The 72,089-nt window shown below is 43.2% G+C and overlaps 1 protein-coding gene across 2 annotated transcripts; it reads right to left on the reverse strand.

The window, feature by feature from the left end:
• Nucleotides 1–18,925: 18,925 nt before the first annotated feature.
• On the reverse strand, nt 18,926–40,142 carry LOC311595976 (uncharacterized protein). 2 transcript variants are annotated; one of them, XM_084779125.1, is made up of 6 exons: nt 39,510–40,142; nt 25,046–25,264; nt 23,290–23,640; nt 22,750–22,865; nt 20,243–20,272; nt 18,926–19,326 (listed from the first exon to the last, which is right to left on the reverse strand). In XM_084779125.1, exons 1-3 carry the CDS (start codon nt 39,545–39,547, stop codon nt 23,538–23,540), a joined length of 360 nt encoding a protein of 119 aa, XP_084635251.1. In that variant the 5' UTR covers nt 39,548–40,142; the 3' UTR covers nt 18,926–19,326; nt 20,243–20,272; nt 22,750–22,865; nt 23,290–23,537. The 2 variants fall into 2 exon arrangements, with proteins under 2 accessions (XP_084635251.1, XP_084635250.1); XM_084779124.1 differs by lacking the exon at nt 20,243–20,272.
• Nucleotides 40,143–72,089: the final 31,947 nt, after the last annotated feature.

The following is a 72,089-nucleotide window of genomic DNA, read 5'->3' on the forward strand; positions in this document are numbered from 1 at the left end:
AAACAACCCTTCTGGTGGCCACGCATTCAACATCTGTCTGAGGGCGGGGGGGGGGGGGGGGGGGGGTGGAGTGGATGATTATAGGGCCTCAGATTGTGGGAATCTATTATCATTAGCAAGGTATTTCAAGCTGAGTGGACCAAAAGGACAGGTCAGGTCACAGATAGTTTTACCAAAAGCAGAGAATGGCCCAGCCTCACCAGACCACTCCAGAACCTCGCAGCCGCCAAGGGGCCGCCGTGCCTTCTGCCCAGCATCTACCTACACCCTGCCAGACTCACACTCCATATTTAAGAGTTCACAAATTGTTCCTGCCAGTTTAAGCAAAAAATGTTCTGTGAGGGAAAAGGGGCCGTGGTAATTAATTTTGCTCCCTTGACTGGAAGGTGAAAAGCTTTTTATTATGTAAATTATAAATGTCCTGGAGGGGAACTTTATCTCTCTCTCACCAATGAGCCTGCCAGGCTGCCTACATCAGGGCTTTTTTTTTTTTAATGTTTATTAGTCTAGGGGGGCTGTTTAGGAGGTTTCCTAGCTTCTAAGTGCTGACACTTATCTATTGTTTCAAATAAAGCTAGTGGCGGGGAGCCATGCTTGGACCACTAACTATGGAGGCTGGGAGGCGGTTTGGCTGTCCACAGATAGGCAGAGAGCACCAAGGAACAGTGTGGGAGTCACCGTTCTCCAGGCTGAGCCCAAGGCTTGTCCTCTTCCCCCTCAATTTTCTCCTTTCTCCTCTATTTTTTCCCCACCTGTCTCCTTTCAGCCTTTTCCCACAATGCACTGGAGATGGGTATCACCACAAGGCTAACCCACCCCTCGGGATGAAAGGTCCTCCTCCTCCTCCTCCTCCTCCTTTCCTCCCTCTGCCTCCTCCAGCCTCCCCAACTACAACTCTTTGTTTAGGACCACTCTTTTTTTTTATAACAGAACACACTCTGGAAACTGGAACGCTTTCTTCCCACAGAGAAATGAGTGTTTACACACAGCGACGCTTGGCTGGGCCACGATGCCCAGATACGTGGCCAGCACTCTTCTCCATGTTTCTGTGAGGATGGATTTTTTTGGATGAGCTTTATTTACACTGAAGTCAATAGACACCGAGAGAGGCAAAGGATCCTCTCTAACATGGGAGGCCTCCTTCAAAGCTAGGTCCGAACAGGGCAAGAGATTGACAAGCAGTGACACCCACAGACACATATGCTCTGTTCTCTCACTGGAGAACTCTTACACATGTACCAATGGCAGTATTGACCACGGCCATCGTTCCACTGCAGGAAGGTGAGGGTTGAGCATCATGGCCCCTGTCTCACAAACCTGGAGAAAGGGATGGATGCTTAAGCCCCCTCCAATCATAAAGCATCACCTCTTAGCTTGTACCATGGCATCTGAGTGACACGTCCTAGGCTGCTGAAGGAGGAGAAGGAAGCAGAGGAGAGGAGATAGGGTGAGGAGGGAGAGGTGCGGTCACTATCCCGGATGGATCCGAACTGAGGATGTTTGAATGAGAACGGCCTCCGTAGGCTCAATATATTTGAACCTGGTCCTCAGTTGGTGGAACTGTTGGAGAACAAGATGGTGGAGTGTGTGTGTGTGTGTGTGTGTGTGTGTGTGTGTGTGTGTGTGTGTGTGTGTGCTTGTTGTAGGAGGTGTGTCACTGGGGCAGGGCTATGAGGTTTCAATGGCCCATGCCATTCCCAGGTAGCTTTCTCTCTGCCTCCTACTTACAGATAAGGATGCTCCAGCACCGTGCCCGCCTTCTTGATGCCATGCTCCCGTCCTTGACAATCATGCACTTACCCTCTAAAACCACAAGTCCCAATAAAATCTTCCTTCTATAAGTTGCTTTGGTCATGGTGTTTTATCTCCATAGAAAGGTAACAAATACACCAACTTCACTGCAAGTTCTGTGCTCGGTGCTTTTAACAGAAAATCTATCTCGATGACAGATCAATGGAACATGTTATTAAGGAGCTGATAAGGACGCTTTGTCCTCCAACCGTGCTGAAGATGTAAGTATACGGTGGGGAGAAACGGGGCTGCCTTTGTGTTTCTGGAGCAGGCGCACTAATGAAAGACTCCAGAATTAAAGAGTAGCATGCATGAAAGTGGGCTGGGCTGAGGGAGCTTCCTGGGTGGAAGCCTTTGGACCAGAGGAAGGGATGAAGTCCTGTGCTGAGGAGAGAGGCTGAGTACAGGAGCCTCGAACAGAGCCAGGCAGTCTGACAGACAATGCCACACTCTATCCAAGCCCAGGGAGAAGTCAATGAAGTGTTTAACCAGAGGAAAGGCATTATTTTGACTTGTTTTTCACACATTGCTTCACCCACATCTGTGTGGAGGACAGATTGGAGAGTAGAGATGGTAAGACCAGAGCTGGGACCTGGCAGCTTCCCTTTTTCAAGCTGGAGAAAGAATGCCTGTTCTTACCTCTGGCTCGCGGTCTTTCACGAGGAAAGGTGATCATCTACCATAAGGACACACACTCGGCTGAGATGAGCAACACAAAGATGGAAGAGAATAGAGACAGAGGAAAGCCATTTGAAGCCAAAATGAAGCCACAGAGTGGATCTAGATGTGGTGGGAATCAGAGAAGAGGTCAAATGCTTCCTAGGGACTGAGCAGGGATTTGCTCCACCTACCAAGAAAACTAGCGTAAAGATGTCTATAATCTATTGCTTATTCTTGGTGATAAAATCATGTTCCCTCCCATGTAAAGCATCCCCAAGACTGGATGGCCTTGTGTAAAAGGGTATTTTTTTTTTTAAAAAGGCTTTAACTTGATGAAAGGGATAGGAATAAGATCTAACCGGTGTGAGTGGTCATGGTGGGGCTAGGCTCGAGGGGTGGAGAGACAAAGCAGAAGAGGAAAGAGAGGTGTGATAGAACCCAAAAACTGCCCCTCGGTTGTTTTTCTGCTGTCATTTGTATCTGGAATGGGCCTCCTACCAAGATCTCTGTGTGGAGGACTTTGTCTGAAGGGAAAATGATGGAGCTATGAAGAGGACATAGGGAAGGAGGCTAGGTCATTGGAAGCTAGGTCATCCTTGAAGGGATATTGGGGACCTGGGCCCTCCTCGCTAGGTCATTGGAAGCATCCTTGAAGGGATACTGGGGACCTGGGCCCTCCCCACTAGGTCATTGAAAGCATCCTTGAAGGGATATTGGGGACCTGGGCCCTCCCCGCTAGGTCATTGGAAGCATCCTTGAAGGGATATTGGGGACCCGGGCCCTCCCCGCTAGGTCATTGGAAGCATCCTTGACGATCTATCAGGGACCTAGGCCCTCCCCACTCTTTTTCTCTTTGCTTCCTGGACTCCAGGCATTGAGCCTTTCCTTATCATGATACCATGTGACAGCACCAGTCCAAAGCACAAAGGCTGAGTCACCCTGGCCTAAAGCCTCTGAAACTGTGAGTCGCAAGGAATCTTTTCCTTTACTGAGCTGATCGGCTATTTTGTCACAGGGATGCAGAGATGACTAATCCGGGGTACAACTTCTGCTCTCACCTCGCTGCAGTCCGGGTGTAGCCATGCTGCCAAGTTCTGGCAGACAAGTGGAGGAGAGGGGAGCACACAGAGTTCTCAGACCACACTCCAAGAGAACCGCATGCCCTCCCAGCCTCCATGTCTGCAGACCGGCCTGCGGAGGGGTCACAGGGCCCGTGAAAAGATGACAAGAGAGGTTGGATAAAGGAACAAAAGTGGAGTTTGGGAGCTAGGGGCTAAAGACACAATGAAGCCATACACCAGACTGGAAGGCTGATACTCAGACTATAGTAGGAGCAAGAGGGGACTTCCTGTAAGCCTTAGTCTAATACAGGCTGGGCACTTGGAAACCTCCAGAGAGATTTGATTTCTGCATTGTTGCTCTTATCTCTGAGACATGGAACAGGGAGATTCTCCACAGGTTGAGCCTCTGCAGTCAGACTTGGTGACCTACAAGGTCGTTCTTTTCCGCTACTACAACCTCAGTGCCGTCCTTTCCCATTTAAAGCACGCACGCGCGCGCGCGCACACACACACACACACACACACACACACACACACACACACACACACACCTCAAAACCCCATTTATCTAACATTTCTTTTTAATAACAATTTCAACGCATTTGGGAGTAGAAAATCCCACTCAGGCTTTGGAAATCTCTGCAAAAGACATTGCCGGGGAGTGGGTGGCTGTGAAATCCATCATAGAGGGTGCAATTGGGAGAAAGGGGCCCAGGTTTTACTGTGAGCCCCACAACTAACGCCACAGTGCAGCAGCCCGAGGCGCTCGCCCAGCACACCTCCACTTCACGTCTACAAAGGAGGATGAGGAAGGGCCCTGAGGTCGGCTACAGGATACACAGCTGACACTGCTTCCCCCTGGACACTGTCTTCCTGAGTAGTTTCCATCTGTTCTGTGGGGGTCTCTAGGTTGTTAGTGACAGAGACTTTGCTATATGCTATCAGGCCTATGATGCATAAAGAGATATGAACTTGTTCAGCTGAAAGCAACCCCCCTCCCCCGTCCCCTTTCTCGCCTTCCCCCTCCCTCTACCCCCATTTTCTCCTCCCCTACCCTCTTTTTCCTCTCCCTTCCCCCTACCCCCTTCCTCCCCCTCCCCTCCACTTAACACCTTTTTCCTTTCCCCTCCCCCTCCCCCCTTTTTCTTCTCCCCTTCCCCTTTCTCCCTGTCCCTCTTTCTCTCCCTCCCCCTTTCTCCCCCTTTCCCCTTCCCCCTTTATACCCCTCCCCTTCCCCTCCCCCTTCCTCCTTTCCCCCCTTCCCTCCCCATCCCCTTTCTTCCCCTCCTCCTCCCTGAGGCTTTCCTGGAGAGAAGACTTGAAGGGCAATGTGGACAAATGGACAGAGGACAGACTTCGAAATCAGAAGCGCTTGGCCTTGAAGTCCAGGTTCACTATGTATGTGACTTTGGACTGTCACTTTTGTGTTTTAACTGTCGAGATGAGAAGGTTTGATGGGTTGTGGTGGGTATGTGTGGCACTATTATTCAGTACTGTACTTGTGCAGTCGTGGCGTTTGTTTGTTTGTTTGTTTGTTTGTTTGTTTGAGACAGAGTCTCATTATGTAGCCCTGGCTGGCCTAGATCTTACTATGTAGACCAGGCCAGCCTATAATTCAGAGAGACCCACCAGCCTCTGCCTCTTGCATGCTGGGATTGAAGGCTTGTGTTACCATGCCTGGCCTCTGTTAGCGTTGCTTTTATGATTACTATAGTTTTTCTGATCACAGCACAGCTGGACTGCCCAGGTTCAGACCCTAGTTTGAGCACACCCAGATTCTCTAGCTTGGGGAAGATGCTTGCTTTCTGTGCTTCCATTTGCCCATCCATAAATGAGGGACAATAAGGGAACTAGATCACAACTTTGCTATGAGACGTGAGGGCACAAAGAGGTTAAAGCCATTTGAACAGAGCCTTGTTCAGAATAAAGTCTGAGTATTAGCTTGTGCTATTACCTGGGGGTAAAGCTTCCTATGAAGTTACTAACCGGAAGGGCTTGTTATCCAGGCAGCAAACTGAACATCTTCTGTGCTCTAGATCAAACTCAACAGCAGCAGATGGGGCAGCAGGCACACAGAGTCAACTCTCCTCTGTCCAGGCAAGGGAAGAGAGTGCCGAGTGTGGGCGTGTGAGGACAGCATGAGGACGAAACCTCCTTCTGCTCTTCGTTTTTCATTTGGGTCTTATTAGGTACCCTTGACATGGGGCCCCAGGACAAATAATCAGAGGCAATACAGAGCTTATGCATGGAGGCTTAAAAAGTTTAAGGCTTTAAGTAAAACCATAGCAAAGTGTTATGTAAGAATACTGCCTTTCCTCCAGTGTGTTCTAAGTTGAAGTCTCCAGGAGAAAGCTCAAAGAGCCTGGGTGGAGGCTCAGCATACCCTAGTCTAGGCCACGCCCCTCCTGGGTGGGGTCCTTCATCATTCTGATGTGTGTGGCTAACTCAAGTGCCGCTTTGTTGGGGGTGCCAGCTTCCTCATCTGGGAAGTAAAGGGGTTCACTAGAAGGCCTCTGGGATTTCCACAATGCCTCACAGCATAAGACCCAGAGTACTCTGGTTAGACGCATATTAGCAGGCAGGCAACTATGCAGTCTAAAAACCGACTTTCCCGAGGTTTTTGTTTTGTTTTGTTTTGTTTCAGTATATTGGAAGCATTTTCCAGCAACTTAAAAAGTAAGTTCACTGCTCCTATCTCCTTGTGTTCAGCTATGCTGCCATGACAGATACTCTCAAACGTCTTCTGTCAGTCGTCAGCCATGTCCTCCCCATTTTGGGATCTAGGCTGACAGAGCAGAGTCCATTTGGACATCACCGTTACTTCTGGCAGAAGAATAGAAAGATTCCAAATCCCAGCTGGCTTTCAAAGCTACTGTGTAGAAGTCAAGCACACCGCTTCTGCCCATGGATCATTGGCTAACGTGAGTCACGTGACTTCTGATGTCAGCAGGGAAGGGCTAAATAGCATAAATGCCCTATGACCGCCATACAACCCACCTCAGAGGTCAATAGAGAGTTCGATGCCTCGACTGGGAAAGTCTTTGTTTTTCAAAGGAAGAAGAGTCCCCTCTTACTCAGGGGAAACAGTTGGGACTCGAGGACACAAATGTAGGAACACTTCTAGAAAACCACCCACTACAGAGGCATTTTCTCCCTGATATGTTGTGAGAAAACAAAGCCAAACGAATTTGAAAAAAAAAATCGTGTGCCATTAGGGACGGGCAGAGAGAGTCGGGGCTGGGGAAAGCCAGTCTTGGAGAGATGGTACAGTTTTCTGCAGCTCCTGGCGTTTCTTGCTGATGACTGCGCGCAGGCAGTATGTGAGCACAGAGGGTACCAGAAAGAACATAAAAGGCAAGAGGAAGATGGCGCAACGTGTTGCGCTGCCATTTCCAGGAAAGGGATGGTGTCCCCAGCAGCCTCCCGCAGTGGATGACCGGGAAAAAAAAAAACCAAAAAACAAATACAAACAAAAGAGCAAATACAAATGACACCAGCGACAATCTGAGTCCTGCCTACTGTGTTTAGCAGCAAGCACATCCTCCCCCGGTCCTGGCTGCAGCCCAGCCCAGCCACTTGAAGCGGCGTTGGCAGCTTGCTCTCTCTTGGCACCGGGCGTGTGTGGCAGCTGGATGGCTTGTAGTCAGTGTAGTTTTGCAGCTGGCGGTGGTAGCAATTGGGAGAAAAAAAAAAAACAACAACCCCGAAGCGTCCAGATGGGCATTAAATTTTCTTTAATGTTTCTAATATGTCAAAAGAGAATAATCCTATGTCAAAGCGGTTGAGGAGAACTTTTTCCTCGGGAGCTTACAGGAATTCCATGTTGACAAGATAAAGGCTGCTTTATTTTAACTGCTTAGGCAAGTCTTATTCCCTTACATTGGTTTAGGTTGAAATGGAATATCCTTTGGTTAAAGGGATTGGAGGGACCTCCCATCTACACCCTTTCACAGGATCTCTATAATTTGTCAACTACCAGCCAACATTTAGCAGTGTGGGTATAGGATATGAGCTGAGGGTCCAAAAGGAAGATAATGTCTTATTCCGGAATTTTTATGATCTTCCAAGGGACCAGTGCCATTCAGTTAGCATTAGAAAATTAACAGTAAGTTAGTAATTGTGTTGCATAAACAAAAAGCAGAGAAAGCCATATATATATATATATATATATATATATATATATGGGAGTAATAACTTAAACATGTATTTATAAACAGCTAAAGATCAAACAACAACAACAAAAACAAAAGAATCACCCACTTTTTAAGGCATGCTTGAGATATGAACATGCAGTTCCTAGAAAGCCTGTACAATGAGAAAACGACTGCATATCTCATTAGCAGTCAGGGAGAGGCAGGAGGTCACGTGCAGCAACAGCACCAAGGACACAAGCACCATCACCTACTCTGTGCATGCGCTCTGAGGAAGGGTGCTGTCTCAGTATCTATAAATGTAAAGTGCACATGCTCCATAACCCAGCAAGTCCTTGGCACCTGATGCGGCAGCAACCAGCATTCCCACGCAAGACCGGTCACAGTGCTGCACGGGAGCCTGAGCACGGGGGCCTGTGCACGGATATCCCAGCAATGCTACCTGAAGTAGGATCCTGGGAGTACTTAGAGTTAGCACCCTCTGGAAGCTTGTTAGGATGTCCTGGCCCTGAACTGCTGCACTCAAACACGCACAGACAGGTCCCAGTGGTCTGTTCTAATGAGCCCCTGTGCTAACTCTGCTGCTCGTTAAACCTCTCGAAGCAGTGTATTATGGCATTGTGGGTAATAGACATGGAGAGGGAAGGGAGAGGGAGGGAAGGGGGAGGAAGCAGAGGAGGAGGGGGTAACCTAAACATTTAGCATGCCTTATTTATAGTCTGAAAAATAAAAAAAAATTAACCAACATATTTTTAAAAATGAGGTAGACTTATGAAGATGCAGGAAAAAAAAATATCCCAGAACCCAGTGGACAGTGTGACATTGTTTTGAGTCCCTAAAGAGACTAGAGAGCATGGGCTGGGGGTTACCTCAGTTGACAAGAGGATTTGCCTAGCAGCTCCCATGTAACTGCATGTGGTGGCACACATCTGTGATCCCAGCACCCAGGAGGCCGTGGCAGGAGGGACAAGAAATAAGAATCATCTTAGGCTACATGGTGAGCATGAGACCCACCTTAGCTACCTGAGACCCTGTCTCAAAAAACTAAAGAAAACCATTAGGACCATAACATCTATTTTTTTAAAAATGAGCACACATTTGTACAGCTTGCTCTTTATATATGAAGGTGCACAGAAGTCTGCAGGAAGTCTGCAGTGGTACCAGGTACCAGGGCTAATTCTGGGGAAACACTAAGGTTGGGGTGGCAGTGAGGAGGTCTGTAGCCTTTTCTTTGTCATTTTGTATGTTTGATAAGGAAACTTACAAGTAATATTTATGAGTGTGGTCTCCATTTTTTAATTTTTGAGAAGAGCAATGCCAGTTGGCTAGGAGGTCTGGGTTCTAGACCACCTTCACTGGGCACCCTGAGCAAATGCCAGTCTCCTAATCCCTGAACCACAAACTGGGCCTGGACCAGTTAACCCAATGTCCTCTCATTCAATTTTATCATGATGCTAGGCCGACTAAAGTCTTCTGAGTATGAAAGTAAAGATTCTTGAACCTGGCCAAAGAAATAAGTAGAAACATGCATGCTTGCACCTTGGAAGGACCAGGGAATAAATCACTTCCACATGCCCTGTTAGGACAAATGGTCTACAGGGGCGTTCCCTGTCTTTAAATATCAATGTGGCTACAAAAAGCCACTTTTTTTTTTTAAGTAAAAGTTTAGAAGCCTGATTTTTTTAAAAAAATAATTGTTCCACAAAAATTTCCAGAGCATAAATTTAAGTGAATTTTCAGGTCCCCGTGTTTGGTAACATTGCATACAAGTATAGATAATACAAATGCCCATGTCCAGGCAGAACACATGAAACAAACAGAAGGTGGCCATGTACACATGAAACAGAAGGCAGCCATGCACACATGAAACAGAAGACAGCCATGCACAGCACTAGTTTCTGACCTGGGCCACAAGCTACAATCATAGCGTCACATTTTGACTCTGACAGGAAAAATAGGGCTCATGTCAAGCCTCTATAGCTTGCATTATGTATATATCTAAATGGATTTTTATTTTTATTTTTTGTTTTTTTTTAATTTTTTCCTTTATTAATTTATTCTTGTTACATCTCAATGGTTATCCCATCCCTTATATCCTCCCATTCTTCCCTCCCTCCCATAAATGGATTTTTAAAAAACCAATATATAAAAACACTTAAAATAATTCTGAGGAAGTAGATACAATAGTATTGGTTAAGTAAGAATTGAAAAAAAAAAACTGGTAAATAGCGCAAGGTGAAGCGATGCTTATTGCAAATATAAGCAGCCCTCCCCCCCCCCCTCAGGAAATGAGCCCACTGTCCTGAGTAGGACAGTTCAAGCTCAGCACCAGGCCAGGGAGTTGGAGGGCATCAGCAGCCCTGTCATTTCATAACCAGGCATTCTAAGTTTGAGAGCAGAATGAAGCTTTTCTGCCTGTCTGGCCAGGTCTCCTTCCTGAGTGGAAACAGAACAGAAATGCCTTTAGCACCTTGGATGCAAATGGATGGATGAGTCAGCTGGATTTTTACAAGGAAACTACTTTTGAAAAGCCATCAGCTGCATTCCACTGTTTCCTTAAAGTGGATTCGAAAGAAGACTCATGAGGACATTCTAATGCAGAATGCCCTTTATCGGAATTTGAGGGTTCCCATTAATGTTTAAAAAATGAGAGAGAAAGACAGAGTCTGTAGTTGGTAGAGTGTTTATTTGCCTGGCCTGAGCGAAACCTTGGTTGAATTCCCAGCACCGCATGAACTGGGCATGATGGCATATATTCCTGTAATCCCAGCGCTCAGGATGTGGGGGCAGAGGATCAGAAGTTCACAGTCACTCTTGACTCCGTAGAGTTCAGGCTGGGACACGAGATGTGAGGACACACCCTTCTTAAGGCCAAGCGTGGCAAAGTGTGCCTGTGCTCCCAGAGCTTCCGGAGTGACAGCAAGAGGATGCTGAGTTTTATGCCAGCCTGGGCTACAAAGTGAATACTGAGATTTTCTCAAAGTGTGAGTTTCGGGCGCGCATGCGCGCGCTGGGTGTGGGGCAGGGGAGAGAGAGAGGGGAAGGCACAACAAGAGTGCTCATTATTTTCCGTGTGTGTCATCCCAAGTCCATTTTCCTTCCTTGTCTGCCCTGTTCTGAGCCCTGGCAGATGACCTCTGCAACAGCCCCAGCTTCGGGAAGAGTTGAAGTTTTCCGGTGGAAAAGACAAGTGACTATAGCAAAGATATGAAAAAGAGAGATGGGGGTTTAGCCCCTCCCCCAGCCCCAGCCCTACCCTCCCACTTTGCTGTCTTAACTGATGGAGGCTACTTGACAGTCCTCATTACACTCTGCATGATAATGGTCTTTGAGTGTCATGGTATTTGGTGACTTTTACCAAGTCCATACCCCTGTTCTAAGCTCATTGCTACCTATTTTCTCCAATTACATCAGCCGTGCCCTTGGCCTCTAGTTAGAGCCCTAGAGATGTGCTACACAGAGTAATAAGTAGCACATATACGTATCCATGAATATGGAAGTAAAGCCAGAGGTTGATGAAGTCCCAGGACATCCCTTAGCAAACGATGGCCAGACCGCATAAGGTCCTGGACAGCCTCACCTGCTTCCCAGCATGCTCTGCGAAGTCCACCCAACCCACCGAGAAGAAGTGATCTGCCCCGGGCCCGACCGTTCTGCTTACTCCAAGGCATGGGGGCAAGCGCAAGATGCTGTCTGCTCTTGGCCCACGTGGGTTGGATGAACCAGGGTCTCCCTCTTGGGAATGGCAGAAGATAAAGCAGTGAGTTTCAGAGCACAGTGCGTCCCAGCTGGACACAAACACACTGAACACGCAGCACCCAGTTGGACCACCTCAGGATACTTGAGAGACAAAGGTGGAGGATGGAAACATGACACCCACACAATCCCACGCAATCCAGGAGTTTTTGTGTCTTCTTCCAGCATCCATAAAACAGTAACAGGCTGGTTGCTGAGAGTGTGAGTGGGTAACCATCCAGTATCGATAGCATCACACAGTAAAGTCTGGCCACACTAGCTTCCTGAGTCTCAACTTCAGGACTTCAAATTTTCCATAGAATGCTAAATACAGCTGGCTTCCACGCTCTGGTGTTGCAGCTCACTGCCACCCCACAGGGAAGCCTCCCTTACCACTGAAACAAAACCAATCTGTTTCACTTTCTTCCTTCGCTGTTTCAAAAGCATTTATTTTGTGAAATATATTTAGTGCTGGCTTTAAGACATTTAAAAAAACACAGTTAATTTTCATACAGCTAATATAAGGTTCTTACTCTTTTGGCAACAGAATATAATGGAATTCTACAACTATATTTCAAAAAGTTACCTTAGGAACAGTATTTCCCTGTGTGTATAGAGGGCAGACAAAAATTCTGCCCTCTAGCACCATAATTAATAGCTGAGGTAAGGTACTCCATATTGTAGGATTTCCAAAAATAAATAGAAAGATAAAGAAACACACACTTGTCACTCAAAACACAGTATCATGGCCTATCTACAGGAAACTTGGATTATTGGCCAGTTTTTACTATAATCATGTCTTTCCCCGTCCCCCTTTCCTCCCTCCAAACATTCCCTTAAGTGCTGCTTTGCTCTCTTTCAAAGTGATGGCCGTTTTTTATTAATAACTTTTACATAAATGCATACATACACCCATACATACAAATACACACACACATTTTGCTCGGTCTGTGCAATGTTATTGTGTGTATGTTTTCAGGACTGACCATTTGGAATTGGATAGCCAGCCGGTGTGCTCTTCCCTGTGGGAGTCTATTTCTCCTGCTCCCAGCACTCCTTAGTTGGCATATGGCTCTCTGCGTAGTCTTAAGGCCTCTTGGGCTTTCCCCTACTCATGTTAGCATGTCTATTATGGTGTTCTTATTCAGTGTTTAGGCAGTCGTGTTGTAAGGTTATGATATTTCTAGGTGATACAACCTCACAGAAAACTCCATGTTCCTCTGCTTCTTCCAGTATTTCAGCCCACTCCTCTGCAGTGATCTCTGAGCCTTAAGTGCAAGACTTGTGCTGTAGATGCATCCGCTGAGACTGAGGTCCAAAAATAAATCCGTTTTATTTTTTATCTGTTGTCATGGTCTCCGTTTGTTGCAAAAAGAAATTTTCCTAATGAAGAGCATGAATTACAATTATCTGTGGGTATCAGGATAAATATTTAGAATGTAGATAGGAATTATACTGGTTTGGTAAATTGGTGGTTGTAGGTTTTCCTCCAAGACCCATATCCTTTACTAGCCTTGGGTAACTATCTAGGTTTCTAATACACAGGCATGATTTTCCTCCTGCTGAACAGGTCTTAAGAACAGTTACAGAGCTGTTGGTTACTGCCAAAGTATTAGTGCCACTACTGCCTCCTGACAGTTAACTATGCCATGCTAGTTATGTTCCGGCTCATCGACATCATAGCTGGGTAGGACTGTTGGTTGCCTCCCTCCTGTGGTAGCTTGCATGGTGCCTTCCGGTATCATGAAAGCTAGTCTTCAGGAAGGAGACATTCGAGTTAGTTCCAGCTCAGGAGTCTCAGGCTCTGTGTGTAAAATGCATAGCATCTTTAGCAGTCAGGATTTGCCTTCCACCTCTGGGAGGAACCAAGGGATACAGCAATAATCTATACTGTTTGGGGAGGCTCTTGGACACCCCTGACTAACAGCTCAAAAGAGGGCCTCTCATGACTAGTGTTGGGGGTTTTTTGGTTAGATGGTCTTTGGCTCTTCTGCGGAGCATTGTCACCCAAGATGTGAAATTTTCATTTAAACTATATATACATATTTAAATATCAACTTATGAGTATTATAGGTATTTCTAGATAGATAGTAGTATGATTACTTAAAACTTTTTTAAATATACTGTTATTTTATCCTTTACTCTTCCTTCCTTTCTCTTCTCCCTCCCTAGTTAAAGTCCCCCTCTCTCTCCTTTCCCCTTCAGAACACCAGTACTCTGTTTGTCCCTCTCTGTTGCTCCTCAACTCTAAATGTTTCTTTTTTACTTTCCCAATCTCTGTAGTTACCATAGGCTATGTACTCATCACACCTGTAGATCTGGAAGTAGGATCCTCCAATGAGAAACTATGTGATGTTTGTTTTTCTGGGTCTGGGTTACCTCACTCAATATGAATCTTTTCTAGCTCTCCCATTTACCTGAAAAGTATACAATTTCATTTTTAATTTACAGCTGAGTAGTATTACACAGTGCAAATATACCCCACTTTCATTCTCATCAGCTGAAGAACATTTAAGTTGTTTCCACTTTCTGCCTATTATAGTTAGAGCAGCACTGATTGTGGCCGAGCAAGTATCTGTGGAGTAGGATCTTGAATCTTTTAGGCACATGCCAATGGATGGTATAGCTGGATAATAAGGTAAATTTATTTTTAGCTACTTTGAGATTCTTCACACTCATCTCCAGAGTGTCAGAGCCAACTTGCAATCCCACCAACAGTGAATGAAGATTTTCTTTCCCAATATCTTCACCAACATTTGTTGCTGGATGTTTTGTAAATCTTTGGCATTCTGACTGGAGTAAGATGAAATCTCAAAGTTGTTTTGACTTGCATTTCTCTAATCGCTAATGATGAAGAATATTTTTGAGATATTTATTAGTCCTTGTTCTTGTTGTTGTCCTCCTCCCCCTCCTCTTCTTCCTCCTCCTCCTCCTCCTTCTTCTTCTTTGAACTCTGTTCAAGTTCCAGGCTCACTTTTTGAATGAGTTTTTTTTTAATATATGTTTTGTGGTTCTTTATATATTATGGATATTAATCATCTGTTTATGTCTTTGATCCATTTGGAATTATTTTTTATGAAAGATTATAGATACCAGTGTAATTTCATTCTTTAGTTATATGGACATTGAGTTTTCCCAGAACCATTTGTTGAAGATGGTTCCTCCTATCCAGCTTATGATTTTAACATCTTGTCAAATATTAAATGGCTGAATTTATGTACTCATTTTTGGGTCCTTAATTATCTTCCATTGGTCTATGTGTCTGTTTTTACACCAGTACCACATTATGCTTATTGCTATGGGTCTGTAATATAACTTCACATCTGGAATGGTAATCCTTCCAGCATACTGTTTGCTCAGGATTGTTTTTACTGTCTGGGGTCTTTTGTGGTTCCATATTAATTTTAGGATAGTTTTTCTATTTCTGTGATAAGGATTTTGATGAGGCTGGCATTAAATCTGTAAATAGATTTTCACAACATTAATTTTACCAACCCATGAGCATGGGATGTCTTTCTACTTTCCAGTGTCTTTATCTCTTTCTTAAAGTTTTCTTTGCAAAGGCCCTTTATCTCCTTAGTTAGATTTATTCCTAGATTTTTTTTGAGGTTATTGTGAACGGGAGTGTGTTCATTATGTCTGTCTGTCTGTTTTTGTTGCATAGAAAAGCTATTTATCTGTGCAAATTGATTCTGTATCCTGACACATTGCTGAATTTGTTTTTCATTTCCAGAAGTTTTCTGGTAGAAATGTGGAGATCTCTAAAGCATAGCATTACGTTATCAGCAAACAGGGTTAGTTTGACTTCTCTTCCTATTTGTACCCCTTTAATTTCTTTCTCTTGCCTTATTGCTTCAGTTAGTGCTTTAAGCACAACATTGAGAGAGCGCTGAGCTAGTGGACCACCCTGTCTCGTTCCTGACTTCAGTGGGGCTGCTTCAAGGTTTTCTCTATCTAGGATGATGTTAGCTGTGGACTTCTCAGACGTAACTTTTGTTATGTTGAGATATGCTCCCTCTGGCCTGACATCCTGTAGGACTTTTATCATGAAGGCAGGTTAGATTTTTGTCAAACACTTTTTCTCCATCTATTGAAATGATCAAGTTATTTTTGTCTTTAAGTTCTTTCATTGCGTTTGACTCGCATATGTTGAACCACCCCTGAATTTCCGGGGTAAAGTCAACTTGGTTATGGCAAACAATCTTTTTTATGTGTCTATATTTTGTTTGCAAGTATACTGAGCATTTCTGAGTCTATGCTCATCAGGGACACTGGCCTGTAGCTTTCTCTTTTGTTGTGTCTTTACCAGGTTTTGGGGTTACAGTGTTGCTTCTTAGAAGGAGGTGAGGGGTGCTCCTACTATTTCTACTCTTTTGAGTAGTTAAAAAGGATTGGCTGTAGATCTTCTTTGAAAATCTGATAGAATTCTGCTGTGAGTCCATCTGGTCCTGGAAGACTCGTTTCTATGTCAACTTGTTATGGGTCTGTTTAGGTTCTTGACTTCTTCTTGGCTTAATTTTAGTGGTTTGGCTGAATCTAGAAATTCATCCATTTCGTTTATGTTTTCCAATTGAAGTGGAGTACATTTTTAAAACTAATTCCCCCACAATCTGAATTTCTTTTGTGTCTGTTGTACTAGTTCCTTATTCATTTTTGATTCTGTCAATTTGGGTCTTCTCTTTCTTTTGCTTAGTTGAGCCAAGGGTCTGCCAATCCTGTTTATCTTCTTAAAGAAACAGTTTTCCCATTTGTTGATTCTTTGTATTATTTTCTTTGTTTCTATTTCATTATCTTCTGTTCTGATCTTTATTATTTCTTGGCACTGGCTATGGTTTGTTCTTGTTTTTATAAATCTTTGAATTGAAGCATTGTCATTTATTTGTGTTCTTTATCATTTTTTAATGTTCACACTTAGTGCTATTAATTTCTCTTGGAGGACTGTTTTCACTGTATCACAGAAGTTTTGTTATATTTTTGTTTTAATTTAGTTCCAGGAAATTTTTGTTTCTTTCTTGATTTCTTCTTTGACCCATTTGTCATTCAATAATGAGTTGTTTAGTCTCCATGAGTTTGTGCATTTTGGAGAGCTTTACTTGCTATTGACTTTATGTTTTTTGCACTGTGGTCAGATAACATTCAGGGAGCTATTTCAGTTCATTTGAATTTGTAAAGGCTTATTTTGTGTCCCAGGGTGTGTCTCTTTTAAAGACATTTCTATATACTATTGAATAGAATGTATATTCTGTGCTTTGAATAGAATATATTCTGTTACATCCATTTGATTTATAGCATCGTTTAATTCTGATGTTTCTGTATTTTATTTTACTTTTTTTGTTCTAATGAACAGTCTATTTAGAAAATGTGGTATTGAAATTGTACACTATTAATGGGTTGGTGTTAATATGTGTCTTTAAATCCAGTAGTACATCTTTTATAAAATGCACACAAACACTAGAGTTTTGTGGATATATGTTTAAGATAGTAATGTATTCTTGGTTAGCTGTTCCTTTGATTAGAATGAAATGTCTAATCTCTTCTGATTAGTTTTAGTTTGAAATCTGTTTTGTCAGATATTAGGATACTGTTGCCTGCTTGCTTCTCCATTTTATTGCAGCTTTATCTATCTCTTTACTCTAAGATAGTCTTTATCTTTGAAACTGAGATATAGTTCTTGTAGTCAACAGATGGATTTTTTTTCTTGATACATTTAGACAGCCTGTATCATTTGATTAAAGAATGGAGGCCATTAATACTTAAAGTTATCAGACTTCCACGTTCCCCACAGTATCTTCCACTCAGGAGCTAGTACATGTTGGCTTTCTTTCTTCAACTTCCAGATCATCAAGGGAGAGTTTGGTGCCAAAATATTCAACAGAAAAGTGAACACAAGGATTGAATAAGCAGAACACACAGGGTTTGATGGACACTGTTCAGTAGGTATATGTCATTGCAAGCCTGATGAAGCCTACTGACTGGATGACACCCCAAGTGAACCTTAATTAGCACTGATGAATCATAAAAATGTCAACAATGGTTTCTCATTCATAACAAGTTTGAGGTCACTCTGAGAGGAATGCTGATCATGGAGAAGCTGTGGGTATGTGAATCAGGATGGTGCCTGTGCAGGTCAACAAAGTACAGACAACCTGGGCAGGAACCACACAAACCTTTCTTCATTCTCACAGCGACTGTGCTGTTATTTCAAGAATGTAGCATAAGTGAAAACTTAAAAATTACATGGTACAAAATTGTGTGGTTTCACAACAGTGTAATGTTAACAATATTAAAAGAAGCTAGACAGTGATAGCACACAATTTTTGTTTTGCTTTGCTTTGCTTGCGACAAGGATTCTCTGTGTAGCCTTAGCTGTCCTGGACTTGGCTTTGTAGGCCAGGCTGTCTCGGAACTCAAAGATCCACTTGCCTTCGCCTCCCTGAGTGTTGGGATCACAGGCATGTGCCACTGTGCCCAGCTAGCAACATACACTTTTAAACCAAGCATTTGGGGGTGAGAGGCAGGTGGATTTCCAAATTCAAGGCCCAGCTTGGTCTACAGAGCAAGTTCCAGGACAGCCAGGGCTACAAAGAGAAACCCTATCTTGAAAGAGAACCTGTGTGTGTGTGTGTGTGTGTGTGTGTGTGTGTGTGTGTGTGTATTGGTGTATGTTGTGTGTAGTATGTGTGTGTTACGTATGCATGTGTTTATGTGTGTGTATGTGTATGTGTACACAGGTTTATGTGTAAATAGAACTTCATGTTAAGCACAAAATTTGAAATGTTTATCCTCCATGTATAAACATTTGTAAAAATCACCTTACTTACAAGTAGCAGGATAAATTGTTAATTGAATTCAACCAATGCCATGGCCCTCCTGAATCCATCTTACTCTCATGTGATTGACCTTGAACTATGGTACATTGACACGCACAGGGAATGCATCTTTCAGATATTATGCATCCTTCAATCAAATTAACATGATTGTGGTTAAACTTTCATCATTTTGTTGCTGCGATTTCATTTAAACACACAGAAAATCACACTGCAATGTGTTCATTGAACCTCTCATAAACAATTCACTATTTCCTTTTCTACTTAGAATGTCAAGTATCCTCCAAAAGGGGGGAGGGGAATAATCTATCTACAAATTAGTGTTTTTCAATGTGTATGGCCCTGACCTTAAATATTGGCTTGATGTATGTTGATGTGACTGCTAAGAGTGCAGACTGTGAAGAAAGTACTTTCAATGTTCAATAATATGTCCTATTTAATTGCTCTTATTATTGAATAAAAGTCCCTAAAGAATTTTGACTTCCAGCAATGTTTTCTGACCTCCTTTCAGTGTCTAGACAATAATGACTTCCTGAAATGTTTAAGGGGAAAACATAAGAAAAAAACCTTACTTACATAAAACTATAAATATTTGAGGTTATTGGGGTGCAGGGAGGGGAGAGAAAACAAAGCCTTATTGTGGTTTGCTGCTATGCTTTGAAATCAAAACGTTCCTCCGTGAATAGGATTTCATAATCAAACTTGCAACACAAGTTACATTTGACAAAGACGACACTGCTTCCATCGGAGGTGAAAGGTTTGTGAGATTAAAGTGATTTTCTGTAACGCTTACGTGGTAAAGTGTTGATGTTGTACTAAATAAAATGATTCTTGGCAAGTCAGATCTTTTGCAGAGCAGCTCCTGCATTTCCACTGAGTGTCCACTTACGAGTTTCTTAAACTTATGAGGTTAGGACCTTAGGAGTTTCAGTTCTCAGGTGGTCCTGGAACCAGGGCCCAGAAGTCCCTGGAGTCAACTTTTACCTTTGGCATCTGTATTCTCCAGGTAGTAGCAGGCAGCCAGGCCCTCTGGCATGAGTTCCTCTAAGTGTCAACTGCACAGTGATCTCCCAGTCCATCTTTACCCATTGAATCTCAGTCCTGAAAGACAGAAAAATGTTAATTCCCTTAAAGAATACGTAAAGCTATCTGAACCTTTGATCACTTCTGTCTCTAACACCATAAAAAGACACAGCATACAGGGCTCTGAAGTGCTAGGACAAGCCTAGGGACGGACACTGTAGACAACAAAGTGGCCTGTGGCTCTCAGCTCTTCCCTGTGCCAGTTCCCATGGAAAGCAAGAATTTAACTGTTGCTGTGAAGGAGAGAAACCTGTTCTTTAGGATCCCAAGTGTGGGATCGGAATGGTCTCTTGAGAGAACAGGTGATGTTAATTCACTAGAAGAGCAGCCACCTCGTACAGGAGCTTAATTGCTGCCATCTGAAAAGATCCCGTGAACAGACTCTGGGAGGAGATATATAAATGAGCCCAGAACTGGCAGCAGGACGGATAGGAGACTTGGGATAGATTTGGCTGTTCATCGCTGCCCTTCAAGACGCTCCTAGAGAAAACCACTCGAGGAAAGGCTTCAGAGCTCCTGCTCCTGCTGAGGCTCTGGGGTCTGGTTACCCCAGGTTTCAGTGGAAGAAATCCTGCAGCCCCCCAACCAGAGAATTGTTCCTCAGAACTGATATCCTTAAGGTTTTGTTGTTGTGTCAATTAATCCTCATTTCCTACTGTTTTGGTTAATTGGATTAAAATTGACATAGGCTCAGTCAATAAGTTGTTAATAAAAGATTTTGGTTAAGAAAATTGGGTCTACATTGCTGTTTGCTGAGATTTGTTTTCCCTATCTCCTTGGCACCCAAGACGGAGGGTAAGGATGGGAAGGGATAGGTGCAGTAAATTTGTCTTTGAGAAAAGGAAGCTTTGGTCAGGTTGGCTTGGTGGACACTCTCACAGTAGCCAGAAGTCGGGTAGTGTTTTATGGGCTCTCTCACAAATCTCAAACTCACCCAGTGTGGCCTTATGTTGAATAACTTCTCCTGGGGAAATATAAACAAACATCTATTAACCCCAAATATGGCACCAAAGATGGACAAAAAAAAAAAAAAAAAAAAAAAAAAAAAAAAAAAAAAAAAGAATCTACCCAAGTTGAGAAAACCAAGGAGCTTATTGGGATTACTTTCAGAACATGGCAGCTGTGTCATCAAAACACCCACCAAGAATGAGAGACTACTTGGGTTGTGCAGGGAGCTCCTGCAAAGAGAAACTCTACCCCAGGGAGTAGCCCCTTGAGTTGTATGTCCTGCTGAGTTCCCTTTGAGTTTTGAGAGTCTTATGAACCTTATGCTTCCATTTGGAGCGGTGTGCATGACGCCTTGCATCAGTTGAGACCGCTCAGTGGCTGAATGTGTGTGATTTCTTTCTCCAGCTTTCGAGGCTCTCTTCAAAGAGCCCATCCTCTCATTCCTTGTGGTTTCTGCGAGGGCTCTGGCTTTCCTGCTCTATATTACATAAAGAGAACTTGGCTGCCCACGCCCTGCCTAGTCCTAAAGATGAGTCTGCACTTCAGCCCAGCTCCCTCCAGCACACTAATGTGTCTTCATTGGTCTCTTCCATCTGCTGTCCCTTTGCCTCTAGTCATCTGTCCCCTGGTCCAGGATCTTTCCATCTCTCCACATTGCTGGCATGTTCAGCAGCACACCCTGCTTATATCTCTTTTCGCTTGATCCTGTGCTGGCTAAATGCTGAGCACTCAACACAAGCATTTTTTGAAGAGGAGAGAGTCACTCCTCCCCATGAAGAGAATCATGGGCGCGTGTTCACCCCCAACTTAGCATGCCGTAGAATCCCAGATCTACAGAGGAAACGTGGCTTGGTCCACCAGAGGTGACAGTAAGAAATCTGAGGTTTAGTGAGGAGAGAGGAAAATCTGAGCCCAAAGCCAGAAATTTTCCAAAGTGACACTCCTTGTTGCTTCTGATGCCACATTTTTAGTATTCAAGATCTTATCAAAAATTTTACCTCATGATATCTACATTGTTTCCCTTTCAAAGAAGGCATATGTGTTCTCCTCCTTGTGAAATACAATTCTCCTTGCCACAGAGATCTTAGTTATTCATGCATTATCCCTGCACATAGCATTTTAAAATGAACCATTCAGACAAAGACTGTATTTTATTCTTCCCTCCATAACTGGGAAAGGAAGAAGGGGGCCCTTTGACTCTTCACCCCAATATCCTTGAATAAATACAGGCTAACACAGAGCATTCTGCCCACTGTCTGTAGCTTCCTTCATAGCCAGATGCTGCATAGAAAAGTGATCAATGGCCCATATTTCAAATATTCATAATGAGACATTCTGTCCCACAAAGGGCACCTGATTACCAGGAAGATGCACAGGGAGGACTGCACAGGACCACAGCTCTTACTCTGCCCCGGAAAATCCAGCCATGTTAAAAGCTGAACAGTAGAGTTTTGGATATTCAGAACAAATAGACGACTGCCACACCTGAGCAGAGCAAAGGTGCCCATGTCCTCTATCTTCATCCAAAGGCACGAGTCAGGGAATATGAACTTGCCACGATGGTGAATCTGTCCCTTGACATGCTACAGAATGGCAGGCGCATCAGTGGACTAGTCACCTAGACTTCTGCTAATATAGATGTAAAATCAGCATTTGATTACACCATTCGGTCATGCCACGTCAACTATAGGATAATAGTGACCGTGAAGACGATGGAGCACTGTGACTCATGACGTGACCCAGAACATGGGCCTGTGGGTTTCAGACAATGACTGTCCCTCCCTCCTCTTTCTTTATGAGGCACGTCATTTAGGGGAAACATCCTTTATTACATCAAAGGAGGCTCTACATAAAAATGCCAGCAGCGTCCAGTTGACGCGCAGGGCTGAGATCTGTGCATCGGCTGCCGATTTAAATTAATTTTGCTCCTTGAACCATGAAAAATAGTTCTTTGAACAAGAATTCATGATAAATACACATGTGTAAAAGACCTTTAATCATAATTATTTTAAATACATAAAACGCAGTTTAAGGCTCTCAGCCTCATTAATTTTTTATGGTATGAAAGAGCAAAAACAAACAGTAAATGAGAAAAGTATAAGTCATAATTTAAATGTGTTATGCATGGCCACTTAACCCATTAAATGAAGAGGTTCTCTGTAACTCCAACAGAAGAAGATCCCTGAACCACCCAGAGACAGAGAGTAACATTGCAATCGGTGTTGCTCTAAACATTAGATCTGAAAAAGAAATAAAATACCTCATACAGTAAAAACAAAATTTAAAATAATTAAAGTTGCCTTCTAAAACACGCAGGCGCTCTTTATCCAAGGATTCAACTCTTACCTGTCTGCCAAGGCCTAGCATATAATAAACACTCAGTAAACATGAACAAGCCTGATCCCACCAGTCAGCGCGTTCTGTGTCCACAAGGGTGAACCTCAATCATCTCCACTGTGGGGTTCTCTCTCCTCTCTGATGCATGTGTCTTACCGGGGCCTCTAGTTATAGCAGCCCTGTCCCGGTGGTTTAGCTTGATGGATGCAACATCATTAATAAATAAGGTGGCCAATGGGATGATGTTTGGGACATTCACACAGATCCAGGTCCTGTCACATTAAGAAAGAGAAAGAAGAGAGTTGACATAATCCTGAAGCAAGACCTCAAATGTGGAATGTTGTCTCTTTCATGTAAGTTCTACTCGCTTGTTGAAGGACCCAGCTAATAAGGTCCACCATGTCCCAATAGCTCTCCCAGCTTGCTGCCAAATGGAGGACTCCCTTTCTCAGTGGAGTTCCTCTTCTCTGTCTGACCTTATTTGGAGACCATCTCTAAGCACGCATGCTCGACCTTATTTGAAGGATGACCCTGAACAGAACTTCCTGCAAGCACATAAGTCCCATTCCATCCTACCCGTATGCTAATTAGGTACTGAGTTCTGACCAATTAGCCCTTCCTGAGCATAAGATAATCAGACGCTGTGTTGTATCCAATCAGCCCTTCCCACCCATGACCCTAAGAACACTTATATACCTCACCCTTGGAGTAATAAAATGAGCTGCCTCTCTGAAGCTGACTCCCAGAAATGTTCTCCATCACACTCAGAGCCCTCTGAAGCCTGTTCACTGTTTCTGCTCCCTTTGCTTTTGTGGGCTGGTGGCCGACAACCCCGAGGGACGAGAGAAGAACCACATTTGCTCCCGCATCGTAGTAAAGGTGAAGATGAAGATGTTCGCCATGTGTGTGGCCACACGCCTCGCGTTAGTAACTTGCTGTGCTCATCAGCTAGGCGAGGCGGCTCTTGTGTGGCACCTGGTCGGGGCTCCTGAAACACTTGGATGGGTTTGCCGAAGCTCACTGTCACCCTCTGTGATCCACTGGCTTCTGAAAGGACCAGAGCAACACTCATTCTCCTTATTCCTCCTCGACACAGTATTACTTTTTATCTATTATCTTCATTGTAATAATGAGCATTGTATTAGGGACAGCTTCAAAATGCTTCCGATTGGCTTCTTCCTGTGATGGCTCTTAAGGTTCAATCTGAGGCATCCGTGAGGAAGGATGGGGAAACTCAGGAACCACTAAACATGTATACTGTAATTGTATACATTTACAGCCTGGAAACTCCTCACAGGTTGCTAAGCCTATAGACCCAGTGAACTCATTATCCACTGAGCCTAGGCCAGGAGTCTACTTACTACCATCCCCATGCGTCCCTACTCTAATAGAAGACCACAATAGCCTTTCACACACCATTGCAGCCTATGACCCTGGAGCCAGCAGCACTCATAGGAATCTAAACACAGCCCTTTACCGGACATAGGTATTTGATTCAATAACCCATAGGTCATTTTGGGGGGAAACATGGGAGTCATGGCTGAATAAATGTATATGTGTACATACAGATATCAATCCTTCCCCTTAAAGATCTTTTTTTTTTTTTTGCTCCAGTGACTCTTGAGAATCAGCCGAGGTTTAGCTACCAGTAAGAGACTGGGACATTGCGGGTTATTTTGAATGTTAAATCTCCTCTTTAGGTGAGCACATCTGAACACTTGGCCCCTATCTGAGCCGCTGGGAGGTTGTTGAACTTTGATGACAGAAACAGGCTGTAGGGGTAGGGCTTGGGGATTGTAGACTGACTCCACTCTCTCTGGCTCTCATCCCGAGCCCTCTGCTTCCTTGAATACTACTGCAGTGTACCAGCCACGCACACTCCGGCTGCCACAGCCATGAGCCCTCCCCACTGTGCCTTCACTACTGCGTCCTCTGATTATGAGCTAGAACAGATCTCTCCCCTTTTAAATGGTTTCTGTCAGCTAGGCTCTCACGCTGATGAGAAAAGTAGCTGATACACTCAGCCCCCCTTGGCTTTTACGAGGCTCAGGGTCCTGCATGTGATCAGTTAAGTCTTATTCCTAACATGACAGACCCTCTGGGGCTGAGGCTACAATCTTTTCTCCAACTCTGACAGCCTTGTTTGACTTGTGACCAAGAATAGGACCTTTTTCTGTCGCCTGTCACAGGGAGAAAGTCTATGTATTCTCCCAATGAATTTCTCTGATAGATAATAATAGTCTCAATAGCTTTCACATTAGAAAGTCATTAAACAAGGCCTTTCAATAGTTCATGGATGATGCATAAAACAGGCAACCTCTGCCGTCATTCTTATTAAGTAATGCCTTCTTCAAGATCTCACGAACCTTAAGATATTTGAGTGCATTCCCTGCTCCCATCATCCCATCCTTGTTCACGCTGATAAAGTTTCAGCAGTTCTACCGCAACATACCGTCTCAGAACCCGGATGAGCTCCGTGCCCTGCTGAGGACCACCAGGGCTGTCTTCCTGCCAGCTAGCCAGCGAATGAGATAGCTCCAAAACTGAATTTCCTTGTCTGCTTTCTCCAACGATTCCTGACACCATGTGAGATATTTCCCTGAGATATGTATTCCGAGATGACAATTCCTGTCTTGGAGAAAGTTCATGAGAGAACACACAGGGATGCCATCTGTGGAGGAGAGGAGCAAGTTAAGATTCAGCAGGAGGGAAAACTGAATGTGATGTTGCTACAGTGAAGACCTCAAATGGTCTCCGTGGGGTTCCTGAGATGGCCAAGGATGGACTGGCCCTTGAGAGTTGGCCTGGGTTGAGGTTAGGGAGCTCATCTTCATTTCCTTATATTAGCTAGTAATTTTTTTTTTTTTTGGAAATAGGTAAAAATTTAAGACAACTCTGCAAAGTCAAGGGCAGCTCCCTAGTGGAGACTCAGCAGTAAATTCTTGATAACCCAGGCTGTTAGCAGCTTTGGGAATGAGTGGCGTGGGTCTGAAAGTGGGTAAAAACCATAAGCAGTGTTCCCTAAGCCCATCCCTGCCCTTCCTAGATCTGCAAATGAAGTTTGGTAAAAAGAGTACAATTGATTCCCCTTAAATACTGCTTTTGGACATATTGAATTCATCTATTCAAATGCAAGTGTTCATAGATGTCCATCCTATGGTCTTTGTATGAAAACTATTGTTCAAAACTGTACAGTGAGTCTCTGCCCATTCACCAACTGATGTGCCATAGCTCTACTCTAACAGGAACAGTGGAGCACTTGCCAACGTGCTCTTGAAATGGAGGTGTTGACCTCCAAGGACACATCTCTCCTGTGTCACCTCTGCATGCTGTGCTCATGTTTCCCCAGATCACAGCACTGAATACAACACAGCCACCTGACTCTCTGATGCTTCAGACAAAAATCAAAAGAGACTCAACAAGGAAAGATAGACAGGAGTGAAGAAATGAAGTTAGCACGCCTTAAGAACTCGACATGGCTCTCTTGAGTGGCCACAGTCTTTTTGGAATCCTGAGCTAAAGTAGAAAAGCCTAAATAGACCCTACTCAAAGAACCTAGACTTCAGAGACACTTCGTTCATCTACTAACACTGAAGGTATCAGTGTCTGTCCCCTAGATCTAAGAAGCACATTTCAGCCGTGGTCTGGAGATGCCACAAAAGCAACATCGCAACATGCAGCTTAGCGCTAACCATGCTCTCCTGTACTCACAGTCAACACCCTCATCCTAACACCAGCCCTCCCATGACAAACAGCAAGCATGCTGCCTTTGCCTAATAATGTACATCTTGTCCAAAGCGCTGAAAGTCTTCTGTGCAAGTGTGGGATTTAACTACACACATCAAGGCATCATGGACCACCCAAGTTCACAGCCACAAGTTACCTGAACTATCTACAACCAAGAAGACAAACGAAGCAAGGGAATTTGGAAGGTAGAAGGAGAGCATCCTAACGCTAAAGGTGATACAGATTTGAATTCGCCAAGTGGACTGCATCCAGCATTTGCATCACATGTTGAGATTAATGAGACCGCAGGCAACAACGGGATGCATACATTTATTGTTCACTGTCTTAGCTTCTTCATCGAAACAGAAAGAACTGGATTGTGTGAAGGAGGCAGCGAAGTCTAACATCTTCAGGGATGGAGATCAAAGGACAATTGTGTTCTATTCAGATGAGAAGACAGCCTGCTATCAGAAGTCCCTTTCCTTCCGGAGAAGTGCGAAAGGGTGTTCTTCGCCTATCAGGAGCTTCAGCAGTTTTGGTGAGTCCCACCTATGTTATAAAGGGTGATCTACTGATTTAAACACTAATCTCATCTTTTTCTCCCTAGCACTGGGGAGAAAGAGACAGGAGTATCCCTGGGGCTTGCCGGCCAGCCAGTCAAGTCGAATGGGTGAACTCCAGGCTTAGTGAGAGACCCTGTCTCAAAAATAAAAAAGATTAAAAAGCAGGGAAGGAAGACACCCAACATCAACCCCTGGCCTCCATGCACATGCACCTGCAAACACGTGTGCACAGGTACTCACACGATCATGCTCTCACATATAAAACACACGCATATATACGCAAAGAAAACACAATGAAGGAAGTAGGCCAAGTAGATTTAGTTACATACATCTACCACTTAAACGGGAAATGCAAAACACTCCATCTTTGTGGTGCCAGGTGAAGACATCAGCAAACACAAGGGAGGCAGGTCAAGGGTGTCAGCGCACACTCCTGGAATGCAGACATCTGAGGGATTTCCAGCTCTAAAGAGGCACCAGGCCTGACTCCCCAGCACTGTCTCATCTGATTCCAATCCTCTCTGTTTGTGGAACATATTTGAAAGAGTGAACACCTGCAGGCACTAAGCAATGAGAACTCAGGAGACCAGCACAAACCGAAAGATGGAGTGCACCTCCACACAAAGAGATGCCCAGAAGGATCCCAAATTAACTCCATGGAAATCCCATTTGGAACTAAGCAGGGCTTGAGGTAAATTTCAAATATCAAAACTCAGTATTACTTATTCTAAATGCCTAAGGGCTCGAGAGAATGCTAGGTCCCTTTGAGCCACTGAGAGATACCAATGCCTTCCAGAGAGCTGGTAGGCCAGTGACCTCAGCAAGCCTATAAACTGAGGCATAAGGCCCATTTTCCCAGCAAAGGAGCTCATAGTGTACCATCCAATTCTCCAGGCTTGACAAACGTCCACTGAAGGGGATGCCCACTGAATGTGGGCTTACAAAAAAAATAATAATAATAATTGATTTTTCTAATAAATGCCAAAACTGCCGAAAAGGTGTCTGCCTCGCAGGATTTTCCCATCTTGTGGCTGGAAATAAGCATGGTCGTTGCTTTACAATTTCCCAAAATCACAGGATTCGAGTGTGCTGGCGACCTCTGCGACAGGACACTCATGTTCTCTGGCTGCAGTGCTCCATAAAGCTCAGGAGTGGGAGCTCAAGGTTGGCACAAAGGCTAAGTGGCTCAGCACAGGGAATTCTTCTGCTAAGGGGGACATGGTCATGTAGTTTTCCTTAAAACTGGAAGAGAAGGATCGGATGGGCCCTAAGAGGTGTCTTTTCAAGTTCTTGAGTCAGAGGCTGGCAGGGAGCCATTTCCCACAGCCCTGTTTCCCTTGTTATCTAGGCAAACAGCCAAGTGCAGTATTGACAAGCTTCAACCGGTTCCACAAAGAAGGAAATTTTTTAAAAAATACATTGATAGAATCATCTAGGTTATACAGGCTTTATTACTACTATTTGCTCAGGTACAACTTTAAGACTAGAAGTAAGAAATGGACGCACAGCTCACTCTAGAGAAGTTACCTGGTGCCCCATAGAATCTGAACTTCCTAAATCTGTCTGGGAATCATATAAATCCATATTTCTGCCAGTTATCTAGGGAGGCCTGGCCAATCTCATGGGGAAGCTCATTGCAATTAGTATCTATAAGCCACACCCACAGCAGATAGGGCTGGGACAGGGTGTGCGCCTGCAGGCCCAGCACTTGGGAGGAGTTTGAAAAACAATTGCAAGTTTGAGGCATTCTCGGAAAATGGAGAAACAAATTGGAAGAGTAAAAATCTTACACAGGAAAGGAGCCTGGGTGCAAGGTGACCCAAATGCTGTTCATCTCCAGTCTACACACACACACACACACACACACACACACACACACACACACACACAGTCCCACTATAGTTCTCTCTCACACCCAACAGGTGCTGGAACCCTCCAGGTCTTCCATACCTTTACAGGACAGAACTTCAGCTAGAGAGATGGCTCAGCAGTTATGAACATGGCTTGTTCTAGCAGAGAACCAGACAACCCGAGTTCGATTCCCAGTGTCCGCTTGGCTCCTCACAAGCATCTGCAAGCCCAGTTTCAGTGGATGCAATCTCTCAGAAATCCAGGAAGGAAAAATACCAATGCACAGAAAAGGAAGAACAACAGCAGGACAGGACTTGATGAATCATCTCCTGTGTCGGGGTTGTCTTGGTCCCTACAGGGATCTCATCGGCCAGACTGAACCATGCCCAGCCCTGAAAGAACAAAGAGAAAGGCAGACTTCATCCTGAACATCAGCACGGAGGACAACAGACCCCAAAGGACGGAGCTGCTTTAGACCTGCCCCTACTTTTTATGTGTCAACAACCAGACGCGAGTACAATAAAAAACAAGAAAAGTTATAGCCCCCTGGAGAAAAGACTGAGGGAAGCAGGAGTGGACAGAGAAACAGCTACCTAATCAAAGACTAAACCTACATCCCTGGGACAATGAGTATTCACCTTGCTAGAGCTGGGGCCAGGTAGCTGGGCCCTCAATGCTAAGGGATCTGAACTGAGGCTTGGGGCGTGGTTACTGCACTTGTCTATTTGATACCAAAGAGTGATTTCTTTCTGCCCTGCTGGTCTCCTGGTGTGAGTGTCATGAGATGTACTACATCACTTCCAGAAGTGTGTTTTCTCTTGGGAACTGAGACCTCTATCACACAGTGCCTGGAAACATAGGGAAAGAGAGCACAATTTTCCCAAGAGTCACTTGGTATGATGGAAGTAGAGTCAGTCTTATTTCCAGCCTTTGTTCCAGCCACGCTGCTCTCCTTGGGGAGAGCATAACAAGGGATCGGCATTGGCCTCCATGGATGGGAGGTTGGGCATTAACACTGGCAGCAGTTTACCAGCTCACGCCACTGGGCCTATATATAGCCCATGGCTCTGTCACTATGGTCACTCCTGTGGCTATTGATTGAGTCAGCAGTAAAGTGGCTGCTGTCAGAGGCTGACATGGCAAATGGCATATCTTTCTATATTTGGTTTCTTCTTCAAGTGGCAATAATGCGTAAATAAATATAGACTACAAGGGCCTCTTACTTCATTCTCCTTCCTGTAATCCTACCATGTCTCCTCCAGCATTTCTCCTTTTAGGCACTTGACCAGGCAGCTATGATTGTTACCATTCTGCACATTTTTCTTCTTACCCAAGAGTCTTATATGATGCCCGAGTGGGGAAAGTGCTGCTGCCAGAATCCTAACAGGCATCTTGGGCCCAGTGTTTCCTTCTTACTGATGGGAGGTGCATGACGTAATAATCATTGTCCTCTGGAGGACATTTGCTAAAGACCTCAAGGATTTGCCAATTTGTTGAGTCCTGCATTGTCTACAAGTGATATTTCTTCACTCTCTGGAGCTGCCAACCTGCTTAATACAACGGTCACATCAGTCTGTAGTTGGGCTGTGTGTTTTTTCCTCCAGGGCGCCAAGCTCCCAGAATAAGGACTCATGAGACTCAAAATATATTTACAAATACCTCGGCCATATAGCTAGGCTCTTCTCTGACTAGCTTGTAACTTAAAATAGTCCATTTATACTAATCTAAATTCGGCCACGTGACTGGTTACCTCTGCTCAAGTACCATGCATCTGGCATCCTCACATCTTTTCAGAAGAATCTCCCTGCACCTGGCTCTATCCCACAATTCGTTCTGCCTGCCAGATATCCCATCTTCTGTTCTACCCTTTCCTATAGGCCATAAGTTTTTTTTTTAACCGACAGGCAATGCATCTGTATAATACACATGATATTTTCTCGACATCAGTCTAATTAACACAAAGTCACAACATATTGGCACAATGAGCCACTGTGATGTAGAAAGGTCCATATTTTTTTCATTTATTTATTAATTTAATCTCTTTACAACCTGATCCCAGCCCCCTCCCTCCTCTCCGCCAAGTCCCGCCCTCATGCCCCCTTCCCCAATCTCTTTTCTTCCTTTTCTTACAGAAGAGGAAGCCCCCAAGGGGAATTGATCCACCCAGGCACCTCAAATCGCAGCATGACTAAGTACATCCTTTCTGACCGTTCCATGGTTTACATCTCTTTAAACTGAAGTATGTTTATCATGTTAAGTTTGATCATCAACTTGATTGTATGAAGAAAGGCCCAGGGGATTAGTCAGGCACCACCATGGGTGTATCTGTGAAGCCAACTTGACACCATGAACTGGGATGTCATTTAGCTCAGTCCTCATTGCTGCACAGTGTGAGTTACATTTCTATGTTAAAAAAAAAATATATATATATATATATATATCCTCACCTAATTCTACAAATCCTTCCATGTGATGGAATCTCACATCCTTTCGTATTTTATGCAGATTTGGAAGTGACACATATGCTTCAGCTTTAACATGATGTCTAATTGGATCCTGAGTGACACAAGGCTATCTCAGTCCAGTAACCATTTCTAAGACATCTCTCTTCCTGCAATGCTTATTGTCTTTTTTTGTTGTTGTTGTTTTGGTTTGGTTTGGTTTTTGAGGTGTAGCTTTGGCTGTCCGGAACTTGCTTTGTAGACCAGGCTGGCCTCAAACTCACAGCAATCCACCTGCCTATGACTCCTGGGTGCTGGGATTAAAGGCATGAGCCACCACACCCAGCTACATCTGTCATATTTAAATGACATTTAGGATATGTATTTTTCACACCATTCATGTATGCTGGGTGAGACTGTGGCATATGTACAAGTATGTTTGGTGCAGGTGTGTATGCCTGAGCAAGCCTGTGCAGAGACATCGAGCGGAGGACGTTGCTTTCACACTCTATGACTATTCTTTTTTACTCCTCTGAGGCAAGGTCACAAGTCACAGCAATCCTCCTGTCTCTGTCTTCCCCGACCAGAGCGATGAGGTTATCATTATGTGCTCTTGGCTTTTCAGGTAGGTTCTGGGATCACAACTCAGGTCCTCATGCTATAGAGCAAGCATTCTTAGCCAAGGCCATCTCTCCGGCCCCTATTTTTAATACTTTTAATGTCTTTGAATCAAGATGTGTCTTTAAGTCCTTGCTGGCCTCTTGACTCTCGAAACACTACTACTCCTTACAGGCTGTCTTGGTTTTTCTATGGCTGCTGGGACAGTTCTCACACACACACACACACACACACACACACACACACACACACACACACCATACCTAAAAGCAGCACAAACGGTTATATGCATTACACTTCAGAGTTCCAGAAGTCAATAATGGGGCTGACTGGGCTAAATCGCGGCATTGGCAAGACTGGGTTCACATGTGGTGGTTCTCAAGCAGAATTTGCTTCCTTTCCTCTTCAGAGTCTGAAAGCACCCCTCTTGCTTTGCCTTATTTTCCTTCCTCATCCTCCATCTTCCCAGAGAGAAACAGAGGGTTAAATTTCATGCTGATCTCTCTGACCCCTTACTCTGTCCCCTCATCTGCATTTATGGATCCATCTGCTCACACTGGCCATGCAGAAAGCCAAAGTTAATCTCCAAGTTTCAGGAGTCAGCTGATTGGCAACTTTAATCCCATCCTCACACATAATCCCCTTCTGCCACACAAGCAGATTCTATTCGCAGATTGCAGAAATTAGAGAGTGGACATCTTTGGTAGTGATGGGACACTATTTGGCTGACCACACCCCCACCCACACCCCCACGCACATAGAAAACATAGAAAACTGAGGGCCAGGAGGAGGCTCATTCTGAAAGGTACTCGCCACACACAGGAGAAGACCTGAATTCTGAGCCCCCCAGCATCCATTTAAAAAGTAGGGTTCCATGGTACCATCACAGTGCTGGGGAGGCAGAAAAGAGTGGATCCTTGGAATTCCTGGTCAGAAAATCTGGCCAAACTGGGAGAGACTCAGTCTCAAAAATAAGGTAGAAAATGATTTGGAGACACACGTCATACCACTACACACCTATAAACATGCAGGTGTACACAAATACCTCTCTCTTTCTCTCTCTCTCTCTCTCTCTCTCTCTCTCTCTCTCTCTCTCTCTCTCTCTCTCTCTTTCTCTATCTCTATCTCTTTCTCTGAGCTGGTGTCAAAAGTTTGGACAAAGAGCCTGACAGTATTAAAGCATCATTTTAAAAATCCCACATTTCCAAAAGCCCTTGATGTCAAAGAAGATCATGCGACTATTAACAAAGATTTGCAGACTTTGACTCCAAGCCAAGAAGACATCTTCAGCCGAGGCAGAGTGTGAGCACCTAGCCAACCTTAACACATGCATATTTAAATGCAATAGAAAATATACAGAAAACGGAAACAAACACATTTCTTTTAGTATCTTTTGGTGACACTGCAATTAACACCAAACACAAAGTTAGGGTTGTAAGCACCATGTATTTATATGTCACACTAGAAGGTGAGCCCGAGGGCAGAATAGCAGCCAAACCCTGAAAGGCAGCAAGAACAGGGCTTTACAGGTCTGGCTTGAATAAACACAAGGCTAAGATACTAACATGAAGAAAAAAAAAAGATATGTTACTATTTAAATTTATTCTTCTTTATAGTGAAAAAGTAAATGGCTCTAATGGACGATTCACTGCATGACTCCCGAGGGAGCAGTTCTGGTTGCTCTGCCCACCCCAAGGATGCCTCTGTGTGAGACAGGGGCTGGTACGTCTGTATTCTAACAGGGAAGGGATGAGGGGAGCTCCAGGCAGAGAAGTTTGTTTTGAAGGGAAAATATAAATGGAGCAATCCTCTATCACAGTGAAATAAAACTCAAAGCAAATCATAAAGGGAGACTAAAATTAGCTTAGCAACTTGGGAGTTGAAAAACACCCTCTCAGAGAAGCTGTAAATAAACCCCAAAGATCCAGAGGGAACTGTTTAGAGGATAAAACTATGAAATAATCAAGTTCCTTAGAGAAGAAAATTGATGGCCTTAAATTATTTGCAATTATGAAAAAAAAGGGATGAAAACTTAAAAAGTAAACACTTCATTCCAAAACTTTCAAACAAGAAATAGCAAAGAAGCCTAAAGAAGCCAGAATGCCAGGTTTACTAGTAAGAAGAAAAATTTAATAATAAGATAAAGTGTAGAATTTATCATAAAGATTTGCTCTTTGTAAAGAACTGAAACATGTTTTTTAAAACTTAAAGACATTCAAAAACCTGATTAAAAGTAAATGAAAGTTTACCAAAATGGGAGATGTATAATAATCTCAGACATAGGATGAAAAAATATGAGGATTCTATAGGTAACTTCATGGAAAAAAATGTGAGAAGCCAGAGGGAAGAGACAAGTGACCCTGGTCAGATGCACGTCACCAATGCCGAGCTGAAGAAGGGAACCCGCCAGAGAAGACACCTGCACAGAATGCCGTTTTACCCAGTCATTAAACAGTTACCTCCGTAAATGTACTTAGATGACTGCAGAGTACAGCAAAAGATGAAAAGTGCTAGGAGGTGTTCTCTATAGCAAATACCACGTTTAAAACCTTTCAGAAGATGTTCATAAAAAAAACAACAACAAAACAAAAACCTATAAACCACCTCATTAAGAAAACGGGTACAAGTGCTAGTTTAAAGATAAACAAAAAAATAGAATCAGAATGAGTCAAATGTCAAATATTTTATGTCTGAAAGTAGTTTGTGGAAGCTGGCTTAATAGATTTAAGAGATCTATCTGCACAATTCCTTTTATTAATAGATTTGCACTGAAAATGTAAACATCTGACTTGTTATAATTTAGTATTCACCTATACTAGTAAAAAAAAATGCCACAGATACTATAAGAAAATAACCTACAACAAGCTATTTTTTTAAAAGGTCAGGTACATACATTTTCCTAGACAACAAAATGTTGAAAACAACATATTTTAGAATAGCAACGTGTGAGACGTGGGTATCTAGTGTAGTCATGGTCTGCTGATGTACCTGACTTCTAAGAGAAATGTTAATTATAAGCAGGAAATGGAGACATAGAGCTGTGTCTTTTTTGTTGGTGACATAAAAACTGACCACGCCACATCCATACATCCCAGCGTTTCATGGCAGGTGCATGAAATCCCAGCTCTTACACGGCAGAGGGCAGAGGATCTTGGCCTCAAGTTTATGCTGGGTGACGTAGTGAGCTTTGTGGCAACCTAGGCTGTATAGTGAGATCTGATCTCATGCGTGAGTGTGTGTATGTGTGTGTGTGTGTGTGTGTAATAACAACAAACTTAGAGAGTAAACAACTTATAAAGGTTCATAAGGTAAATACATACTATCAGTATGATTTCATCGCTGGGTACTTAGAAATACAGAATGGAGCCATCGTACTTATTCTACTAACAAATACTTAAAATTTCCAGGGAAGACATGGCAGCCACATGGGTGGAGATTAACCACACCATGGAGGTGATAGAAACTGAGGCTATGGGTTTGTAGACCAGGATGGCCTTGAACTCACCTGCTCTGCCTCCCGGGGGCTGGAATTAAAGGCGTGTATCAATCCCGGGGGCTGGAATTAAAGGCGTATATCAAGTCACTTATATCAAGGTGATTAGAACTCCAACAAGGCTTTGGTTTTGTTTCATTGGGAAGTGGGAAGAAAATTGGATGGTTTTATATTTAATGCTTTCCAAAGATTATGTAAAAAAAAAAATTCCGCAGGAGACTTTGGGAAGCAACAGAGAAACAATAGAGAGAAAACTAACTGTAACAGAGGTGGCACAGGAAGGGTTTGCTGTGGTAAGGAGGTCTTACAGCTACTGACAGAGGACGGTGTAATGAGCACGGACGAACGGACAATTTTTACGTAGACATGCATTTCTAACAAGCATGTTATTTAGCCAACCAGAAAATTTGCTTATACTAGAGAAAACGCAACCCAAAATAACAATTCAGTTTTGCTTTGCACCTAAAGGCTGGCAAAACCCAGAGAATTAACAACATTCCTCCTGGAGCAGGAAAAACAGGCAAAAGATCCCTGTAGATAACGGCTGAAAATGAAAGTTACATGTTACAGCTCTCTGTTGGAAGCAATCTCGCATCTTCTACAAAAATTTAAAACACATAAAATAGTTTTTGACTCTGTAATCTCAACTTCTTGGAATCCATCCTACGAAAGTAAAAACACCACCAGTAAGTGAAGACATGTGTGTAGTGTTTGATGAAAAAAATACTGGGGGTGTGGGGGGGGCCGAGGGAGAGACAGAAGTCAAGTTGTTAAGTACATTGTGAAATATTAAGTAGCCATTGAAAGATATAAGTACAAACTAATGTATATAAAATAATTTGTGTAAGGACTATTTTAGCACGTAAAAATCATGCTTTCTCTGTCCATCTAACCGTAACTGTACGTGCTTGTTAGATGATGAAGAAATGAAAAGGCAGACACCATTTGTCAACCGTAGTCACTGGGAAAATGAGAGGAAGAGAGAATAAAAGAACGTGGAGGCAAAGGAGAAAGTGATGACCAAAAAAAAAATGAGATTTCACTTAAAAATGTGAAATATGATCAAACTGTACATTTATATAAATAATGACTTATATAAATTATTTCATTTGTATTATACTTATATTTATATGAATACGTACATTTATATAAAGTATACACGCCAGCATGTGTATACAGAAAACTTACAATAGGAAAATGTTAATGTTAGTCATTGGATTGTGATTGAAAAACCATGTAACTCAATTCCAACCCAAGGGAAGGGCACCACTACCATAAAGCAGCAGCAGTCACTATGGAAACGTGAAAAGTATTTCTGCAGAGCTATTCACACAGGTCCCACATGGACAATCACAGCAAATATGCTAAACAGTAAAGTTTAAAGAGAATTGGTCATTTTATGTGCTATGTTAACACGTTTAATAGTGTCGTTGTACATAATGTGAATTTATGTTAAAGCCATATAATATTATGCAGTCAAGTCTGTCTATCTTTGTTTTCTTTGGTGCTATGGTCTCCAAAGGACTAATAGTATAAAAATAGATTTGTGAGGCTGCAGTTTAAAATGATGGGTGCCTGCAAGTACATGTAATGTTTAAAATGTATATGGACATATATACACACATGTTTGCAATGGTGTGCTATATAATGTATTTGTATATACTATTACCTTTTTAAATGTCGCTTTAATTTTCATACTGATTCAAGAAGAATTAGTGATGTCACCTCCTAGAAAAGGAGCCCACAGGTCAGCAATGCAGAGTGTTTTTCCATTCTGAAGTTTGTGGGGGTTTTGTTTTTGTTTTGTTTTGCTTTTGTTTTGTTTTGTTTTGTTTTTCCCCATTCAATTCTGTACTTTAAAAATTACACTGAATTTTTGTTAGAAAGGAAAAAGTAATTTGGGAACAAGTGTTTTTGGTTTTGGTTTTGTTTTGTTGTTTGTTGGTTGGTTGGTTTTTTTTTCATGGTTTATGAATTAAATTTCAGAAACATTTGAAGTATGAAGTCCCAAAGCAACCACACAGGCCTCAGTGCACCCCAACAATTGGTACCAGAGTTTGTAGTGCATGTAGAGTTTTCTCATGGCAATCTTGCTTCCGGTCAAGCAAGTTGTGCGTTTCCTTCAAAAGTCCTGCCTTAGTCCCAAACACTCTTCTCTCACTTGGAGAAGATTCCAGACTCCTCCCAGTAGAAGACTGATTTTTGCTCTTCTCTCTGTGATGACCTCAGGTACTAAAATAAGTGGTTTGTACATTGCCCTCCAGCTTAGCTGTGAGGCACTGAAGGTGAATCTACCACACGACCTAATTCAGTCATCAAAGCTCTTTAGGATTGGATCCCAAAGACAAATGAAACATCCAAGCTAGTTTTTTAATGTGGCTATTGCAATCGACGCACATGCATTCACAATGAAGGGAAGTTCAAATGGAGAGACTGAATTGTTATCTGCCCCTCCTCCAACCCCCAAGCATGGAGCACTGACATTAAGAGCCTAAAACCACTTAGGCCAAGGCCTAAGAACAGCTGTAATGTGGATCTGTTCGGAGAAATTTTCTATTATGTTAAGCTCTTGTTTCTTTCTTGGGCCTATTATTTTAACAGCTGCCCATTACACGAGGACTTCACTTTGTTACTGTTTGTTGGCTTTCTTGTGCAAGGTTAGTTCAAAGTGCACGACCAAAAGCTGCCTAGAAACAGGTAACGTGCGAAAGCCTTGCATCTCCAATTATCCCAACAGAAGACTGCTTCCCCATGCCTTAATGCACAAGCAAAGTCAGCTGCGCAGTGATTCTAATGTGCCCTATGTGTGCAGGCTTAGATTTTTCAAAACCCACTTTACTTAGGCTTAGGTTTCTTAAACACTTCAACCCACGGACCGGAGGAAGGAAAGAAAGAATGTTAATAGGAAAAAAGGATTGTGGGTCTGCTTACACATAGTTCCATTCTGTGTTGTCAGGATACCAGCAATCCTGTCCAATAGCCAACACCAAACAGTAACCCAAATTCACAATGGTGGCCTGATCCAGCAGACACAGCAAGGAGCCACTGAATTGTCAAGAGTCAGCAGAAGTGGCCAGAATCAGCCAGAGCTTTCTCTGTCGAGCAAAGACCAACAAAAACCAGCCAAGACCAGCAAAGCCCTGCATGGTGGTGCAGCAATGCAAAAGCCTCCTCCAACTACCTGTGGGGTTCTACTTACAGTCTTCCCAAAAGTCACGTGCCCTCTCACATGTCTGCTTTCAGCAAAACATCACATGCCCTCTCACAAAACAATTTCCAGAAAAATATCACAGACACAACTGAGTTTCTAAAGAAACCAGAAACTTCACTTCCATAGACGGGCAGAGATTTTAATAATTAGGAGTGAATTATGATGATGGATATTCACGTTAATAGCATATACTTGAGTACAGATATGAAAAAAATTGAGATTTAGCAAGTTCTTCTTACATTTCTAGTGCTCCTTTGAGGAAGTAGGTAATGTTTTTAAGTCTTGCCAGTAGGCTGTATTTTTACACAGGAAAACAGAGTCCCCAAGCAAGCACACAAACTTACAAACCAACAACTCTTATGGTTGAAGCAAATGGTTCCGATTTGAAGGGAGAAGGAAGAGACGGGTTGGACAGCACAGAAGCTCAGACTACAGCCATGCCTCCCTCCTGTGTGGGGAAGGCCTTCTGTAAACCCAATCGGGAACTGGTTGTTACTCTGAGTTTCCTAGCAGACAACCAAGCCTTTGTTGTTCCTTTAAGAGGATTTATGTTCGCCACATTTGAGGAGCAGCCAATAATCCCTGTGTTGCTGTCCCCTCAGATGCCTCTACACTCTTGGGGAAGCAATGGAGGATTTTGGGGTCTGACAACTTGATGTTGCATTCTGGTCCCTGTGTAAGAAGTAAAACTTTTCAGAAACGGGTGGCAGTAAGGGAGCCCTGTGGGACCAAACAAGTAGTTCAACTTGAATTGAGCATCAGTATCCCTCAGAGAAAAGGAAAAGATGCACCCCAGCTTTCGTTGCTGTAAAACGCCCAGCCCAGTTTCTCACATGAGGTAATTAAACATGGGAGCTGTGGCTCATGAGGTAATTAAACATGGGAGCTGTGGTGGCTCGTGTGATGACCTGGCACAGTACTCGGTGGAGAGAGAGTAAGATGTCCTGAATCATCCTCAAAGTTGCCCTTGGCCCACTGGTGCTGGACCAAACACAACAGCAGAATATAAATACCTTGAGGCAATGTCCCCACTCTCCTGCTGGCCTGTCATCGTCCAGTAGTACAGCGCAGGCTGCTGGGATTACCAATTCCCTTGCTCAAGCAGCATCTTACCAAGGGGTTCCGGTTATTTGAAAGAACCATCTTCCTTGTCCTGTTTCATACTTCTCGTGGTGCTTAGCCTCGCCTGAACATATTGCTCTTTCATTTGTTGATCACCTGTCTCCTAGTAACAGAGAGCAAGGGCCTGGAGGGCGGCCATGTCTTCTTCAGTCTTTAACCACCCCCATGATACTCAGTGCATTTTCAGTGGATAGTTCGTGAATACGTTTTTTTTTTTTCCTCAAAAGCATACATCGTTTCTGACTTGGCGACGACCTGGAAATATCAGAAAGCTCATATCCCTTCCAAACGCCTTGCGACAACCCCTCTGTGTTAACGCGAGAGAGTTTGAGGGACCTTTCTTGCTCAGTCAGGTGTGGAGGAATGCTGAGTGAATGTACCAACCGTCAATAAAGCGCTGTTTAGCCAATCAGCTGGGCAGAAGGACAGGAAGTGGAAGGCGGGACTTCCTGGAGGGGAGGAGAAAGTTTGAAGGTTAGAGGAGCAAGAGAGGTTTTTATGGTTGGAGGAGGACGTGGGGACTGGAGGAGGATTGGTGCCGGTGCCCATGGGTCATCGTGGTAAGTGCTTGGAATATAGGTGTGTTATAAGGTTTAGAGTAGTTTGTTTAATTTACGAGTAGATTAGAATCAGTTTAGACTCTGCCTGTTGAAGTGCTGGCCGCTTTAAAGTAGGTTTCAGTCTCCCTGTGTCAGTTATTTGCTTTGTAGGCCAAACAGATACAATTTACTGTAACAGTCAGGTGGCCATTTGTGTCCTGGTTCCTGTTTCTTTTACTTGTTTGGGTATCTGGTATCCTAATGTTGAGTTTTTAGGGATCAGTACCTCTTAGGTGCTTAGTAAATATTAAAGAGTGGTGGCTTTTACTATGTGGGAAATGTTTTGTACTCTTACGTTCGGCCTTGAAGACTACCTTCACACAGTTGATGGGGATCATTTATGCTTCCAGAAGCCTATGTTCTTAAGAGAATGGAAAAAGACGTGCAGATGTGATTATAATCTTAAACTTTTAAAATGGGATTTACAGGATTTTCACTGCTTAATTACTATTATTTAAAATCTGCAAAAGTTTATTATGGTAATTAGTAATACCTGGATAATTCATGGAAAAGCAGAATTTTATCTGAATTTTTTTTTTTTTAGAATTCTTGCTTTGAATTGTTACTGTCCTCAGATTGTCAAATAATGAACTTTAAAATTAGTAATCACCAAAATATGTCCATTCGGTGGATATGCTGCTAACTAGAGCATGTTTCTCGAACAAATATAATCATAAAAGGAGGTAAAGTATATCAACTATACTTATAGTACCCACAAATTGTGTCCCACTCAAAACTGGCTGTATTGGATTGCAATTAGGAGACTATTGACCTGTGCCTTGAGTGCAGTTGGCTTTAACTCTAGGTCAGCCATTTCTTCAAGTCAATGTCCAGGTTTTAATGGATAATTGAAGATTTCAAATCATGTACTCATAAGCTGATTAACTGTGATTGACACAGTCCCTGCTGCTCAAGTCTGGATCAATGTCAAATTCACTCATATTGCAAAATGTGCTGGTACAGCAGTTTGCTTTTGTTAAGTGTGTCCTACCCTCCTCCTTTGTCTCCCTTTTAAATACCAATAAGACTTCACCAAAATGTCCTCCTTGGTTCTGAAAACAAGAATCTCACATCCAGCTGTCTTAGGGAATGGACTGTGCGGAATCTTCTGGACTCCACGTCCTTGGCTTTCACTGAACGCTATACAATGAGTTCTAAAATTATCTTCTTGGCAATTTCTCAAGGAAGTGGCCACCATAATAGTCCAGAAAAGAAAGCAAACCAAGCCACAAACAAACCCTCCATTTTGCATTACTCAGTACAAAGTGGGACTATGGTCATAGCCATGGGATGTTATTGACATGGCCTGTGTGCGTCCAGAAGCTATGCAATCTTTTCTAATGAGAAGTACGCTATTGAATGGCTATGAAGATATACTTTCAATTTCATATCCAATCTATGCTCATTAGCAGTAGTGGGAGCTGAGCCTTATTTAAGTAAAAATGAATTTCCATATTCAGAGAGAACGAATCAATTTGTACTGCAGGTGAAATTCTAGGAGATAAACATACATTTATTCTAAGTAAGTAAAAAGCGGCATATTACACTGTCTGGGTAGGAATACCTGAAATTTCATACTTTTGAGTGCCTTAATTCTTTTTATATTTACCCAAAAAAAAAGTCACACACCCAAAATGCTATTTTAAAATCAAAGAAATCTGTTCTGCATCTCATTTTACTATTTAATAGAGCAGCTGAAAAATGACTTAAAGATGTGGCCATATGGTGTGAAAATCCAGAACCAAGGGAAGAATGAGATACTGCAAACATGTAAAAAAGCAATAAAAGGAGACGACGGCTCAGAGCTCAGTTAATGAAAAGCTGGGGAAGGGGGCTGTCTTTTATTGATCACATTTGAGGACATTGACTCACGGGTGTTTTCCAAAACATAGTTCTGCATCTCAAGTATTTGAGAGATTCAAGGAAGTCTCCCCCCTCACCCTGGGATTGTTTGCACAGAAAGCTCCATAGAATAAATTACTGAGGCTTCCAGCACAGCTCAATTAACTGAATGAAGCGGGGAAAGAAACGGCTCCAATCTGGTAGCCACAGAACCTGGCAATGCTTTTTTGCTTGAAGAGTTTACAAGCGGATCGGGGCATTTAAACGACAGCCTGGATTTGGGACTTGCGATAACAGGAAGAGGCAGGAGGAGCTCAGGCTAACACTCTGCCCCCACAGATGTCCCCATAGGAAGTGAGGTGCTTGAAACCCAAGGCACTTCACGTCTGTCTTCATGAGGCATTCTGATGTCTCCTCTACTTTCCCGTGGCTTCGCTGACACGGTGAGCCAGACTTTCTGTTCCCTAGGAACTCCAGACAGTTCTTTCCTTCGATGGTGCTTCAGAAACGTCTTGTAACAAAACTTCAAGTCGCTTGCTAAACAAGGAAACCATCCAGGCCTTAAGGAGGGTCACGCGTGCCCACCCAAGACTTCACTCTAAGTTCCTGCCTGTACCTTAATCTGCTCCCTAAAGATTCTCCAGGACCTGCATTAGGCTCAGTATGTAGAACCAAACCATATCTCTTTTCAAGAGCACCTAGTCGAGGGCTGGGGAAAGAAACCTTATAAGCAGTTTATGAAAGAGTGATATACCCCAGCCAAGCCACGGAGAGCTTTCAGAGACTTGCCACTGGAGGGTCGCCACAGGTCGCCAGCAGGGACTTATTTCCTAGGAGCAAGTTTTGCTTTTGCTTTGTAAGAAATATGGATGCTTTCAAGGCATCTGAGACATCTGTTAAAGTCAAATGCAAAGCTTCCCACCCACCCCTTCCTCATAATCTCAGTGTGTGGGTGGCAGTGAGAGATGGGGCACGGGGTGGGGTACTTACTTACAGAACAAGAAACCTAGACTGTCCTCTGGTTGCCCCAAACCACTTGGTGACAGAGCAACAATAAAAGGAGGAGTGATGTTGACAATCTTCAGGATTTGCTTACATGTTAACAACTGACTGTCTCCCTCAACCAAACATAATTCCACAGACACCCAGGAGCTGTGGAAGCAGAGAAAACCACAACTCAAACACTGGAAGGCCCCATGCCATCACAACGGCTTTTTCTTACAAATAGATGCCATTCTCAGTAGTGTGGTGCTGAAAGCGCAAAGAGAAAGGTAGAAGAGACAGACCCAGGAGGGGGTCTTACAGAAGGAAGAGACACTTGCAACAGCTAAGATGAAATCTTGACACACCCATACCGACGTGGCTCAGAAGCCTTCCTTCTGGTCTAGTGTTCCTCCTCCCTGCCTGGGGAATTTGACTAAATTCCAACAGCAGTGCCCTCATGTGCTACCCTGAAAATAAAACAAAAGACACCATTCATCACAGTTTTCAACAACTGGTTTCTTTTCTCAGTTTGAAAGAAAAACTTGGCAATCATAAAGCTGAGGGTTTTTTAAATTTTTTATTTTATTTTTCTATATTTTCATCTTGGTGTCAAAATAAACTAGAAAAGGGGGGCAGGGCAATGGGTGAAGGGGAGGAAAACAGCGAAAATGCATTAGCGCTCAGTGGGCCACACACTGCCATTTGACAGACACCAAACCATGGAATGTATCACTCTCAGGTTCTCCGGCCTCAAGAGCCAGCTCCTTTCTGCTTCTGTAAGATGTGGCTACTTAGGGAAACTCAAATAGGCTCCCAGTGTTAACAGTGCTGAATATTTACTTTAATCAAAATGACATTTCCCAGATGGTGTCATCCAGAAAACCTCATCTGAAATGATGAGGAAAAGCGAATTCAGTTGAACATTCCAGGGGAAATTGGACACAGGTGCGTGCCCATTTTAAGATGATTTGGTTTATGAAAGTACAAAACAAGGAAACCAGTACATTGGTGGCATGGTTACTCCTCCCCATGGGCATCTGATACCTGCAATAGGTACCAGGAAATCCTCATGAAAGAGTGAGATACACGACATCACACTGTGTTGTCAATTGTATGAAGCTACTACTCCTGGTTACTAATTACGAACCTTGCTTTCTTCTTCTTCTTTTTTTTTTTTTAAAGATTTATCAATTTATTTATTCTATGTGTATTACTACTCTGTCTGCACATACATCTGCAGGCCAGAAGAGGGCATCAGATCCCAGCATAGATGGTTGTGAGCCACCCTGTGGTTGCTGGGAATTGAACTCAGGACCTTCTGAAAAGCAGATAGTGCTCTTAACCTCTGAGCCATCACTCCAACACTAAGCCTTGCTCACTATAGTCCCCAGACTTACCCTCTGCCCACCCAAAAGAAAGGTAAGACAATTTTTATGGTAAAAAGCTGCTCTGAGGTGCCTCTGAGAGTCATTAGCCTATGGAATCTAACTCACTGAACACTCACCGAATCCTGATGCTGGAAATAAAATAGACAGTTTCCTTCATGAATACCCATGTGTAAGGACGGCATGCACTTTAGAAATTAAATAAGTGATTTTGACAATGGAAGAGAGGCCGCATGGTGGAACAGATGACCTAACCTGTTTGCTTGTAGGGGATGCTTCAGAGGAAATGGCATCACCGTCCCTACAGCAATCAGAGCAATTCAGAGACACAGCACGTCAGAAAGGGCATGCTGAGCCAGACACTGGTCAGGTAACATGCAGGTGGTTTGTCAAGGGAACTCCTGAACTCCCATGGCCTCAGCTGCTACAGTTGCAGGGTGAAAACCACACCTACCTCAGAAGGTAAGGCAATGTGTGTGTCATGTACCCACTGTGCACACAGGTCAGACCCAGCTCTGTCACATCTGAAGCTTGTACAGTTCTGAGTTAACAACTTTAAGGAAAACTGCCCAAAACTACCTCATGAGAAATTATACTTTTCTGAGATTTATTAATTTATGTGTGCATACGTAGACACCTGTGTGAGATGTGTGTCCCAGGTCATAGGGCTTGACAACAAGTGCCTTTACCCACATGGACACTTCACCAGTCCAAGAAATCATACTTGAAATCTGAAAATGGGACCAGTACTTATGTTATTTTTTTCAAAAATAACAGATTGTGTCTGTGTACTTTCCGACATGCATTTTGCAGTGACACACTTGGACCAGAACTCATGGCATTGGCTTTTCCTACCTTATCATTGCCGTTTTAAGAGATGGTAAAGCATTTCACCTTACCTTCAGGACAGTTGATAGACACCTGTCATAAGCTGTTTATTATTGTTCTTTTTCTTTTCATGAACTAAGGGTAGGGGTGGGGTGTCTCACTATGTAGCTCTGGCTGGTCTTGAACTCACAGATCTCTGCTGCCTGGCTCTGCCTCCTGAGTGCCAGCAGTTAGCTGTTCATGTTTGAGATGCAAAACCCCCAGAGTACAACTTCCTGCCCTGATTACTTGTTCTTTGTGGCTTTCCCAGAGACTGGTTGGCCAAAACCAGAACTTCTGGTAAATTCTACCTCGAACAATTATCATGGAGAACTGAAAAATCCTATGTATTTGGGACTGCAAGTCCACATCAGCAGAGGCGTTCTGTAGCTCCTACTGGGATGGGACAGTTAAGAGTGACATCCTTTGCTTCTGAACTAGGTTTTCACAGATCGGTCCTGGCTCCGTCTGTCTTTAGCCTTGTGCCTCCTGCCCTTCTTGCCCACTCCTGGCGCATCTGTAAAGAGTCTCAACTCTGCTTCGTGCATCACACCTCTCGGGGAGCCATGAAGAATTCCTGGGATCCAGTTTTTCACTTGAAGAGCTGGGGAAAACTTACATGCACATGGAAGTGACTCTGGGCTGTGTAGTCGTACCCTCCTGACAACTGGTTATGGTCATCACAACTTCCCCTTAGCTGGCTCCTAAAATGTCCACCAACATTCTGCCAGCCACACGCATCACCAGTAGAGCCCAGTTCCATGGGAAACTGCGAGTCCTCCTCCCTTAAGGTCTTTAGAATCTTATGACAGGAGCAGCAGAGTATTGCTCCAGGTGCAGGGCTGCATGCTGGTGTAATGGTTACAAACCCAAGAAGCTGGCCTTGGCTGTTGCGGTAGCACCGCCAAGAGACAAAATAAAACAAAAAAAGAAGTGGACAGAGACAGCAGACTCAACCAACTGCAGCCAAGAACATCTTTCTTTTGCAGATATTATAAAAAGACCCAATCGCGTGCTCGTGTCGCTGCAGCCTGTGGACACAACACCTTACAGCGCCTTTGTGTATGTAACGACACCTGCGGCTTACATGTCCTTAGCCTAACGACTATCTGCTCCTGATGAAATATAGTACGTGTTCAATAAACACTTGGAAATGACGTTTTTATCCTCAGGGACCTGACAGTCTAGCCAGCAAAACAAACAAGGGCAGATCAACCAACCTCTGCCACAGCCCGGCATGTCAGAGCCCAAATCTGTAATTGCACAGAATGTGGGGAGGTGAATTGAAACCAAAATAAATGACTAAGTAACTGCAGGGTTAGTCAGCCAGAAGTGTGGGCGACATCATCCGGATCGATCCAGGTCTTAGCTGCAGTGTTGGCTCCACCTGGTGGTGGGTTTACTTCCTGGTTTAGATACTGCCTAGGACTTCCTGAGTTCCAGCACTGACTCGTTTTCAGACTATGAGGGTTGATTCCAGAATTGTCCCAGTTTCGTTTATGAGACAGGGAAATTCAGCTGGCCAATACCTGGTGCTACAGGGTTCTCCCTTTGTGTGTCTACTTGAGGAGACAGGGCTGCGCTGAAAGATGGAAAGTGCGTAGACAGCCCAAGGAGGGAGTCACAAAACTGGATACCAAGGGATCTTCCAAGTACAGGAAGGCCAGTCACCCAGGCAACACCTCAGAGTGCAACAGCTGCCTGAAGGGCAGATATAGAAGAATTCTCAGGGTCTTGGGGGTGGAAAGGTCCTCCTATAAAACAGCCAAAGAGGAACAGGCCAATCCACTGAACACAGAAGTTATAACTGGATCACAAGAGGCTAGGGACAAAAGCTGGCCAGGCGCAGGAGAAGGTAGCTGGGGCCCTTGCTTAAGTCCAGGAGCACTGCTTAGGGTTAAGGTCAAGTTATGACCTTGCAGAATAGGAGATACAATAGGAAGGAGTTTCTACTAACTCCATCAAATGAGGGAACTTGGAGAAGTGAATTACAGTCATCCATGTCAGGGGCCTCTTGAGAAAAACCATATGATAAAACAGTACCCGTCTTGGTTGACATTCAACAAGACAGATGAAATGGTGAAGCCGAAACACACACTCAAGGCATCTTGTATCTCTTATCCGGGTATTTACCTTCCTTCCGTCCTTGTAAACTATTATGATACACACTATGAAGGAAAATGAACATTATCTCTAAACATAAACAGAGAACAGAATTCGTCATTTGCCAGAAACCCTTTCAGTTTACTAGGAATGAAACTTTTATGTAACAATATGTCATTGCTAAACTACACCAACCTTTTACTTTTTCTGAAACAGTCAGTCTTCCTGGAGACTTGGGGCAGCCTATGAGGTCAGAAAACTACCCAGCTGCAGCTGTGGCTATGTAGCGAGACCACAGGAGCACACCACAGTTAAAAGGCATCACCTGCCTGGCAGAGGAAGACAGCCAGCAAAGACAGACAAACAACCATCACAGGACTAAAGGAACATTTGATTTTGTTGTTGTTTTGTTATTTTGGTTTGGGTTTGGGGTTTTTTTGTTTTGTTTTGTTTTGTTTTTTAAAAATGGTCGTTTGCATTTTAAGCCACAAGCTCCTATGGAAAAAAACCACACATACTAGTTTTCGTGACACTATCCAACCTTACTCCATGACAACTCTCTAAATGAAAAAGACTGTAAAGTCCAAGAGAATATATATTTTGTTAACACAAAGGCCATGAGCTAAAAGAGTAGAGTACAAAGGAGAAGAATGCGAGTCAGCATCAACACCCAGGCCATGGCCGCATGCGAAACCCCGGGACCTCTGCCTGACCTGCGGATAGGTTTGTTACTGACAGGATCCAGTTGGACCCAACCAAGAAAATACAAAGCACAGTGTTTCAAAAGAGAGGACCTTGAAAATCAGTAAATATTGGAAAACTAAGAAAACCAACAAACCAAAACCAGAAACAAACAAATCCTCTAGAAGTACAGAGGCGGTGCTTTGAAGTCAAGAGAAAAGCCGGGGAGCCGGGCTTCTCAAGGCTGAGAGCGGTGGTTCTCACCCTCCCTGATGTGTAACCCTTTAATACAGTTCCTCGTGTTTTGGTGACCCCCAACCATAAAATCAATTACTTTGCTACTTTATAGCTGTAATTTTGCTACTGCTACGAATCGTAACATAAATGTCTGATATGTAGGGTATCTGATATGTGACCCTGTCCCCAAAGGAGACCCACAGGTTGAAAAGCACTGGCCTAGAAGCTTCTAGAAGAGAGCGCTCACTGACACGGAGCTCAGACACCTGCGCAGATGACAGCGCTCAGCTTGCAGAGGATTCAAAGGATCATCTTGAAGCTAGTTCTGAAAGATTCAACAAACAAAAACCAAAAGCTCCCATCAGGGTGAACATGGCTGAGATGGCACTTCCGGAGATAGAAGTTGCACAAATAAGATCAGCCCCCCCCCTCCCCTCCCTTTGCAGACGACAGCTTCCTGCCTGGTCCGTCACATTCCACAGCCCAATAGGAAACTAAGAATGATGCCCTGCAGAGTCCGGGTGTCAAATCAACCAAGAGTGGGAGGGTAGGTGTGGAGCAGAAAGACAACAGTCGAGCGCATGCGCGCCTCCAACATAGAGAAAGCGTTCTGTCCCGTGTTTAGGTCTATTTCTCACATCTTAATCCATAACAAAGTTGTCTCAAAAGACTGCAATTAGCAACAAAAGCTGAGCGAGTAACCCAAGGGCAGTCTGATTTAGATGCAAGCCGTGCTTACCAGGGCATCTTACGCCTTTGAAAAGTAAGAGATCGAAGTTAGTGTTACAATTATTCTCACCTATGGAAACTGGACTCCTTGGAAGCCATGTGCGGGCTTGCCTAAAACAAAAAGCGTTGCTTACCCCCAAGGACAACATGCTCTATGAGTATGGTCTGGGTGCTTATCAAACTAGTCCTTAGGCTGCTCTCTGAAGTTTCTGGGCAAGTACAAACACCAGAGTCAAATAAATGCCTTTCAAAGCAAGGCACAGAGCACGTACCCTGTCAGTGGGATCCTCATATTCCTCCAAAGTAAACAGTAACATGAGAATATTTATATGAAACAAAACTGTGTATCAAGTCTGCCTTGGCTCAGCCAGAGGGGATGATAAATTCCTTGCAGATCTCTCACAGAGTGGTCCTTTGTTGGCCACGGACGCCACTTCCAAGACAGTGCAAACCAATTGCAGAGCAAGGCTTTTCATTATGTCAAGGAATGAAAATATTACACCCCCTATTTTGTTTTATTTCACAGTAATATTTTATTTAGCCCACCTATCTTTTGTTCATTGACTCATTTATCATGACTCAAGCGCAGATTTAGGTTGGAAACAAATGACAACGCTCTACCACATACCCACAAACAACCCCTACCGCCTCATAGCCCATCTTGTTGCCTGCTCACACCTCTTTTAAGAAACTAAAGCCTGGGATTCATGGGAGGGTTTTGAAGAGAGGAAATGGAAAGGGAAAATAACGTGATTATATTGTAATCTCAAAAAATAAAAATACATGCATATTGTAGTATTCAAGTGAAAATGGTTAAAGAAAATAAAACCTTTGAGTTTATATATTAAGATAAAAACTAAATTTTTAAAAATATTTTCAGATTTTTCGATACTGCTTTCATATGTTTTCAGTAAAATTAAACATTCCAGGAAGAAAGAAAGAAAGAAAGAAAGAAAGAAAGAAAGAAAAAGAAAGAAGACAGAAGTTTAAAGTTGAGTGGAATAAAAGTACTGAATGGTCGATCAAAGGCAAATGCTATTTGTCTGTGTGCATTTGTGCCTGTTCACAGCTGGCACATGTCACGGGCAAAGTCTTCTGGCAGTAGCTGGAGGTGAAATGAGCTATGAAGTCACATACCTCACAAAGTCCTCTCAGGGTAAGAAAAAAAAAAAACTTGAGGCACATTGCACAAACTTACTCCGTTTCCTCACAGGCCTGCCTGAGGAGAGGACACCGTGAATCAAATGAAAACGTTAGTTCATTTCTCACCTATGCTTTTTTAAGCCAATGGGACAATCCGTGTTAACATAAGCACAGACAGAGCTGGTGCTAGCGTCTGTCCATGGGCAAGCCTTCACAGGGCACAGCTGCCTCAGATTCCTACCACACCAAGTGGGGGCCCAGGACAAGGAAGAAGGAGAATGGGACGAAAGGAGAATTACAGCACGGTGCAGGAAGCACAGCTGCGGGCTTAACATCGTGGATAATAAACAATGACGTGTAGTTTTCAAGTTGATAGCTGGAACAAAGACCAATTTTAATTAACTCTATTTCAAACTGTTAACTAACCTACCCAAGGAGCATCAGTATCCATAAAAATAGTTGGGGGAAAATCGAGGAAACCGAGTCTCCTATACTTGTATACTTATAAACAAATATTAGAAATTTGCCAAATTTTTTAGAACGTATGGATTTTTGTAAAAATCATTCAGATGTTTGTCAGTATTCTTAAATTTTCTTAAATTGTATGGATTATATAATTTTGGTTTTTTAACTATTAACAATATTCACTTAATATAATATGTATTATGTAAATATTATATAAAAATATAAACAATCATCATTTGGTGCCGTTAACTGCTGTGAGAGCACCACAACCACCCATCTCTGGGGCAATTTTCATCTTCCAACAATGAAAAGCATCTAGTTAGATGCTTCCTTAAGTAGGTTTTGCCCAACGCCAAGCAGTCTGCAGCAGAGTGGCAGGAACCTAGAGTTGGACAACGTGGTTAACTTTAACTTGGACAACTGCTCTAGCAATAGGGCCCCCCTACAAGCCCAAATGGATCAACTATACCAAGCCTTCTTATCTCTCATCTGTTTCGTAATGGTTTCTGAAAATGAAACAGAGCTCCAGAGTAGATTAGAAAAGACTATTGATAATGTACCCCCCTCTCTCTCTGGGTTTTTGAGACAAGGTTTCTCTGTGTAGCCTTGGCTGTCCTGGACTCACATTGTAGACCAGGCTGGCCTCGAACCCACAGAGGTCCGCCTGCCTCTGCCTCCCAGAGTGCTGAAATTGCAAGTGTGCACTACTGTGTCTGGCTAATGTGGTTCATTTTTATAGCGTACTTTTAAAACATTTTGTTAGAACACAGACCCTCAGTTATGGTAGGCATTTTCCCCTTCTTGTAAGAAATGGAACTATACCTCCACAGAAGGTATGAGCAACCCCCAAACCCCCAGAGTAGCAATCAATTGTCCACAGTTCTCCCTGATAGGCTAGGGGCCACCATTGAAGCAGATCACTACTTACTAATTATGACTGTTTCTCAGTGCTCAGAGACTAAGAAACTGGACCACTGGGTCTAATGGGGGCAGCATCTTCCCTTCTCCACCAGAGCAAACAAAATTCTTTGTTTGAAACCACTCATGAGTAGCCCATCATTTTTCTGACTTTGCTGTAATTATATTGGAAGAGCCAGGCATGGTGGCACACACCTTTAATCCCAGCAGTAGGGAGGCAGAGGCAAGTAGATTGCTTAGAGTTCAAGGCCAACTTGGTCTACAAAGCAAGTCCAGCACAGCCAAGACTACACGGAGAAACCCTGTCTTGAAAAATCGAAAAGAAAAAAAGGAAAGAAAATAGAAGATAGCCACAAAGTCTCACCTCTTGAATGAAGTAAACAATCAAATTTGAGTCAAATGTACATTTTTAAAAAGGCTAGATCATTACATCTAAAAGAATGGATTAAATTTGACCTAATTTTGATTTTTAATTCTTTAAGATAAATGTATGTTATATGCTTTCTTTGGCATTCATATAATCTTTCTTACCAAAATAAATTAGTAGAAATTTTAGTTCTCTATACTTTGTATCTAGAAAATATCATGTATTAAAGGGGTATAAATATTAAAGAGTAACCTAAATTGCCAAAATGAACAGGCAGCTCTCTTACTTCATAAAGGGGGTAAACATTGTAATTTAATTTATATAAAAATTTTCACTAATATCCTTTTTGTTTAAACATACTTAAGACCTTAAACATTACCATTTAAATTACTCAAAGGATAAACACTTGTCATTTGAAAGTAAGATTTTTAAAAATAATTCTCTTCACATTTTAGTCACTTAGTTCACATGTTTATTTGTTCTTTGAGAATTTTGTATGATCTGTTTTGATCGTTTTTCACACCCTAGCCCTCCTCTTTCAATATCTATCCCCAACTAACCCAGCTGTTGTCTTACTCCCCTCCTCCTTCTCTTCCGCTTCTCTGTCGTCTTTTTTAAGAAGCCTAACTTGTGCTGACCTCACTCTCTTGAATGTGTGGCCATTGCTGGAAGGTGGTCAAGCCACAAAGTGCCACGCCCTTAAAGAAGACCGACTTGCCCTTTCCAATTGGTATCTACCAATTGCCAGAAGCTCCTTCGATAGGGGTGGGACTTCCTGCCTACCTGCCTTCTCCATTCTGGAACTTTGTCTGGCTTGAGCTTGCACAGGTCTTGTGCGTGTTGTCTCAACTGCCGTGAATCCATACACAAATGTCCTGTTTAGGGGCTTCCACGGTTTCTTCCTCTACACCTTCACCATTTTGTGGGTGTTAATCACTGTCAACTTTGAAGAGAAGCTTTTCTGATAAGGGTCCACAGGTGACTAATCTATGGACCTATCAACAAGCCATTAGGTCTAATAGTATCACTTTTCCAAAGGGACATTGTTTTACATAAAGTATTCTGTATTTTAATATACAGTAAAAGAATAATGATTCAATTTTTTTTTAAATAGAGGGAGTTGAATTCAGAAGTTGGAGCTACAGAGTCCAGGAAAAACAAATCAAGTCCATTTTTAATTTTATTTGCAAAAGTTGAAGGTGATTCAACAACCACAGGCATCCTACCCACATTATTCAGAATAGATTTCATGTCCCCAACAGAATAGACCCTTGTGAAATTATGATAATGAGAAACACCACAGATGATTATGTATCACCTCATAACATTTGTTATTGAACAAATAATGTTTCTAATTTCCCCCTATACAGCAGCAACCAAGCTCTTTGCATTGTCTTCTGGTTTCCAGTGATGGAACTCCTCACCCTCTCTCACTTCCCCACTGGCCAGTCTCCATCCCCCCCTACAAACACTCTTCTTTTTGCCTTCATCTCTCTCCCTTCCTCCCTTCTGCCCTCCTACCCTCCCTTCTCCCCTCCTTCTCACCACCCTCCCTTTCTCTCCTTCTCCTTCCTCCCTCTCTCTTACACACACACACACACACACACACACACACACTTTTAAAATATAATTCGTTCAGATCACGTCCCGATTGTTATCCCTTCACTTGTATCTTCCCACCCCGCTCCCTCCCTACACACACATTTTTAAACTACAGATTCCACATACGTCTTTCTGAGCCTGCCTTATTTCACTTAACACAGTCACTTCTATTTTATTCCAAACTGCCATAATTTTATCCTTCTTTATGGCTGAATAAAACACCACTGTGCATATAAACATTTTGTATCTCCATTCATCCCTCCACAGAATGGTTACTATCTAGACCAATGTGGAAGTGCTGCAATAAACAAGGAAGTGCAGGAACCTATGGCATTCTGGCTTAGCTTCATTAGGATATATAGATAATGTGTGTGTGTGTGTGTGTGTGTGTGTGTGTGTGTGTGTGTGTGTGTGTGTACCTACATATGTATGTATATATCTGTGTACATACATACATACATACATACATACATACATACATACATCATTCATTCATACGTATGGCTCAAGCGTTTAGTGTTTTATGGCTAGTTTTTGGAAAGCCTCCGTAATTGTTTCCGTTTTCCATTCTCGCCAGCAGTGTTTAAATGCTCCCTTCATCCCACACCCAGCAGCATGTGTTGTTATTTGTTGTTGTTGTTTTTGATAGACAGTCTGACTGGGATAAGTTTTACTCTGCATGTTCCTGATGGGTAAGGATGTTGAAATTTGTCCGGAGCCAGCCCAGGGTCATTCAAGGCTAAAAGAATCTACTGGCTGAGGCAAAATTCTGATGCCCCATTCCAAAGCATAACTTCCTTATTTCAGCCTCTGCATAACTTCCTTATTTCAGCCTCTGCATAACTTCCTCATTTCAGCCTCTGCATAACCTCCTCCTTTCGACCTCTGCATAACCTCCTCCTTTCGACCTCTGCATAACCTCCTCCTTTCGACCTCTGCATAACCTCCTCCTTTCGACCTCTGCAGATGTTGTTTAGCCGGGTTGGCTCGGAACTTTCCAAGAGATAGTTAGCTAAAGTAAGATAGGAATTGTTTCAAGATGAACCACAGGATGTTCCCCTGCTGAGATCACCTGGAGACATTCTCAGACCCCCTACTGCTTGGCTCCTGCTTCCACCCCATATAAGCTTTTGCTTTTGATTCAATAAAGAAGACCTTGATAGGAGTTCTACTTGGTCTCGTCTCCTTCTTTCTCGTCCCATCTTTTCAGGTATGGCTCCCCTCGCGACCCCGTAATTACTGGTCCTGCTGGACGGGACAGAAATTCTTTTCAAAACTTTGTTACGGCCACTTGCATTTCTTACTTGAGAGCTATCTGTTTAATTTGTGTGCCTACTTAGTGAGTAGATCAATGGGAGGTGATTTTTAATTATTGAATGCTTTATAGAGATATTAATCTCCAGTCAAATGTGTGATTGGCCAAGATCTCCCATTCCGGAGGCTCATAGTTTCCTGCAGTCTCATTTGTCATCTCTCGCTGGTGTTTCCTGAGTCACTACAGTCCATGCCACGAGTTTTTGCCTATGCCTAGACAAGTGTTTTCCTCTAGTACCTTTAGTTTCAACACTTATGTTAAGGTCTTTGCATGGAATGTTTTTCAAGGTGAGTGACAGAGGCGTGGCTTCACTACTTGACTTGTGAGTGCCAGTTCTCTCAGGACCCTTTGTTGAGGAGGCTGTTGTGTCTTCAGTGTATGGCCTAGGGTCTCCATTGTTGACAGCCAGGTGGTCAGAGCTTTGTGAGTTTGTCTCTGGGTCCCAGTGTTCTACACCCTTTGCTTTGGCTCCAGGACCATGTTGTCTTACCGTGCTTCCGCGGTGTGTTTTGATACTGAGCACTGTAGCACCCACAGCACTGTGCTTTGTGCTCTGAGTTGCTCTGTCTACTCAGTCTCATATGCTTTTATATGAGTTTTAGGACTTCTCTCTGGTTCTGTGAGTATCATTGGAATTTTGACAGAGACTTGTTGAATCTATAGATGGTTCTTGTCAGTGTAGCTGTTTTCACAATATTAATTGTACTAATCCATGAGCATGAAAAATTCTACAGTGACTGATGTTTTATCTTACAATTTCCGAGAAGCCTTAGGAACATTACATCAAGTGTCTTCTCCAGTCTTCTAGAATTCCCCACTATTTCCCTTATATCGTGTTTGGTACAATCTTACCCTCCTGGGTATAAATCTACCTTCAGTGTTCTCTCTGTGGTACCAATTTCCTCATCACTTGCCAACTTTTTAACTTTAGCTTCTGTCTGTTGCTGTGAAGAGACACCATGGCCACAGCTACTCTTATAAAAGAAAACACATAGGGAAAATAGTCTCTCAGGGCACTGTAAGCTACCAATTGAGAGTCTTTTGAGGTCTCCATAATTATTGGATCTTCAGTCCTCTACATTGCAAAATATCTCAATTTTCCCTTCATGGGGAAAATCCTTTGCTTGGATGCCCTTTAACACATAAGGATTTCAGCCCCATGTGAAATTAGCAATCTCTTTCCATTAGTCAAGTTCCAAGGTGTCTTGGAATTTGCAATCTTCCTTAGTCCTTAGAGGCCTATGGCACCATACTTTTAAGCCCATGGTGATAGCACAGGTATTTGGGTGCCAAGAATATACTTTTATCTATTCTTTTGTTTGTTTGCTTGCTTGCTTGTTTTGTTCTTTGAGACAGGGTTCCTCTATGTAGCCTTGGCTGTCCTGGGCTCATTTTGTAGACAAGTCTGGCCTCAAACTAACAGAAATCTGCCTGCTTCTGCCTTCTGAGTGCTGAGATTAAAGGCATGCACCACCATGCCCTGCTACTTTTATCTATTCTAAAAGTATCTGAGAGGATATTTGACTCTTCACTAATAAGGAACAGTTCAAATATTTGTTAAATATCACTGTAGAGAAAAGCACGCACACATGAATGGATTACCACCAGCCCTGACCGGCCACAGACTTAAGTTTAACTCCAAGGCCAGTTCCATGGAGCTTGGAATTCAATGCCAGTCCTAAGAGTCTTGGAGGCAGGACTAATCTCGTGCCCACCTCTTCCTCCTCAGTCAGACACCTGTCGTCACTAAGTTATGTTACCAGGAGACAAAATGAATTTCATTTTAGCCTTACCTAGGGAAGGGAGCTACTGCAGAATAACAAATGGCCTTGGGATTGGGACAGGCAGAGACATCAGTGTCCCCCAATGACCTGATTTTTCAGACTCCATGGCCTTCCTTTGCAGAGGTTGTTGGAGGCCCCGCTTCCCTCTCCTCTCAGCTCCTTGGGATGCAGTTGCCAGTGCCATGCTCAAGCTCAGGGGCAAGTGTCCTGTTTTCCCCGCCTCAGGCATCTTTAGCTCCTGTTACATAAATGGTTCTGCTCTAATTATAGTTTACATTATAAGATGGACAACATGGTTAAATTAGCTTTGGTATGAAGCACTTAGATGCGCAGTTTCCTACTTTGGGAGAACTTTACATTTCTAAAAGCAAAGTCAGCTGGGGGCTGGTGGGACAAAGGATAACCTTATCACCAGCATACAATTCTTGAGCTATTAGTTGAACGTTATCTTACTGCATTCCTTTGTTCCTACTTTCTCACGTGTTGTTCACGGTGTGAGCATTCAGCAAAGAAGCGCCTCCTGGCTTCACTGTCCTCTAGGCCACAAGAGCTTTGGCACTTTGGCGCCTAGCCTGCCTACTCACAAACTATTAGACATTTTACAGAAAATCGGTACACTGAAACCACAGTTCAGCTTTTTCCCACACTGAGTTCATGGTGAAACATCTCAGCCCCCAAGGCAGGATCTCTTCCTATGGGGAACGCCACAAAGAGAATCCGATTACAGGATTTCACTATAATGTTAATTTCATAAAAATTACATTTTCTAACAACCAATACATCTCTTTCACACAATCCCATACACTAACCTCTTACTCTTTGGGAATTCCATCAGCTTAACATTTCACAGAGTACAACTGAAATTTTGTCAGCACTACTCATTAAAGAAAAACATTCAAGCGAGCTTTTCTCCTCTCCTCTTCATCAGGCAATGCAGTATACAGGGCTATGTCCTAAGACCAGATAGATATATGCACCCACTTCGGGCCCAAGAAGTTGTGGCAGTTTTAGCAGTGTAGGTGGGCCACACACTTCCTTGGATGTACACGGTCCATAGTCCCTCAAAGTTATGCTTTGCTGTGCCCTGTCTTTGAAAGGACCAATCAGAGTCACTTACTCATAAATCCTCCATCAGCTTGGGGCAGCAAGGCGTGTTCTTTCACATGGGCCACATGACTCCGCCCACCCTCCCTGTGTTTCCCGAGTCTGTGCCGCAAATTCTAAGGCACGTCTAACACCATGTCTAGTATCAGTTCTTCACGTAGTAGACTCCTCACAGTTTATCTGCCATTCCTGTCAGTTAATAGAGGTGGTGCCTAAGATTAATCACTAAACTAAGGATAAGGTCAGGTGTTATGTTCTAAGCACAAGTCACTCCCACAAAGAATATGTGCATACGGAGGTCAGGAAGATGGCTCAGTGAATAAGAGTAATTACTGAGCAAGCTCGGGGACCTGAGCTTTGTCCATATAGTTACAGGCCACACATGCCTATAACCCTATAGCAAGGGGCACAGAGGGAGGTGGATCCCAGGAGCTAACTGACCAGCCAGCTGAGCCAAGTCTGATGTGTGTCCATGCACACACAGAGAGACACGCAGACAAACAGGCACATAAGCAGATATAAACGTACAACCTACGCGTATTTTGTGTCACAATACTGATTTACTTTTTAAAAAATCTTTTTAAGTTTCTTTTATAAATTCCTCGAACAACGTAAAGTTAATCACTTCTTAGAAAAATAAACATCAAAAATGATTTTATATGCTCTTTTGAATCCAATAAATGGCAAATGGCTAAATTCAGAAGAATTCTTTTTTCCACATATGGCCTTGATGTGTGCATCTAATATTCTCCCATTAAATTTGATGTGCACAATGATTTCACTTTATTTTATTGCTGTCCCCATTCAAGCCCCGAATGCAGGGACTCCCAGGGGACCAGAGATGTCTCTGGCAGAATCAGAGTGCTGCGATTTTGTAGGAAAGGTTATTTCCCGCAGGGAGAACTGGGGGAAGGGGAGTAAAGAAAATGTCTCTTTCTGTCTAAATCCACATTTTTCCAGTTTCCTCCACATCACCCTTCCCAGTCCAGGCGAACATGGCTCCAGTAACACAGACTGCCCCACTGCGTGGATCTCCATGCTGAATCCCATTTTTTATGTTAATTTAAACCTACAAGAAGGTATTTGAAATGAAAGCGACAACCTCAGCAAACTGTATTTCTACTAAGATGTCATATGATTAAAGTACTTCCATTTTTTTTTTCCTCTAAAGTTAGAAACCTGATGTGAAAGTTTGGTTCTCAGCTTGCGGTTTCGCTCTTCCCCTGCCTCCCGAGGGCTGGCACTCTACTGTTCTCCTGGCAGCTCAAACCCCCTCACTTCAAGGCTGAAATTCCGATTTTATTCCAACACAACTGTCACAGCGCCCTGAAGTGATCTCAAAACAAGGGAGGGAAATCTACTCTCGTATAATTTCACTTTCCATGTGTTCTTTAATGAAAAAAAAATCATTCTAAATATTGGTATTTACTCCTAGTAAAACACTTTATTTTATATCAAAAAGAGAAAGAAACTGAGATTTAGTTGCTATTATTTCACAGAGAATATAACAGGCCTGATGTTTCCCTGACAATTCTGTTATTTTCTTCTGCAGAAACACTGTATTTACCATATACTGCATGGCTGGTGCTTCAGATACTGTGGAGACCTTATGGTGAACTAACGTAGATGCAAGCCCTTTATGCCAGATTGTTTAAGTAGGGGGGGGAAAACCCAAACGTACTTAATTAACATCTGATGTGTAGCTTTTGCAAACTCAAACGCAATATTTGTGTTTGAGCACTGACAGTAATGACTGTGAGATACGCTACTAATGTCTGGGTTAAAGATGCTTGTGATGGGGCCACAGCTACAGTAACAGAAATATAAAACTGCGTTCAGACAAAACAATAGTGAGGAGCCCAGGAGAAGAGTAAAAAGGCAGCTCTCAGGAGAAGCTCATGAAGCTTTCCCCCCTTTAGATAAGGTTTTTTTTTTTTAATGTCAGAAATTGCTTCAGACACCATCAGTTTCAGTCAGTTGTAAGTCTATAGATTTCACTCCACATAGCGGAGCTTCGTTTCAGGGACTCGGAAGTTGCTTGGATGTCTTCAGAAGTTCTACTTACTACGCTAAGCCCTTCTTCAGTCTATTCAAACAGATGCAGGCGGAGAAGGCTGAACCCGTGTTTTACGACATGGTGACTTTTTTTTTTTTTTTTTGGTTTTTCGAGACAGGGTTTCTCTGTGTAGCCTTGGCTGTCCTGGACCCGCTTTGTAGACCAGGCTGGCCTCGAACTCACAGCGATCCACCTGCCTCTGTTGGCTCTGTTTCTTAACAATTAAACTTTATTATACAACCTAACTAACTTACACAAGAAGGAAAAAAAAGTTAAAGGGACAGAAGAGTGAACCTTCCGGTATCCGTTCCACAGGACGGTTCTTTAGGTGTCTCTCCGTCCCGCGTGTTGGTCTAGCCGGTTGCTCCTCTCCGCGAACTCTCCCCTCGCCTCCACTTGCTGTTTTTCTTCCCCACCTTCCCAGTCACATGCAAAGGGCGGTCTCCTTCTCCCTTCGAGGGTCAGTTAGGAAAATAATAGCCAAGGTGGGGTTCCCAGGTCAGCTTCCTGAATTCCAAGCCCAGGAAGGCTCCAAACAGGCTGTCACAAGGTATTCATGGGGTGCCCCAAGGGTAAAGCCCGTCAAGATTGCTTCCACCTGTGACAAAGCATAATCTTTCCCACATGCCTCTGCCTCCCGAGTGCTGGGATTATAGGCATGCGCCACCATGCCCGGCTTACTTTTTTTTTTTTTTTTTTAAGGAGAGAACTTCAGGTTTGAGGGTTGGATTAGTTTGAATAAATAGAGGCAACTTCTTCATTAAATATTTTGGGGGAAAAAACGTACTGAAGAGCTGAGGAATGCTGAAAACTTTGCAGGTTGTTGGTGTTAAAACATGAATAAGGTTATAAAATAAGGAGAAATCTTGCCTAGATGTGGTCTTTACATCAGATTAACAGAGTAAAACACCAGGCTGGGGGCCTGGGTTTAAAAATACAAGTGGTCATTACACTACAAGCAATTAGCTACCATTATGTATGGCACTTTAAGTTTTTTAGACTATGTACCAAAAGGAATCCACGGATGAAGCCGGACATCTGACAACTAGAGCCACAAAATACACATAATTGCTAAGTCAGGCATTTCCATAGCAAGAGAGAAGCAGAACTTTCATCCACATAGCTGAGTCCACAGAAAGAAAGGCTAAGTGAGAGACGCTGGGCACAGTGCAGGAAGGATGCCCCAGGGGTCTGAATGCAACTTCTACCTCCAGAAAGCAGTGGATGAGCTCAACCATCCTTTTGTGAAATGGCTGTGACACTTTCCATCTGTGGAAGGGACCAGGGAGCCCAGTACAGGAGTGGGGACCATTAACACCGTGAAGCAAGCAAAGCCAACCCAGGTGACCTGCCTATGCCTAGTACAACAGTGCCCTTCCAAAGCTCACAGGAAGTCATGGTGCCCTATGTCAGTTTCAGGGCACCTATGTGGCTGTATACTGGCTGACATCGCCAACAGGCCAGGCAGACTCACTAGCAAGCAAGGCTCGCTGCTAACCCCAACACTAGTTTTCAGGTGAAATGTTTGGCATGCTGTGTATTGGATGTGTCTATGTCCGGAAACATGCCTGGTGACTCACTTCTTGTTTACAGTGGAAAGAAGTGAGCAAGGACACTTCTCAGGAAGTCAAGTCAGTAACTGAAAAGCCATGGTTTCAGGGCATGCTAGTCACCTACACCCAGGATTCCCAAGGCATCATTTGAAACTACGGTTCAAAGAATTTTCCGCTTTTCAAACAATGATACATTGATCCTGGTATTCATACACTTTAACAGACAGGAAGCCTTAAATTATCACATAAATGCTCATAGGGTATCAAGTCTCTTCTTGAGCATTTATGTGATAATGTAAGCCTTCCTGTCTGTTAAAGTGTATGGATAGCCAGAGGAGGTCCCCCTTAGTCACAGGCATAGGGGAGGGGAGTAGGGGGAAAGCGGGAGGGAGGGAGGAATGGGAGGATACAAGGAATGGGCTAACAGTTGAGATGTAATATGAATGAATTAATAAAATAGTAAAAAAAAAAAGAAAAGTAGAGCAAACTAGGAAAAAAATTAGCACATAAATGCTTATGGGTGTGGGTGTAGGGGGTGTGGGTGTAGGGGATGTGGGTGTAGGGGGTGTGGGTGTATGTGTGTGGCACTTATCCATAGATTGAAAAGTATCAGCTATTACTACTTGCCCTTACTTATGCTCTTCAGGAGCTGGGCAACTACAAACTTCTATTAAGAACCTTATGCACTGGGCAATGATGCAGTGTGAAGCGTCTCTGAGCTCACTCTCCCCCCCAACCCCCGCCCCCACCCCCACTGCTGTTTACAATATTCTTGTAGAACTTCAAGGCAGAAGCCCTTTCCCTGATAGGTTCTGCTTCCTCTTGGAACTGTGTAAATTAATTTACCACTGGAGTCCTAATAACAGTCAGTTACCAATCGTTTCTATCTAATCTTTTCAGGACAAATTAGAGGAATAGCAACAATATGTTGAGGTTTTTCTGGTCTGGGCGGAAAATGGGGGAAAAAAATCAGTTGGGAAACACTGATATAACAAAGATGTTTAGGAAGTTATAAATAGCACCATGAAGCTAAAAGGAGGGAGAAGGGTATCCTTGGCAGCCGGATTCATTGCAAAGTTGCAAAAATAACATCTCTACCTGAATGAAAGCAGAATTACGAATTCGCTTCGATGTGTATTGCTTCAAAAAAAGAAAACAACTCATTCACTTAGATATAATGTTGTGGAAGAGTATATATCGGCCTAAGGTTCAATTAAGAGTGCAATATTCAAATTATCCTCTGACTTAAGAATATTGAAAATTAATTACTCTCCCTTTTGAACAATGTGTTTTCTGCTCGTAGCATCTGGTGACTGCCAGTTGATGAGTCGGTGGGGATCCGCCTAAAGTGGGCAGTCGGCTGCTCTACGTTTCTCCCACAAAGTAAGGTTTCTACTGCGGTTCCTGTCCCCTGGAAGAACAAGACCGGGCAAGGCACCTGTCCCTTTGCTCCTCTTCATATCGGTCGTCCTTGTCCTTCTTTCCTGGTTTGGATGCCCGCACTGAAGCCAAGTCTGAGAAAATCCACCCCCACAGACCTTAACAGTCACCCTTGAGGACAATGGAAACACAAGACGAAGTTAGGCTCTAAATTTTAATTCTTCTCTAACTTCAAAAGGAAATAAGTTGGAATATTAAAGAAGAATAGTTTCCTAGCATGTGATATCAATGACACGCAAGTTCACATATCTACACTACTGAGAGCATGCTCGGTTATACGATTTGCTTCTTTGACCTTGACATTGGCTGTTGCCTTTCGTACACCTCTTGGCTACCTCTCCATGTGGCTTTGTTCCAGTGTGGCCTTTGTGATAAGGTCTAATTCGGATTGGAGTCATTTAACTTGTACTTGCCTCCAGCCCAGGCTTCACTATGTAAAGCACACTGGTCTCCAACTCAAAGAGATTCTCCTGCCTCTGCTTCCTGGGTCCTAAAAGCATATGCCACCATACCCAGGAAACCCAGAATGCTTAATGACCTTGTGCTGTTCCTTTCTCTTTGGGGTATGGCACTTATTATTTTCTATCATACTAATTAAATAATAGCACACTGATTAATTAATGTATTGATTAAGTTTCTTATTTGTTGTGTGTCTCCTTCCTCTTCTTTCCACTACAAGCTAAGGCATTGGAAAGGATATAAAGTCTATTTTTCCCACTGGAGATAACGGTCTAGCAGGTTATTTAGTAAATATTTGTTGCACTAATTAATTATTTATAAATTCCCTCTACATTAGATCATGTTTTCTACATTCAAAAATTCCTCCAGAACTTCATGCATGGGCATCTACAATAGTTTTGTGATTCATTTCTATATGCAGACGTTTACATTGTTTCCAATATTTGCTGATATGCCATCTGCGTTACAAAATGGTGCCTTGGTAGACATGGGTGCAAATCAGTGCCTCAACTGAGGATAGCTGGGAGTGGGAGAGGTGGTCTCCCTGGGGAAGAGCACACAAAACTGTCAGTTTGGTGTCCAGCTGTCCAGTGCCAAACAGCTAGCTTGAAAACATAAATGCAGATGTTATGTGATGAAACCTTTTCTGGAGAGATGCTACACACCTATCTACTCACTCCAGACTGAGAGCCCAGGACAGGCCAAAGTACAGATACCTCCAAGGTCCATTTTGGCAAACAAATGAGTTTTATTGGGATTACTTACAGGAGTATGCAGAAAGTATTACATACAGAAGTGAAAATGACTCAACGACAGCATCACCAAAGCCCACCTAGCATGGCTGACAGCTCACAAAAGCTGGGAACCTTAGAGCTCAGCCTATAGGCAACTCAACAAATTGGAGAGCATCCTTTCCACATGACTCTTATCTTAAACCTCTTCCAGGTACTCAGCTGGTTCCTGCTTCTTCTTGGCAGCTAGCCTGTTGTCTCCAAGTGTTTGCAACTTGGCTTCTCTGAATGACTCTCCCTAGCTTCGCTTGTTCACTTTGGGAGGGAGGGGCCTATTGGGTCTAGTCAGTTTCAGGAATTTCCTGAAGCTGCTTTGAATTGTTTACCTTTCTGTTTAAGGCATTTCCCTGCAGGGCAGAATGCTTCAATCTTGGGGGAAGTGGTTCATAAGGATAGTGGACGGGGTATGGGAAAGGGTTTGGATGAAAAAAAGGAGAGAAAAAAATGTTGTAAATCATTTTAAATATGAAAAATAAAAGACAACAAATAAATTCCTGCACTTTCTTTGTCTCCTTGAGATTTATCCCCAGACCTGGCTCCCAAGAGGGTCTTGGTGTACATCACAAACTTACCTCCAAAATTTTATATAAACTTTACAGTGTCTTCATATCACGAGCAAGAAGGTGGACCACATCGTATAGTAAAGTTATATTTTATTATGCTGAGGAGCACTACACACGGCTCACACTTTAAATTCCTAATCACCACCCTAAGCCTACCTGCCCAGGGCTGCTCACCGGTGTGACCTATCTTAGCTAAAGGTTGGGTCCAATCTCTAAGGGAAGTCTCTGAATTGAGGGTCAGACTCTCTAGCCGCAGAGCAGATCAAGGTGGCATCTGTCCAGATGTGCAGAGCAAAGCGTTGTTCTTGGTCTCTGCTTATATGCTGGATATACATGTCCAAAAGGCATTTTTACTGTGCTCATTACACTTGTGCAGTACTGGCATTTTAACTACATCCTCACCAGTATTAAATATTACCTTCAAGCATAACCTAGAGATATTTTGTCCTAATTTTAGCTGTAGAAACCAGGCCCAACTGGGCTGCCTGCCTGTCTTGCTGTTACATGTCCTATTTCTAGCAGCTTCCATGTCTGTATTTATCTTGGTTAGCTAGTCATGTTTACTGCTCTGAGAACGCACCCCTTCCTTCCTCCAGACTTTTCCTCCTGTGTGCCATCACCTCTTGAGGGATTTCACCTGGGGGAGGATTCCTGTTTTGCTGCCTATAAGAAGGCTCTTTGGAACTCTGGAAGGGGAGAATAATAAACCGCTGCCTCGGCTGCTGCTGCGGCTGCTGCTCTCTTAGCACGAAGGACCCACTGTATTAGTGTGTGTGTGTGTGTGTGTGTGTGTGTGTGTGTGTGTGTGTGTTAAATCTGCAGTCCCTTGCCCTCCTCGACTCGGTACCGCGGTGGCGCGGGCGCCATATTAGCATCTTAAAATTTTTGACTAGAGGTTTTTTTTTTTAAATTTTGATGACATTATGAATACAAATCGAGGAGCTCCACATCGAATAAAAGTAAGAAAGGAACTCAGACTTTCCCACGGTGTATCCAACTTACATCTGACAGTATGGAAATGGCAATGATGAAGCTGGAGACAAAGATGTTTGAAAGTGAGGAGTGCAAGACTCTGGGCTTTCCTAGCGTCTCGGAGGTAGCAGCTAGAGATCGCTGAAATTGTAGGCTGAAAACCGAAAACCAGTCTTCCCCTCCAGAGGGCGGCGCTCCAGCATCCACCTGCTATGTCTCTCCTCCCCGGCCTAAAATATGTACAGCTGAAAGGACTGTCATCCAGCACCATGTCATAGCGCTGAGTTCTCTCCACTCTATTAGTTTAAGAAAATGAAAATTACCCCTAGCATTCTATTATGGTCAATACTTCTTAAGCTTGTTCATAGATCTTTTTTTTTTTTTAAAGCAAATTATTGTATTTTTATGGCAGGAGGGAGAAAACAAGATCAAGCGGTTTCTAATTAAGTTACATATTTAAATAATGAATTACTGCTGTGATTTGTAGAGATGAAATAAACTATGGTTAACTGTCATTTATGCAGGAAAAAAATAAATGTAAGATTTAGACAAAAGACTGTTTCCACAGAGCATAAACAAGAGGGGTGCGGTCGGGCTGCCACTAGGGTCAACCTAGGTGGAGACAAACGTCGGTGAAATGCGGAGGAGGAGGGGCCTCTTCCTAAATGCTTCTGTTTCCTGTTCTAGAAGCCGATTTCGTAGCCGTGGTTTGCTTCTTCTGGCTCCATTACGAGTTCTACACTACAGCTTGGCTACCCTGGAAGTCCCAGCACTACAATATGGTTCTAACAACTAGAAGGAACCTCCCTCCATATCTCCACTCACTCCACCCCCCCAAATCTCCATCAGGGGCACACGCCGTACCTGGTAGAGATGGGGGCCATCAGTATAATCCCCACTGGCACTTGCTTCAACATTCTGATGCCCAGTAGTCATGTGGCAGTCACGCTGTGGGGCTTATTAAATTTCTTCTGCACACACGCATGCACATACAAACACACACACACCACATACGTGTGTGCTCACACCACACACACACACACACATGCACACACCACACGCGCACACACATACCACACACACACAAACACACACACACACACACAAATATAAGGAATCAAAACTTTGCCTTTATATAAGAAGGCCTGAGTTCCAAACACATTATAAATCTGACTTCAGAAGAAAAAAATGCATCATTAATAACACTTCTAATTTAAATTTTAAAGACTTTCCATAGCAGCTCAGTTTATTTATGTTCTTTAGAGACACTAAAATTTAAGAGTAAGATCTATATCTTCATTGTTCAATACAACCATCCCTAGCTATACATGATACTTAATTTTAACTTTTAAGATGTCAAAAGTAGGTAATGGGGGTCAATATGATCAAAAGATGCATTTATGAAAACATCAAAATTAAGCACATTATTACATATGGTGTTTACATGTTAATAATAAACTTAAAATTAAAGATTAGGTTTTGCAGTTTCACTCACTCGCTACATTTTTCCTGTTGGGTGACCTCATGTGGCTGTAGTCTCCCCACTAGACAGTGCAGGCTGACATTTCTGTCACCATCAGAAGCTGCTGGACAACTTTGGCCAGAAGTGGGGGGGGGGGGGCGGGGCAAGCCTGCTTCTTAAGCATACTTAAAGGCTACTTCAAAGGACAGGCGACTTTGCATGACCTCTGAGATTTTTGACACTGACAGATTGCAGAATTGCTTGAGGCAACCTCTGCTTTGGCTATGACATCTTCTGCAGCAAGGCTCCCCAGCCACAGCATGAATATTTCTGCTAGGATGTAAGGTGTGGTGCTCCGGGATGCTGCTACAGGCCTGGGGCAGCAGGAGCATGTACCTTCATTATTTGGAGACACCTTAGAAGTTGTTGCCTTGTTTTGTTTTCTTGACACCAGTCTCACTCTGTAGCCCCGGCTGGTCTGGAACTCACTGTGTAGACCAAGCTGGCCTCGAACTCACAGAGAGCTGTCTGTCTCTGCCTCCCAAGTGCTGGGATTAAAGGAGTGCGCCACCACACAGGGGTCCTAACATTCTTTATTCTAGTTTTGTATCTATCCTGGGTCCTTACACATCCTTCAAGCTTTTCTCCCATCCTACAAACATTTTAAACATTAATAATTAATTTTGAACATTAAAAAAGGACTCTATCTCTTACTGCTACTGCGTAGGTGACAGTGAGACAGCACACCCAGCTACATTAAGGACAGGAAAGCTCTAATCTGCAATTTTTGGGTTTCTAGCTGCCCACTTGTTTCAGTGGTGAAGGAATGAAGCATGGGGCATTCTAAGAAAAGACTCTGTTCTGGTGAGGCAGCCTTGGGAAAGATTCATTCTTTGAGCCGGTCTGTACTCCAGCGCTGGAAGCCAGTGAAATCGTAGGCTCCATGGAGCTAAGAAAATCTTCAAGTCTTATTTTAGCTTAAGGGATTTCTGCTTATTTAACACTATTTTAAGATACGAACGAGTCACAGCTCCTAGGGAAGGCATTGGGAATAGATGCCAGGGACACAGTCAAACGAGGTTAAGGAATTACAAAATAATGTCGTAGTAAGTGACGAAATTGGCCCCTAAAATCTGGGATGGCTGCAGGAATGAGGATGTAAGAAAAAAAGGAAGAACACTAGGAGAGTCATAGAGCTAAAGCATCTGACCACTCCCACACACGTCTCTCCTCCCACCATCACTTAGAGGGTCTCACCCTGTGGGTACCACACTGTGGCCCTAAGCACAAAGCGCAATGTTGAGATGTTTCGCTAAATTCTCTAACATATCTTCGTGCGTGCTTTCACTGGTCCTTTGAGAGCTTCATACATACAGACAACGCATTATGTACATCATCCTCTTCTCTCCCCACCTTCAACTCCTGGATTTCTCTGACACATTCTTCCCAACTTTGTCCCTTCTTCTTCTTCTTCTTCTTCTTCTTCTTCTTCTTCTTCTTCTTCTTCTTCTTCTTCTTCTTCTTCTTCTTCTTCTTCTTCTTCCTCCTCCTCCTCCTCCTCCTCCTCCTCCTCCTCCTCTTCTTCTTCTTCTTAATTTTGGTTTTTCTCGAAACAGGGTTTCTCTGTGTAGCCTTGGCTGTCATATACTCACTTTGTAGACCAGGCTGGCCTCGAACTCACAGCAACTCGCCTCCCAAGTGCTGGGATTAAAGGCGTGCGCCACCGTGGCCAGCTTCCAACTTTGTCCTTTTAAGACCCATTGATTCTACTTTGTGCTGCCCAAGTGTAGAACCTCCCACTAGAGCATGAGCAACCTATAATTTGAATATAAAACACCATTAATAAATGTGGGACTGATCATTAGAAAATCAACATTTTGCAGACAAAAATATCAAATTGTTATAGACAGAGATGCCCCATGAGCAAAACACTAAAGGCACAGCAGCCTCCTGATGCACAGCAGCATGAACCAGAGTCGACTTTGGTGCAATTTTGAATCACTGTTCTAAGCAGAGCTCGCAGATGGCAATAAGGCACCACCTTGCTAATAGGACCAGAATTGCACTCAGCACCATCTTTAGCAGGAAACTGCAGGACCAACTCTCCCCGTCACCCGCTCTCCCCGCCCCCCCCCGGCCCCCACGTTGTGCTCATGTTTGGTGTGCTTACATGAGTAGTCCCCCTGCAGAAGTCAAAGTCACATGGGCCTGTGGAACAGCAAGGCTGTTGACTTTGTCAAACAAGGAGCCATACCTTGGAATCCCCTTGTTCAACAGTAGTTTGGTGCTGAACACAGAGCAGTCCCAAAACAGGTGAAACAAAAATGGCTGCTTCCTAAATCCCTTCTCGCTGAAGGACCGATGGCTTTAGATCTTGTATCTTTGACAAGGTTACCTCTTATCAATGGCTCTGATGTTTCCATTTTCTCTCTTCTGAAAGGTGGGCTTGATAATACTATTTAAAAATGTGCATCTTGAAACTTCACAGTGGTTTATTTTCTTGACTAAACAGTGATTTCTAGCAACTTCTATGTCTTTATAATAAGTATGTTCAAGTCTTAAAACTCAAGAGACATTGATATATCCGGTGACGTTCCTCTTTACAGAAAAACCAATGCAGTGAGGTTTTCCTGATGCACTGAGATCGCTAGCCTTCACATTGCCACAGAAAGACCTTTTCTAAGTCAAAAGCAGGTATAACTATGACTGAGATGCAGGATTTAATGAGCATATGCAATAATAAAGGCTCATTGAAAGACATTTTAGAGAATCTGCTTAATTAAATGTACCTGCCTGCCTTGTGGTAGCACATGCTTCATGTCACAGTGGGATGCAGTGCTATTGCCTTCCCTCCTGCTTTTGTTTCTCTCCGGAGCAATTTAGGAGTACTAATATAAATGGAATCAAAATTCAACTGTTCCGCAGAATTGTATTTCAGCAGCTCAAGGAACATAATTCATGAGCTTAGTTTTTGTTACACGTTTAATTGCAGGCAAAATGCACAACTTAGAAAAACCCTCGTCTGTCACTCTTTCACTCTAGCAAGTGAACTTCTCTTCCTGGCCCCACCCTTCGCATTGGGTGTGTGCTTTATCATTATTAGTCTTCAGCCAGCATGCTGGTGGTAGCTCAAAAAAAAAAAATCAGATCTTTTCATAAGTGCGTACTCATCAAGAACACATCTCCCAAACTACCCCCAGCACCTCAGGCTCAAATTAGGAAGAAGGAGAGGAGAGGGGGGGAGAGAAAGCACAAAATCCTAAAAATTAAACTGGTGCTAGACTTGAAATCTTATATTCACCCTCTGCTTTTAGCACAGCTCTCTTAATATAGCCAAGGGGATGTTTGTTCATTGATTTTTTTTTAATTTGTGTAAATTTTTTTAATGAGAAGGGAGACTTTTTTTAATCAGAAATGATAAAAAATCTTTCAGATGATAAAATAGATACCCTGAAGACGTTTTACCTCAATCCATACACATACCTAAAATAAAGCTGGCCAGTGAGTTAATCTTCTTACACTACATTTAGATGAGAGGCATTTGAAAATACAGTATAGCAGCAATGCTGAGCCACGCCGCCTCTAATTAAGTGCAGACTAGGAAAAATTATTCTTAGTTTAGTCTGTGGAGCGATGGAGGGGGAGAGGGGGGTCTTGGAAATTTCTCTCTTTGCAATTCAAAATTTGTTTTAAAGATAGAATATTTCTTTCCCAACGTCTTCATTAAACAGAGCTGTTAAGAATTGTCTCCCAACCATCCCCAGAGAGTACAAAGCTTAAGCAGTATTCGCCCCCATATGCTCGGCTTTGAAGTGTGAAGCTGTGACCATCCCCGGTCTCTTACGCCACCATCAAAGTCATCTCATTACACCCAGCGCTGAGAGCTAAGGCGCGGGGCCATACCCGCTCCAACACAAACACTGCGTTAACAAAGCAACCGCAATATTCCTCCCCCACATGGCTAGGGCTTGAAGAAACTCTTACCATATGCACACATGCACGAGATACAAAAATTGACTGTTCTAGAACATCATTGAGAAGTACGTTAAACACGCCGACAGGAACTGGATGTGACTCTAAGGGACCGGAGGGAAAATAAAATGCAGCCGGTTGTATGATGAAAGCGCAGAAACATAAGGCTAGGAAAGAGAGAGAGAGAGAGAGAGAGAGAGAGAGAGAGAGAGAGAGAGAGAGAGAGAGAGAGAGAGAGAGATCAAGTGCATTTTGACTGACACGTTCAGGTGCCCCTACTGTCTGTGAGGCTGGGGAGCAACACTCTGTCACCCGTCACTGGAGGCTACTGTATACTCTGCCATGGTTCATTTCAAAAGAACAAGGAAGCTCACAAATAGCAGTGTGCAGGCCTTCCTGAGAAAAGGGAAGGTTCTTGGCACCCCCGAGCTGTCCACTTATGATGGGCACACCCGTAAATGATCAGATGAAACAAACAAACAAACAAACAAAAAAAAAGCAAAGCGTCATCGGTCACAGAAATGAGGGCACAACCATCACTTGATTCTCATGTAAAAACAACTGTTAGGTTTAAGTGTTTTTTAAAAAATCTTTAAACCAATCTATTTTATTTCTAGGTATTTGTTTTAGAAAAATCCTTGCTTTTGTACCCAAAAGCCATTTTAAAAATCATGACCGTCCATTAGGTATTAAGAGGAACGGGCAGCCATCTGAATGTTTACAAATGGAGAACTAGATTTGACATGTGCCCTGGTTGCTGTACAACATATAAAGGGGATGGGCCGTGTGGACACATAACACTGCAGGTAGATGTATTTCTGTGACACTCTCTTAGGTGAAAACGTTCAGTGTGGGTACTTAGGATATAAACGCAGATGCCAATATGTTAGGTTTAAAGTACATGGTGTGTTTTCCATACGTATCCACAAGTTCTGCTCTCACAGTGTAAGCCAACCATGGGTTAAAAATACTTTTTAAAACTTTTTTAAAATGAGCATGTGCAAGGTCCTTGTTGTTTTGGCTGCACGGAATAGTTTTAACAATCATTGGTAGGCTCTTAGGTATTAAAAATAAACTA

This window comes from Acomys minous, assembly GCF_964271855.1.
Source record: "Acomys minous genome assembly, chromosome: 4".
Lineage (NCBI taxonomy): Eukaryota > Metazoa > Chordata > Mammalia > Rodentia > Muridae > Acomys > Acomys minous.

Excerpts from the sequence above, each read along its gene's own strand:
- LOC311595976 (XM_084779124.1), bottom strand. The coding sequence starts at position 39,547 with ATGACAGGCCAGCAGGAGAGTGGGGACATTGCCTCAAG. Across the intron at positions 25,265-39,509 it reads AGTGGGGACATTGCCTCAAG|ATGGCATCCCTGTGTGTTCT; the intron begins GTATTTATATTC and ends TCTCCTCCACAG. Across the intron at positions 23,641-25,045 it reads CTCATCCGGGTTCTGAGACG|AAGCCAGTGGATCACAGAGG; the intron begins GTATGTTGCGGT and ends TGGTCCTTTCAG.